Raw genomic sequence first — 72,089 nt, forward strand, 5'->3', positions numbered from 1 at the left:
GTTAAAAGTATTTTGGGATAGAATCTGCAACTCTGTAGGTGAAGTGTCGGAGTATACTAAAGTGGAGTCATCCGCATATTGAATGCATGTTGCATTTGGGATGACCTTATACAAATCATTGATGAAAATGGAAAATAATAGTAGGCCTAGTATGGAGTCTTGGGTACTCCAATGATGATGGGTAAAAGGGTGGATAGCTTTCTCTGCCATAGGACAGCCTGTTGTCTGCCACTCAGATATGATTGAAACCATCAGATGTCCTAGTCCTCTAGGGAGATGGATTTCAAAGTGTTTATGAGTATTTGGTGGTTTACCATATCAAAGTATTTTGAAACATCAAAAAATATAGCAGACGAAAGTTTATTGTTTCAGTGTTGGTTAATGATGTTAGAAAATGAGAGGAGTGCTGAGGTTGTACTATGGAATGGTCTAAAGCCATGTTGGGCATTGGCTAGATGATTATTATGGATAAGATAGTGCAGAAATTGATTGTGGATGCATTTTTCCATAATTTTAGCCAAGGGTGACAGAATAGCTATGGGTCTATAGTTTGAAAGTTCAGTAGAGCTGCCCCCTTTATGGATTGGTATGACATGGGATATCTTCCAGACAGAGGGAATGGTCACTTCAGTTATAGTTCTATTGATCAGGATAGTAATGGGATATGCTATGGCATCTGCAGCTTTTTGTAGATATTCTGCAGGGAGGAGATCAGCTGACAGGGTGGTAGGCTTTATCTTTTTAAGTGATTTTCAGACCAAAGATGTGCAAACTGGCTTGAAGTTAAAGGGAAGTTGGGAGCAGGGTGTAGTGGCCTTAGAATATGGGCATCCGAGGGATAATTGGTTAGCTAGGTTCTGGATGGTTGTTGTAAAGAAGCTGTTAAAGGTATTGACAATTTCAGCTGAGGGGTTTTGGTTAGAATCCAAGGGGGTAGGAGTGGAGGACTGTCCTGGACTAAGGAGTTTGTTTATACCTACCAAATCTTTTGTGGCTTGTTTTTGTGTTTTTCTTGTAGATAGTAATAGTTTTTCTTGTCTAATGTAGTGGATTTTTTTTGTTAAATTTCTTAGCTGTCTGTATCTAAGTTGATCTATGGGTTTTTTTGTGGTCCTCGAAGTGGCCCAAGCCCTATTTCTAAGTAGCATTTTATGTTTTAAGTTAACACCTGAAGCTTACAGATAAAAGTTTTGTGAGCATAGACACAAGACATATGAAAGTGAGTGAGATTATATTGCTGAGTTAAACACTTATTTTCATAGGTGGGTGAATATGTGTCAGGCCACAACTTCTAAAGGGCTGGCAGACCTTTTGGTGAGGAAACAAGCTATACATAGCAAGCAGGGAATCACTGCACCGGAAAGGGATACCCAATGCTGCACATGGATATAAGGGAACCCATGATGAGAAGCCTAAACTGCCCCAACAGAATCCACAGTAACAGGGGAAGCTACTAGTTCAGGTACATGGCCAGGATCAACGGTAACATGTTTTAAATGTAACCAGTGCAGCCATGCAACATATAGATGTGCTCCACAGAGGCAAGGTGGGAAACAAAAGGTGGGAGAGCCAGCAAGTGGGAATAACAAAATGCCAACGGTAAGTTGTCTGGAGAAAATAGGGGTACCAAACTATCACCAGAGTTTGTATCCTATCTTGGTGGATGGAAAACAGGCCACTGCCAAGAAAGGCACAGCCTCTGATATAACCATTGTGAAGCATGCAGTGGTTAAAGAGGATCAGTACTTGCTTGGGCAGTCTACACCAGTCAGTGCTTTAGGAGGGATTTCATTCCAAATGTTTTTGGCCAGGGTTCACCCTGACTGGGTCGGTGGAAAAGGAAGCAAGCAAGTAGGTGTGTTTGAGGATATCTCTGCAGCTGTCTTGGTAGGAAATTATTTTGATAATGCAGTACCTTGTGTGCATGCAGTGACATGCAGTCAGGCTTGGAGACAAGCATGTGGGTCTGTTAGCCTAGGGGAGACCCAGACAGACAGACAACACCCCTGAAGCCAGGACTTGTGATCTGGCTAATTCAGGGAAGGAGCTACCCTATAGCAGTGAGCCTGAAGATGAGCCACAGCTACTGGTAGGTACTGATGTTCCCTTGGACAGAGTGACTGCAAGGGCAGAGATGAGTGGTAGTACCAAACCTGACAGTGAGGCACCACTGTCAGAAGGTGCCAGACTTATTGTGGAAGGGGAGCTAGGAAAAGTCACAAAGAAACAGTTGAGACAGGCTTAGCTCTCAGACCCTACATTACAAGGCTTGAGAAAGGTAGCTTGCGAGGCACCTGATTCTCAAGGAAAAGAGGAGTCTGTATACTGGAACAAAGAGTTACTGTATAGAGAGTGGACCCCATAGGGAGTGCTAGATAGTGAGGTAATACAGCAGTTGGTAATGCCCAGACCCTAACATCTGGCACTTCTAGCCATAGCACATGACATTCTCTTTATAGGTCATATGGGCATAAAGTGTACCAAGAGACATATTATGCAGAACTGTTATTGGCCTGTGATTGCCAGGAATGTAACAGCGTACTGCAGGAACTGTAAGCAGTGCTAAAAGTAGGCAAGACAGGAAACAAGATCAAAGCTGCTTTTATGCCTTTGCCTATGATTGAGGAACCATTTCAGAGGGCAGCAATGGGTATTGTGGGGACTCTGAGTACTCCATGTTCCACAGGGAAGACGTATATCTTAGTGGCAGTAGATTATGCTACTAAATAACCGAAGGCAGTGGCTCTGTACTGCATCAGGGCAGTGAAGGTGGCAAATGCTTTGCTAGATATTTTCAGCAGGGTAGATTTCCCAAAAGAAATACTGACTGACAGAGGTACCAATTTCATTCAGACATGCTGGCTTGTCTGTGGGAGTGCTTGGGGTGGAGCACATAAAATCAACCCCATACCATCCCCAGACTAATGGTCTTGTGGAGAGGTTAAACTCTACACTAAAGACCATGCTACAGGCATTTGCAGACCAGTTTAAGAGAGAGTGGGATGAATATTTGCCCCAACTGCTGTTTGCTAACAGAGAGGTACCCCAGGAATTCACAGGTTTTACACCCTTTAAGTTGCTGTATGGGCATAGGGTGAGGGGCCCTTAGATTTGATTTGTGATGACTGGGAAGGTAAGTGTCAATCCCACAAGGAGTCTGTTGTGGCATATGTCCTAAACAAGGCGTAGGGATCTCATGGGCTTGGCCCAAGAGAACCTGGCAAGAGCCCAACAGCAGAAAAAGCTCTGATATGACAGGAATGCTAGAGATCAAGATTATGCTGTGGGACAACAGGTGATGGTGCTCACTCCTGTCAGACATAATAAGGTGCAGGTAGCTTGGGAGGCACCCTTCAAAAAGGTAAAGAATGTCAGTGATGTTAACTACATGGTAGAACTGCTATCCAGGAGACAGGGGCACAAATTATACCATGTTAACATGATGAAGCATTACCATGATAGGGTGGCTCTTGCACTGACTATTTGCAGTGGATGGCAGGGAGTCTGAGGAGGATCTGTTGCCTGATCTCCTCAGTGAGGCTTGGACTCACACCTCAGTGGAAGGGGTAGCAATGTCCCAATGGCTATTCCCTACCCAGGTTCAAGAAATCTGAGCAGTGTTACAGGAATTTGGGGACATGTTCACTGGGAAACCAGGGTTGCACCCTCCTGTTGCAGCACCATATGGATACAGGGCCCCAAAGACCTATCAAGCAGGCCCCTTACAGGGTACCTGAGTGAGTCAGACATACTCTGAGAGAGGAGATAGAGAAAGTGTTGGAACTGGGAGCAAGCCAGTAGTCCAGCAGTGCCTGGGCCTCCCCAGTGGTGCTGGTACCAAAGAAGGATGGCAGCACCAGGTTCTGTGTGGACTACAAAAGGCTAAATAGTAACATAGAGTCAGAAGCCTACCCTATGGCTAGCACAGATAAAGCATTAAAGAAGCTGGGTGGGGGTAAGTGTCTGACCAGTATTGAGCTGACCAAGGTGCCATTGACTCCCATAGCTAGATAAAGGTCAGCCTTTGTGACTCCTTTCAGCTTGTACAAGTTCACAATGATGCTCTTTGTGATGAAAAATGTTCCCACAACTTTCCAGAAGCTGGTTGCTCATAACCCAGCAGAAGCAGGAGATTATGCCCTTGCTTAAATGGATGATATTGCCATCTACAGTCACTCCTAGGAAAAATGCCTTCAGCATGTCAGGAGGGTGCTAGGCTGACTGCAATAGGCAGGGTTGACCAGTAAGTGTCAGGTGGGTATGGCAGAGGTCTCCTAGGGAGTGGTAAGATCAGGCCAGAACCTGACAAAGTGGAAACCATTTAGGCATGGCCTGCCCCTGTTACCAAAAAACAGCTGAGGGCCTTCTTAGGGACATCAAGGTACAATAGAGGTTTTGTCCCCAGTTATTGTACAATACCTGTTTCCCTCACAGACCTGATAAGGAAAACAGGCCAGATAAGGTAGTATGGACCCCAGCACATGAGCAGGCATTATATAAGCTTAAAGGAGATTTGGGAGGATCCCTGTGTTAGCCAGTCCAGATTACAGCAAATAATTTGTTGTGCAGGTGGATGCTTCAAATCATGGGGTTGGGTCTATACTTAGCCAGGTTTCCTCACAGGGAGAAGAGCACCCAGTGGTATATCTCAGCCTAGACTCCAACCCAAGGAGGGATGTTATGCAGTTGTAGAAAAGGAATGTCTAGCCACAGTATGGGCACTGCAGAAACTTCAGCCTTATTTGTATGGAAGGATATTCACTATAGTTACATACCACAATCCCTTCACATGGCTACATAGAGCCAGCCAGCAAAATGCTAAATTATTAAGGTGTAACTTAGGATTGCAGGCATATAATATGACAGTACAACACCATAGTGGGGTCAGCAATGCCAATGCAGATGGGCTCTCAAGACAGGGAATGAATAACATATTCCAAGATAGGCTTATTTCTCTCAAGCCCTGTTTCTCAAGGGTCACTTGAAAAACTAGCTTGAGTCATTGAAGCAGGGAGAGATGTGATGATACAGGATAGTGCCAGCATAGCTAGCTGGAGTTTTATAAAGAATGATTCCTTTGAATGTCAAACTGATATGTACAAGATGCTTGTGTTACAAATATATTGGAATGATATGGCATTTGCATACCAAACTGACTTGTACAGATGCTTATGTTACAAATGTAATAGAACTGTATGGCATTTGAATATCAAAATGTATCTGTAAAGTTGCTAGTGTTGAAAATTGTATTAACAGTGGGTCCTGCTGGACAGAAAGGAAATATACATGTAGGTAGTAACTGATTAAATATATGTATTGTAACCAAGAACACTGTAAGAGAAGAGATTAACCAGCTAGCTTACTTTAAGAAAAATAAGGGAAATGTAAATGAGCTGTTAAACCATCAAAATTACATCCCAAAGTGATGAATGGAACTGGAGTCAGTAGGTCTGGGAGAGGCCATATTTTAATAGCCTCTGTAAAGAAGTGGGGAAGCACTGTAATTGTTTCATGGCTTCGGGGCACTGCCATAAACATTTAGATGTGTATTGTAGCTATCTATACTAAATTACTGACTCAGCTTCAAAGTGGGATACTGTGAGAACCTATAATCAGGTGAGGAGATGAGGTAATTTTACCAGTCATCTTGGAAATTTCAGATATTACACTACAGTGTTCTCTGAGTATTGAGTATTCTGTCTTAGGTCTGACAACAAGAAGGACCATTCACCACATCATCTACCTTTCTCTATTAAGTAGTAGGGAATAGTAATTATCCTAGGTTCAGCCAGGAAAATATAGTAAAGCTCAGTTTAGATATTGTTTTTTTTTTATTTGTCAGAGTCTGTCCATCAGTGTTATTTTCAATATTTCATGTGGTTTGAACTCTGTGGTTTACTGTAGATATATATTCAGTATTTTCATGTTCTTTTATTATTTATTATTAAATATATTTAAAACTTTTATTGCGGCGGGTCCTTTTAGAGAGTATTTAACCTTTGAGAGTGCTTACATTTATTTGGTGACACTGTGTGGGCCACTCTAGAAGGCCTAGCTGTCTTGGTCAATTACTACCATTTGTATTAGTATTAACATTACATGGTATAATTGGTCATTCTTTGTTAATGGCCTTAGAGTAACTGATTATGGAGTGTCTGGTGGCAGTGATAATTACCTTATACTCTGGACAAAAGGGAGCACAGCAGGTAAATCTGTGCCAGTCTTTCTCAGGTGTGTGTGTATGAAAAATCAGATCTCACAGTGTGCACATCAGTTACTTGGAGCAGGCACACAAAGCACTGGGTTCACTGAGAGGGTGCTGGAGGACTTGGCTTGGACACTCTGGCTGAGGACCTAACCCTACAGCTGTACCAGTGGAGAGATTTATTGAGGATCTGTGCGGAGACAGATAGAGAGATCCAGATCCCGGACTGAGTGTGTTCCCTGTGTGCTCTTAAGGGAAATTGTACTTGGTGCAGAGAGTTGCGTCTGGAAATACTGAGTGCATCCATTTGTTTTTCAAGTGAACATCCCTCTTCATTGTCAGTGTTAAGGATTCACACTCCTTGATCACTGGCCCAGAGTGGGGTCATCACACTCATGTTATGCATGATTTGCTAGAAAACCACAATTTTATTTGCAACAAACTAATATACTAGGCAAAAACTTGAACATTCTGCAAAAAAAATCTGGATAGTTGAGCCTCATGCAGCAAACAGCTAATGGGGTACAAATGCCACTGTACTACATGTTAGCGTAAGTCACATGTTAGTGTAAGTGAATTTCTAGTTTGAGTATTTGGAACCCCTTTCAGTTTTGCAGCAACTGAATACCACAAAATTATAAATTGTAGTGAGTACAGTAGTCAGTTAAACTCATTTGGAGGAAAACGAAAATAAAAACTAAAATTGTTGAGTGCAACATGAATGCCTTATTCTGTTTGGTTACCAGTTCCCCTACAAAAGAAAACATTCCAGAATAAAGAGAGTTTGCAGTCATACCTAATTAAAAATGGTGTCAGATTTTAAGTTGTATTTTCAACCACTTTAATTCTTTAGTATTTCTATATTTATATAAGGAACCTCCCTAGTATTTCTATATTTATATAAGGAACTTTGATCACTATGTTATGGTTTCTTTATTTTCTTTTAAACAACACTGTGTGTTCATCTTTACCAAATGCATTCAGACAGATTTACATATGGACTCCTCAAATTATGCTGTCTCCTACAAGTTTAAATTATATAATGAACTATAAAAGAAAAGGGCTGTGGATGTCTCCACTGGGAAACATATCTCTAAATACCTGTCTGCTCAAATTTATGGCAATATATCAGGGTGCCAGATAAATACTTTCATGAAATAAACTTTCAGAATAGAGGAGAACTCATCCATCTTGTATTCCAGTGAAACTAGTCATAAGCAGAATTTGCAACTAAATATGCCACTGCCTTCAGTTTTACCTCATGCTCTTAATTATATTAGTTTGTTAGATTTCGCCTCCATCATTCAGCTATAATAGAGTTGACAGTTTATAAAAATTATATATATTCTTATGCATGTACAGTATAACACAGTAATGAGAGCCCTGCAGTACAAATGTTAACAGCAGCCATGTCTTCTCTAAGAATGAGTCATACAAAGCTGAATGCATACAGCCACAGCAGATCATTTGTTTCTTCTGCACCATGCCAGGCTTAACAACATAAGAGTATAGTACAGTCAAAAAATGGACATTCTTATGTGATGCAGAAGGCCATAGCTGGAACAAGTCTGATTTCAGTATGTCCCCACCACCTGTAAATGACGTGTGTCTATCCCCTGTACAGTCTACATAGACCCTCCTTGACTCCATCTATGCATAATATACCCATTCACTTACATACCTACTCCACATTACTGACAGCAAATGACTGTTGGTTAAAGTCTGCATGAGACATGTCATTTACTTCTTTCTTGTTTAATTGTTGAAGCAATCAACCAGGTCCTTTTGACTTTACTTTCTGATTTTCTTTTCATGAATGTAATGTCTGACGAGCATAAACATGCAAGTGTGATGGGAGTTAAAACCTGTCCAGCTATATAAACAATCATCTTAGTGGATTCATGAGGAAAAAGTTGATACCATGTGTAGAATAAAAATATGTTTATATATTCACATTAGTGTGCTCGAGTGTATGTGCATCTACACTGCTTGATCTTAGTAACCCTCATCCAACCTGTGTGCTTGTGTCCTTGTGCTCACGCATATATACACAGATGGCTAATTTGTTACTATGGATGGGAGTTCTTGTACTGCTGCTGCAAGGGCTGACAACAGTTATATCATGATTTACTATAGACAGTTTATCTTGATAACTAAAGAAATTAGGATGTAGCCATTCATTTATTTTGTTTCTTCAGTTTGTGGATTTTCAGTCAGGCATTAGTGAAGTGAGTGTATGATATAGGCTAACCATATAAAATGATTAACAGTTCAAATGTGTTTAGACACACTTCCATGTTAACGACTTAACTGAAAAAAGTGGTCCAACATTTGCTTTTTTCTGTTCTTTTAAAGATGTTAACACAGAAGTGCAGCTAAATACCATTAAACTTAAACTGTGAGGATAAAGTAATTTTACAGGGTTTGTCCAATAAAATAGATGAGCTTTAGTGCATATTGCCCCCCCTGTACCCCGGTAAATCTGCCACTGTGCAAAGTACAATTGATCAAGGAAAAGGGATATAAGGTATATAAGAGATAACATTTTTAAATATAAATTCTAAGTATTGTAATATACTGTATTTTAGCTGAAAAAAAAACAGTAGCATAAGGTGGAGGCATCCAAAATAATCAGACTAAATCAGCCACTGATGCCTATATATAGAATGTTTCATTCAGAATAATTTATTCATATATGTAGAAATTAGAAAACATGTGGTCTTCCATTTTAAATCCTCCTTATCTGATGGGACAAATAACACTTTTTAATGAACTTTGAGAAAATCTCTAATCTAAAACAGTTTCTTCCATGCCCTTATTCCTTTTTGATACCATGTGCAAGTGAAAGGGAATAAAGTATTTTCGATAAAGAAAATCCAGTTATATTTTCAGTTTCAAATAGTTTTACCAGTGAAAGAAAATTTTGCTGTGAGCCATTTGTCTACTAATTTATTCATTGTTTGACATGTATTTACTACTGGCATTTGAACGGACTTCTGATTCACAAGCCCAGGAATTTCAGTGTTCAGATTATCAGGACTTGAGGTGGAGTGATCTAGCTATCAACAGAGAGTAATACCTTAAATTTATTTTTGCTAATATTAAATCCAGTTAACCTGCTGTTATGTTTAGCCAATTGGAAAAAGGCATTTGAAGATGAAGAAGGTGAATGTGCAATCAGAATTAAGCCATCTGCAGAAACTACACATTTAATTCTGAAGTATTTAACATTTGGTAGACCACTTACTTTGTATCATGACTTGCATGTGAAACTGGATTCAGAGTGAAAAGAAATAATATAGGGGAAAGGGGAAGTCCTGATGTTCTCCCCACACTTGTCTTTGGGTGTGAAAATATAATCAATTTATGATTAAAAATACCGTATATGCCAGGGATTCCAATATGGCTGCACACTGATCAACAGCTTAATTTCAGCTCTCCCAATGTGAGCAAAGAAACTGAGAGAACATGGCCAGGAACTCTCCAAGTTTTAGTAAATTCAGTTACTGTCTAGCAAGTACACTTCCTGGATGCCAGCAAAGAATAAAGTTATGGAGCCTGTACGAAAATCAACTATAAAAAGTGAATAGAAAACACTGTCAGGGAAGAATCCTGCAGCTGTTCAGCAAAAAGCAGCTAAAGTGCCAGCTTTGATGTAAGACATGGCTTCCAGTAATATAGAGGAAAAATAAATCAAATGTGTCCAGAACTGATTAAAGTAAACGAAACACTGAAGTAATGTAGCAGTTCAAGCAACAAAAGGTAGGAAAAAAATGGAAGAATCTTTAAACAGCTATTCAGATGAACTAATAAAACTACAAAAATCAGAGGTCAAAATGAAAATGCTCACTGAGTATGGGACTGTTCAAGAAAAGCTATTTTAAAAATGGTAGATTTAGAAGATAGAACACAACACTGTGCCAGAGAAATTGGAAGGAACAGACTGTATTAATTTTATGAAAGCAAAAAAAAAGCAACTGGACTGGTATTCCACAGCAGGATTTGTTAATTGAAAATGTACATCATGTGTATGCTCAAAATCCAGCTATGAGAAAACAGCCAATACCAATATTAGTAAAGATGCAATCATACCAGCATGAAAGAGTTGATTCAGACAAAATTGTGATAGAATGGCAACGTATTAAAAACTGAAGACAACAGAGTATTCACGGAAAATGGTTATTGAGTGTACAACAAGCAAATGAGAAGCAAATTTATCCCAGCAATCAGTGAATGTTGATGCAGGTGTGTGATTCAATTTGTATTCAGAATATTTTTCCTGGAGAAATAAAGTCATTTTTTGATGCAGAGCAGGCTAAGGAAGAAATACAAAAGTATGTCCATCAAAAAGTAAGCCAAAAAACAGAAAGGGACTCTACTTCTCATTCTTCTGATAGTAAAGCTAATAGAGATACTTTGCCAGTGAAACCTTTTCTAACATTCCAAAGGAAAATGGTTGGGAGACAGAAACAGTGCAGGAGTTGACTAAAAGAAATGGGACTTCCTTGGACCTGAACCTAAGCTTGGAGTTGGGAGATAGATATGAAAAGGAAGAAGAACAGCAGCACTGAAATTAGTGAATAAATTTGAGTTTCCAAAGCATCAATCACTATTGTGAAATATGACTTTTCAAGGAAAAGAGTAAAGATTGGACCTTTGTTGACTTTGTTAAACTTGTGGAGCACTGCAAAGAGACTACCCTACTACATGTCAATAATATTTGGAAGGACACTAAATGAAAATAAAAAAGGTAACAAAGTAAAATAATTTTTTTCTTACCAGTGTTTGTATAAAACATTTTGTGGTATAAACTTCATGTTATACAGTAAAACATTTTCAATTATTGCTGTACATGATAAAGACACTAAAGTAAGCGAGTGCCATTTTTTCTTCTTTTTTAGTCTTAAGAAATGTAACCACTGTAATGTAAAATGAGAAGAAAGGCTGGACATAAGCATGTTTACATTAACATGCTATAATTTTAAGTTGCTGAGGTGGAGTATTGGGTGTAAAAGTGTACAGATTATAATATATGTAGAGCTGATATGCTTTCTCTTACTTTTGCAAAAGTGAATGCTAGGATTAGGTCCCTGGCTTAATCACATAAGTTTTTTTTGTGTTTAAGTGAGGAAATGCGAGAATACTGTATGCAATTAAAAGTTTTCCTTTAGCAAATAAATGTTCAGTCTGAGAAATCTGCAGCTGAGGGCAAATGCACATTTTATTCTTAGGTTTCCATTGAAAAAGCTGACTAGTATGCAATAAAAGTCAGAGCCAGAGTTTAAGGTAAAAAAATAAATGTTTTCTGAAAATATACACAATGTTTTTCATATCTGGGAGAAGAATAATGATAAGACAAAAACAGACAACAATTAATGTGAGTAACAACACAAGCTGTAGCATGTGCCTTAGCATAGATAACCTTAATTTTAGGTTAGTTAATGCCTGTGGGTGCAGCTGTCAATTTGTGAAAATTATTCCTACCAGGAGGGTTAAACTTCATTATTTGAAGATGAATATAGATTTTTTGTGTTTGTTTTAAGTTAATATGTTATGGGGTAGTCTGGTGTATGTTCTATGAGGGTTTTCATTAAAAGAAAAAGTATTGTAAAATGTGCCATAGGTTCAACTGAAGATGTCAAGACACAACTGTGTAAAAATCAAACTGCCAAAGATTAATTGGTGTATGTAACACAAAAGCTGTAAAATGACATTTAGAAAAGCTGCCATATATAACATGTGTGAATAATAACTTCTTCTAATAATGACAACACTATCTATATTATTATGGGATGTTGATGACCTCACAGGTATAGTCAAAAGGAAAGAGTATTGAATTATATTAAGAAATGCAGAGTACAAATAGCAATGCTACAGGACACATACTTGAAAAGAAATGTGAATTTAATAAAGAAAGGATTTTAGGAGAGATATTCAGCATAGTATCAGGGCCAAAGGAAAAGGAGGGTACTTATACTAATTGCTAGAGGAGCTCCAATAGTGACAGAAAAGGAAAAATAAGACAATAATTTAGATTTATGGTAGTAAAAGGATGCTGGCAATGGAGAAGGATTATGCTTGAATGTACTTATATTCCACTTTAAAAATGTTATTATGGAGCTTGTAATGCCCCTGCACTGAGCCAATAATCAATGAGCCTCAATCCTCAACACCAGCAACAGTGAAGGATGTACACAATGGGAGGATGACAAGTACACACACAGTAAAGTACAATTTCCCTTAAGAGCACACAGAGATCACAGTCAGTCTGGGGCTCGTTTCTCCTTCTTTTTCCAGATCCCCACTAAGACTGCCCACTGGCACAGCTATAGGGTTGAGATCTCAGCTGAGGAGTCAGGCCAAGATCTCCAGCACCCTCTCTGCCCAACCAGTGCTTTGTGTCCCTGCCAGAGTAGCTTACACACACACACGCACACACACACACACACACACACACACACACACACACACACACACACACACACACACACACTTTGAGATTTGATTTATATACAAACACACAGGCACTCCTGGGAAAGGCTGCACTGGTTTATTAGCTATGCCCACTTCAGCCCAGACTATAAGATAGTTATCACTGTCACCAACCCCTACTTATCAGCTATTATAAAGGCCCTTACAAAGGGTGACCAATCCTATTGTGTAATGTTACTATTATCCAAATGGTAAGTGTGACCAAGACCAAGGCTATTTAGGAGTGGCCTGCATAGTGTCATCAAATGCATATACAAGTACTCTAAGAGCTTAAATATGTCTCACAAATATCAGCCACAAAGTTAGGTTTAAATATATTAAATAATAAATAATAAAGGAACACGGCAATACTCAAACAACACAATAACTGCAGAGTTCAGAATCACAGGAAATATTTTAAAACAACATTGGAGTACAGTCTCAAATAAATACAGAATACATCTAAACTAATCTTTGCTATATTCCTATCTATCTCCAAAAAAATTACTATGCCTAAATCTTACTTACATATCAACATGCAGGCAGAAGTGCTGAATGGATGTTTCTAGGCCCAAGACAAAGAACAAGAGACTACTCAAACAACACAGTAACTGCAGAGTTCAGAATCACAGGAAATATTTTAAAACAACATTGCAGGACAGTCTCAAATAAATACAGAAAACATCTAAACTAATCTTTGCTATATTCCTGTATATCTCTAATAGAAATACTATGCATAAATCTTACTTACAGAGCAAAATGCAGGCAGAAGTGCTGAATGGATGTTTCTAGGTCCAAGACAAGATACAAAATGCCCAGTCTTTCTATGAGAGATTTCTTAAATTACTAACAAACATTACTGCTGGGTCAACTTGGATGGCATCACTCTTTGTTACCTGCCTTCAGTTCCCTGGCTAACAGATACCAACAGCATTTTATCATCTCTGTATGAGAAGTACATATTTCTCAGATGTGCAGCTGCTAGGAAGAATAAAATAGTTTACGTTTTAAATGTAGTAATTAAAATTACTTTCAAGACAATAGAAAAACTTTTAGCTCTAGACATTGTGTCTGCTTGCTGCATTGAAACTGAGGTATAACACAATCATAAAACATTTTGATTCCAACTTATTTTTCTTGAAGTTTTGCAAGTTAACTCTGTATGTTCCAGCTTCTACTATTAAAATATACATTTGCACAGGTATATAGTTTATATATATTTCTAGTCTTTTCTAGTAGGGTACACTATGGTTACATTCTTGAAGCTCAATACATAACCTACAGCTCTGTATACATTATAGCAATATTCACAAATGACATAGAATTATTTACAAATTTCCCACTAGCTGGGCTGGCAGCATCACAGAGCTTAAGAAAAGTTGGGGGGGGGGATTAAGTTTCACAGAGAATATTAAGTCTGACTGGACTGGAATTTAACTTGCAAGAGTGAGTATGTATCTGGGGGACCTAGAAGTGAAAATATAACAAATGATGCTAGATGTCTGATAAAATTTATGAAAATATCAGGTATAGAAGACATGAATTCAGTAGTAGGACCTCAGAGACGATCTACATATTTTTCTCCGAGGCACAATAACTGGTTTCGACAAAACAGAAATTAAGTTTCAAGGGAACATATGCGTTTAATTAAACACTTCAACACACATCTAATAACTATTTCAGATCATCATTCACCGGTTACAACTATGATAAAAATTGCAGGGTAATGAATAAAAATGAGACACTGGTACTTCCTCACCTATGTGTTAAAAAGAGAGGTGTATATAAGGAATGGGTAGTTGAAATTATTTGAGAGTTATTAGGGAAGATAGAAATTTCTTCAGAAGCTGTAGCTTGTGAATGGGCTAAAATGAAACTGTGTGTTAAGAATATGGTAGAAAAAACTGAAAAGAAATATGGTTAACAAGTGACAGGAATTATTTAGAGGGACTGACAAATGTTAACGTATTTGAGAATAAGGGGAAATATCACAAAACAAGAAGAAACACAATTGCAGAGTGCTAAACAGAAAATAAGGGAGTATATGGATAACATGCATTAGTTTAGAAAGATTGCTGTTAAGCAATTGCTTTTTGATAACAATTCCAGCACAAAAGCTCTTGGCACAATGACTTAGGCAACAGCAAGTAGAGACAGTTGTTGCCAAACATAGGGAGTCTATTACAAGAAAAATAATCAGAGATCATGTAGAGGTATTACAGATATTTAGGAAATTTTATGAAAATTTGTGAAAAACAGACACATGTAAAAATCAAGAAAGAGCACAAATGTAAATATTCATGGAAGACTTAAGTGTGCCAAAGTTAGAGGTAGATGAGGCTCAACAATTAACAGTTAAGATAGGAAGAGATGAAATAAAAATAATGATGTACAATTAATTTTCAGCAAAATGTCCAGGAATAGATGGTATTCCTGTGGAAGTTTGGAAGCAGGGAAGAAAGAAAGTGATAAAGAGCAGTATTTTAAAAGAAGAAGAAGCACTAGCATCCTGAAAGAAAGCAGTGGTGGCTGCAATACCTAAATATGGCAAAGACCCATCAGGCCCAGCTTCATATAAGCTCATTTTAATTTTAACCCATGATTATAGTATTTATGTCTATAATAGCTAAAATAATGGCAAAGGTGTTGCCAAAGTTGATAGATAAGGATCAATGTGGTTTTGCTGTGGGGTGGCAAACATTTGACAACATTAATAGAACAATAATGATCCTGGGGAAGCAGATGATAAGAAAATACTGCTGTTGTTGGTGGGTCTTGATGGACTGAAAGCATTTGGCAGAGTAAGCTGGGATTTTATGAGTAGGGCAATGAAAGCATTTGCATTCACTGATACAATAATAAGGCTAATTAAGAGGATATATGATTGATCAGAGGTAAAAATTAAATTGGCAGTGTTCCTTTCTGACAAGTTATGTCTGAACAGAGGAAACAGGCAGGGGTTCTTTCCTCTTTGTTATTTGCCTTATATTTAGTGTCATTGGTAAAGAGAATAAGAGACTCAAAATTTCAAGGATAGAATTGGTATGGTAATCAAGAAAAGTTGACTTTATTTGCAGTGAATATTAGTTTGTACCTGATAAAACAAAAAAATGACATGTCAGTGTTGTGGAACATCTGTAGATAGTTTCAAGTTTTTTCAGGATATAAAATTAAGGAAGATAAAGCAAAGACTATAGTTGCAAACTATGTACCCACACATGAATTGGTCCAACACTAAGGATATAATAAAATTAAGTATTTGGGAGAATGTATTAAAACATTCTGTTGTGGCAGTTAAGCATATGTAGGAAGAGGCAAAACAAAATATAATGCTAAAATTGAGAATCTGTAAGCTCTCGGTCATGGATATGTATAGCAAGACAATTCTATATACAACTCAATTATTTTTTTTTTTATCATCCAGAGGAAAAGTTGTGGGCATTAATTAATAGAGCTGAAGCATTTTATCTGGAAAGAGAATGGGTCAAGTGAGATAAGTTGATTCTTTCAACAGAACAAGGTGAATTAGGATTATCTGGTTTGAATAGATGTTTTAGAGCTACACATTTATGGCTCATATACATAACACAACCAGAAAGCTACAATTCAAACTGGAAAGGGATGATGAAGCTGGGGAGAAATTCAGGAAATAAAGAAAGAAAGGGACTTTGTATGTAGATCCTTAAGGAGAATAATAACAGCCACAGAGAATACTATAGTCAAAACATAGCAGAAAGTATTCTAAGTACTAAGCCAACACAAAAATGGAGAAAGGAGAGTTTGCCAATAAGGATGACTGCAATTATAGGTACAGAGAATAGGCACAAGGAGGGTAAAACTTACTGGAGAAAACTGGCAAAGTAAACAAAGTGTTGGGAGCAAATAACTAGACAGGGAAAGGTAATAGAACAGGAAGAAGCCAAGAAGATATTTGGACTGCAGGATAGATGCTGCCTTTGGTATCTGGGATTGATATCTGAGTTTTGGAAAAGAGAAAGGGACAGGGAAATCTTAAGTGAAAGATCTGTTCTGGTAGAGTTTTTAACTGAATCTAAAAGAGAAGCTGCTGTTAAGAAATGGATAATTAGTAGGACATAAAATACTGCATGGTAGCTATAGGAATCAATCAGAGGAACTCAGAAAAATTTGGGAAAAGAGATTGGATAAGCAATTCACAAGGAAACAATGGGAGGACATATGTATGACTCACAAATATACAGCAGAGCTTAGAAGATTTAAGATTTCTGCCTGGAAGTATTTGCATAGGTATTGTTTTACCCCAAGAAGGCTCCAAATATTTTTTCCTCAGGTAGATGTTAAATGTTTGAGGTGTAATGGGGAAGAAAGATGTAACTGGGAGCATGGGAGTGTAATGAGTTGGAAGAATTTACAAATTCCCAACAGAGTACTCTTTCAAAAGTATTGGGTGAGCAACTGTGTGTAATGGAGGAAATTAGTTTTTTTGAGCTGGGATACATGGTCTGAATTGTTTGAACATAGTAAGGTTTTGTAAAGTTTATTGACAGTGTCTGCCAAAAAAACAATTACTAGAAAATGGAACTCAAAGTCTAAACCATCTGTATTTGAAGAAAAAAAAATATGATAAATTAAAAATTATAGAAAAAAATGGAAATTGTGTGGACAATACATGCAGAATAATCTTTTGGAGGAGAAGTGAAGTTTAAGGGATGTCTTAAGTGACGAAGATAGCAGCTAAATACTACAACTGAACCACAAGGCGTATGAAACTGCTGCCAAAGTGATAATTCAATAAAGGTGTTAAAAATAAAAAAAATATTCCCAGGAATTCAATAAACTCCATATAGACTTCACGCGAAGCTTACATGGAGTTTATGTGTTAGCATGATGAGCAGTGGCGTTAATCATGTATTCATGTTGCTCACAGCACTTACATGAATACAAGCAAGGTTGCATGGCCGGCAACAATGCTGCTGCTATAAAACCATGCAGAACAGTACAACCACAGAAACATGGTGCATTTGAGTGTGCCTATGAGAAAACTTGCTCGGCGAGATTGCGCTAATAGCCATCATGACTAGCAGGGGTGAAAATACTGCAATGACAGCAGTAATACTACAGTAATAAAGTGTATTGAGTACAATGTACACAACAACAAATATTTACAGAATGAAATAATGGAGGAGTGGGAGTAAGCAGGAAGGGTAAATACAAGGAAATGTATGCTAGGTAGGGAAAGTATGCTGTTGAAAATGGACACAGACATGAATCATAGGAAAGAATAAAGAGGAAGAGGACATGGCAAATATGGCAATGTCTCCAAGATAGGATGTATCAAAGTATGTACACTTTAAAGACAAGACAGTAGGATAATATTAAGCACTTTGTAGATAGCATAGTACATACTGCTGTTTACACTTCCTGTGAGAGTATATTATATCATCACACATGATGGTATATATGTGACGGCCATACAAGGTTACAAGTCAGAGGAGGTGAATGGTTGTGATATAAACATTACTGACATGCTCACTGGACTGGAAATTTAGCAAGAGTGGTATGTAAATTAGAGGTATGTGCATACTCTGAAGATCTGAAAAATGACTAGCTTGAATATGAGTGACATGCCGCTATAGCTCTCAACCAATCAGGGGCACATAGCGACTGACTACTGGACAAACTTAGCCAGAAACGGGCAAAATCATAGACACTTTTAAAGTATTATGGCCATTAATCTGTGGCATTGACAGAATATGTGAGTGTAACTTATTATACATGTTCTGCAGGAACAGACGTGTACAACTGTAATATTTGTCAGTATTCTGTAAGGGGAATTCACCACCCCTTCCCAAGTATGACCACTTTTTTGGAGGGGTTAAGAGGGACAGTGTTAAATCTGGAGTAGAAATCAGGAACAATCCTGGCCAGTTGAGAGGTTTTCGTGATACATAAGCCATAATCCCCACCTGCAAGAATGACACCCATGCCATTCGTGTTGTCACCACTGAGCTGTGTATTTATTGGATACAACTCAGAAAGAAGTATCACACATATCTAGTAGAACACCTTGAAGGCAATTTTGCACTGCCAAATCCTAATGGATATGCATCCCAAAGAATAGCTCTGTATGGCTGACCAGATTTGTGGGATCTCTCTGTGCTATATGTGATACACTTAACTAAAGCATTCCTGGCTGATGTAGGTATCAGCCGTACAAATAACAACAGATAAAAACTGCACACTATCATCAGTGGATTCTCTACACACAGCTGGATATTGCATGCATCTGCCACATGTAATAGCAATGGATATTGTCTGAAGCATCTGCAATTGATGTGTGAATTAAGAAGTTATCCATTATAATGAGTGGTACAGCACTATGTGAGACTGATGTCAATGTATTAAGTATGCCTATGTGTACAGAAAGTACAGTAGTGCAAAGTCAAGTGTCAATGATCAAGGAAGGTGTCACTGTGATATTGTACACATAGAAAACAATACATGGAGCACCCTCGATAAGTACATGTCCAAACTTAACATGTGCCACATGATCACAGTCCCCTTGACATTGCCAGTGAAAATGTTATACTGCCATGAAATCCTGACATACATCCATATGTGTTATGCAAACTATCAGTTGGTTATACTGATGTGATGTAGTAGTAAGTCCGTGATGCAGTACAGTTACACTATAGCTGTAGCTATGCTACATTGGACTTCAGGCTGTACATCACTTCCAATACAATGCTGGGTCTGAATCACATGCAACGTAATGGGATTGTTAACACAGTCATACAACTTTATCTATTCCACATAATTACATCAGTTGTACATCATATGTTTTGCAATGGAAATATATGGGTGGGGGCCCTGATACCATATATGGACACATTACAACTGAGGTGGATGCGGTTCATGCAGAACAGTTAATGACAAAAATGATGACAGTCACACGCTGCTGCTGGGGAATACCTGTATAATCTTTATGAATAGCAACACAATAGTGCATACAATGTATTTGCTGTTGTTGTAAGTGAATCTCAACATGTCATATGTTTGTTTACATAACAACATTACAACATGTGGAGAAAACCAGTCATATGTGACCATGTAGTCAGTATGACGTAATATTTTTGTATGTCAGAGAACATTTCTACATGATAGGTATACACATACACACCTGTGCCATACTGCATCTGTCACTGTGATGGCTGAATTCAAACTATGTAATAACATTGACAAACTCCACTACAAGAAAACCTATCTTAGTAAGGCAACAATATACATAGCAACATCCCATGTCAACAGTCCTCAGGAGGCATATTATTACAGCTGGTATGGAAGGAACATGCAACCAAATGGCAACAGTGGACATCAAAACAGTTTCTCAAATTATAGATTGTAATACACTGTTGTAGGGCTACAATACATCCACACCTCAACATAGCACACGTGGATGACAACAACATTGACATGTGCACTGTTCAGAGGGTCATAAGGCATTACTAGGCTAACAGTCAAGAGCACATAAAATCCTAGCTATTATTATGCCATGTAAATCCAAATTGCTATATCTATGTGATGGAAGATAGTAAGGGTATGTGCGTTTGTGTGTATGTGTTTGGTTTTATTACACACTATCTCTGTTCATATGTGACGTGTATACCACCCCATGACAGAATTAGAAATCACACATCCACTAGTCTGGAGATGGCTTGCAGAGGGTCATGGATGGGCTGTGCTTCATGATATGTGTATGAATCTTTGAGATAATGACAACCTTAGTGTTCCACAGAAAGGATATTAGGTGGACAGAGTGAAAATGGGGTGTTGGAGTCAGGGGGCTATGTAAAAGATTCTCCTGATTGGGAGTCAAATGAAAAGAGTTTCAAAACATCATACAATAACCAACTACAAGTTGACTGAGGTCAGATTCAAACATCATACCTGTATAGGTATAGAAGCTCTATGTCATGCAATTTAAGAAAAGTGCCAGCACAGATATCTGATTTTAATGGTGTTAGAGTGCACTTTAGAGGAGAATGACATCATCAGTGTATGCTGAGTAGATGTTGTTTGGGTAAGAGTGCTTGACATAGCTGTGGACTCACATCCCAGTGTTTAATTGTCTCCATACTGACAGCTGAATGAACAAACACACACTCAAGTTGACTGCTGTGAGATTAAAACACTTACCTATCTAGTTATACAATCTGCAGAAAACTGTACTTAATGCTAGCACCACCAATCTATTTTTAATAACACCAGAGTGCACTTTATAGAGGATGAAATCATCAGGGTATGTAGAAAAGAACATGTTGGGAAGAGTCTGTGGCATAGATGTAGACTCACATCCTGGTGTAAAATTGTCTCCAGACTGATAATTGAGGAAAGAGACGCACACACTTACACGCTCATGCCAATTGCTGTGAGATTAGAACCCCTCTCTATCTAGTTACATAAGCTGCAGAACACAGTACTTAATACTATTGCCACCATGGAAGCCTGTGTTTAATAGTGCCAGAGTGCACTTTATAGAGGATAATATCATCATAGTGTTGCAGACTGAGCTACAATGTTTGACCCACTTCCCTGTGTTGAAATGTATTTGTTTTGTTGGCAGAAAGGTATGACATCAGAATGGTATGATTCCAGGTAACCTACAAAACAAAAAAGTGAGATAAGGGATCAGAGATGAGACAAAAAAGAAACTAAATTATTAGAACTATGAAATATCACATTCATGCTTTATTACAACAGATATCATTTTCTTATTATGCTAGCTATAGAGCTTTCAGAATCCCAAAAATGATTATGACTTGTTACAATTAATCCTTGGAATATGAACATATTCCACATATGCTTTTAAATATACTACATATTAACATAACATCATGGCATTAAAGCAAATATTGCTGCATTTCAAATGTAAAAATTATACTTGTTGAATGTGAGTTTATAGGTTAATTGGGAAAATTGTACCCGAATAATCTGAATACACTATTAAACTTGCCTAACACAGAAGAAAGCATGTTGGTTTACTATAAGTGTTAAGATATGCATGATGAACTTGATACTGCTCTATGAAATCACAGTATATTTAGTACAATCAGAGTCCATTGTGCTTCAGATATATTGCTTGCCTCTCTGAGTTGCTTCAACCTCTCAGCATGTGCTTCCTTGTTCACCAAGATTTTCTCTGCAGCTGTAAAATAGAGAATGAGAGAAGAAGAGACATGAAAGCATTATGCATACCAGTCTTGGCTATCTACAGCACTCCATATCATTTCAAGTTGCCTAATCTGTCTGCTTACTCAACTTTGGGGTGTCAGCAGTTGGAAACTCATCCAGCGACTGATGCAGTTGTGCTGCTTGTGCCTCATAAGGTCACTGCGGCAATGCCTACACTGCTCCCCAATGCATGGTATGTTAGTCACACTAGAGACAGTCTTGATGAGGCTATTCCAAACCTCTGCCTTGTACTGAGATCCAATATAGTCGACCTGCAACAACCTATGACTGTAATGCTTCATGAACCACACTTTTGTGCCTTGAATTTAGCACCATCCTTCCCATCTCATGCAACTTCTTCAAATCTCCTCCAACAACAGTTGGCATGGTTTCCTGCTAATTTGCGAAATTGTGTTTTACAACCAGTGCTCAAACAAGCACAACCATAACAACTGCATTTGCACTATGGTAAGCAAGGAGAAACACTGCCAAACAAAGATGAAAGGAGTTTATGAAACAGCAATGACAATGTCACATTTGGAATTGATTTATAGCACATATGCTGCTATAAATGGTCACATTTTGTCCAATGGTCAACAATGAAATGCTAAATAATTTTGTTTCTACGCCATGACTCTGAAGGGATCAGTAAGATGATTTGACACATATTTTGAGGGGATTTGCACACTGTTAAATGTAATCTGTACAATGCAGGATTCAAACCTATGTAAACAAGAATGCATGTTTTTTCACATAGGTGATTATTCTTCATTGCCACAGAAGAAGTGTTTGCCATCCATCATAATTACAGATTTACAGTTTAAAGATTGACTGGTGCTCCACTTCAATTAAGCCTATATGTGTGTGCCATTAAACCATCCTGGCTTATGCATTCTCAAGTATGATGCAGGACTAATTTCTGACAATATATGGGAAATGGATACACTTTGTCTAGTGGTCAATACTGAAATGCTAAATGACTTGGCTTTTAAGACATGACTTTGTAGGGATCAATGGGATGATTTGACACATATTTTGTGGATACTTACACTGTTAAAAGTAATTTGTATAATGTGGGATTCAAACCTATGTAGAGTGACTGGTGCAATACTTCAATTAAGCCTGTATGTGTGTGACATTAATAGGTCTTGGCTTATACATTCTCAAGTGTGATGCAGGACTAATTTCTGACAATAAATGGAAAATGGATAGACTTGCATGACTTCAGTAACAGAGTTTGGAGATATGATACATATCTTTCAATACATTCTGTTTTACAGTTATACTTGGGTTATGGGAGAGGTGCAGATGATTGTCAGTAATCTACTGTGTCCATCACAGATATGCAACTGCAATTAATTATTACATAATCATCTTTGTCATGCTAAACCAGTTACACACAATCAACTTGGGTTCATATGCCAGTCATTAATAAGCCATGATACCTACAAAATATGTGCATGCAGGCAGTAATTATACCTTTCTGTCAATGTTATACATATCACTTAGCATGCATTATTACCTTTATAATCAATCTTTTGTGAAAAATTACAGTGAGACACCCTTACTAAAAAGATGAGTGCACTGGATTTGAACAGTGGCTCATGTATTTTGACCATGAACTCACTGCACTTACACCTCCTGCCATAGGGGAAAGTGATGCAGCCCTCTATTTTCCACACTCAGTACCGTCCAGAGTGCTGAAGGACATGCATCGCCACTGAGCCTGTTTGTGCAAAGGAAGGTAAACCAAATTAAATTTTACACTTTTTTCCTTAATAGTGAACCCTGTTTGCACAAAAGTAGGTAATACACAAATGTAAAAGGCAATAGTGAGCATATATTACTTGTGAAAATACTCAAAATGACCCTTCCTCAGTAAAAATAACTATTGTGAGACTCCAATCTCATTTTATCTATGCTCTCTCATTTTTCACTCATTGTATCTGCACCTTGTGGCACAAAGACAGTCATATAACTGGTGGAATTTCTGCATGCATTACTAGCCAAGTTACTGATCACTGCACAATGCTGCTAAGACTGTTTGGACCTTGTAAAGTGACTGGAAAACATTTTTTTCATTTTTTCCTTAAGCAGCTAACAATTTTTGTGCTATGCCTTGCACTGCACACATGGTAGAGGCAAAATAAATTAAATAAATAAATTAAATTAAAAAAGGAAGCAAAGTTTTAACAATTAGATAGGTCTGGATTTGAACCATCAGACTTTTGCACTTGCACAACACAGATGTGGTGGGATATCTCTCTTTGATACAGACACAGCTTTATAACAGCAATCAAATCATGTGCATACAAGCAACTCACATTTCATATCCAGTATTAAATAGTTTATACAGTGGGACATTTCAGTTGGTTGTACATGTATGGCTAACATATTTAGTGCAATGAGTAATCACACAATTATTTATGAATATGTTTGCAAAAATGCAGCTTTGTCTTCTCTCTACATTCAGGTAATTCTTCCTTTATCTCTGCTTTATTATCAGACATACAATCTGTAGGGCATTTCCTATCATTTGTCTTTCAAGGTGTGATGCAAATACATATCAGTGAACAACAGCTTTCAGTGAAGGCATGCGACTTGTGCTATTATGGGCAACAATTATACCTGTGTGGTGTTTGGTTTCACTGCTGCTAGTTTCACATTTTGTAAGTATATCTCACTGACACAACCAGTGCAGAGTAGGGTGTCTGAATTGCTGTTGTGTTTTCCTTCACTCAGACTAATCATTCACACTTGCAAGCCATTAGCTCCTAATAATGATTTATATCTGCTACACAAAGTCAAATGTTTAGGATTCAACAATTCTAAGTTCACACCTCATTTGTGTCTTCAGAATGCTCAGGGGGGTGAATCTACAATATAAAAAGGTAACCATGTAGCTAGGGAAGTTAAAGGCCAGGAGACTTGTTTCAGACAAAGCAGAAGATTGGTGTGAAGATAGGTAAAGGCTGCCAGCCTAGCCAAATAGAATTTTGTAGATAATTCTGTCATTTGTAAATATTAATGTAACCCACGGGCTTGTTCTCTTAAATGTGAAAAGACTGCATTTGATATTGAACTACAAAAATGTAACAACAGTGTACTCTGCTATAACAAAGCTGATAAGTCAATTCTTTGATGTCAAAATTCCAAGCCGAGATGTCTAGAGGGAGGCATCCAGCCTATTGTTTTGAGGCCAGAGTTAATGGCTAGAATTTGCATGTATAATTTTTTTTATTGCCCTGGCTTTTGGACCAGCTGCAAGATCAATACAGCCATTAACCTCCGAGTTCTGTTAGCCTGGGAACCAGAAATAAATTATCTAATCTGAAATGAATCAGTGGTACTGTGTTATAAATTTAAAGACAGAAAGAATGAGAGCATTTGAACATTTGTCTTGAGAATACCCAACATCACCAACAATGTCTTGCTCTTTATGTAAGTTTATTTTAGAACTGTTTTCTTTTAGATATAGCTAGGAAATAGAAAGATTAGACTAAGTGTTTTTCTGTGATGTCAGAACTTTTCTACTGTATTATTTTAAACATTTCTCTGTGGTCTTTGAACTCTTGACTAGCACTGTGTAGTAAGAAATATTGTCTTGTGTTTTATTATTTATTATTAAATATTTTTAAACTTTCCAACTGTGGCTGTTTTGTGTAGAGATAATTTATTTAATCTCTAAGAGTACATTGCATGTATATAGTGATACTGTACCAAGTCACTCTAAATAAGCTTTAACTGTTCAGTCACACTTACCATTTGGATAATAATATTGCAATGTAATAATTAGGCACCCTTTAATAAGGGCCTTTGAGTAGCTGATACATATTAGCTGGGTGGTGGCAGTGATTTCTACCATATAGTCTGGGTAAAAGGGGCACGGCTGGAGAACCTGTGCCAGCCTTTCCCAGGAGCCACTGTGTGGTTGTATATAACTCTTATCCCAAAGTGTGTGTGTGTGTGTGTGTGTGTGTGTGTGTGTGTGTGTGTCAGCTACTTGGGCAGGGACCTGAAGCACTGGTTGGACAGAGAGGGTGCTGAAGGTTTTAGCTTGCCCACTAGGCTGAGATATGGACCCTATAGCTGTGCCAGTGGGAGTCTTATTGGGGACCTGGAGAGAAAGGGAGAAACCAGACCCAGACTGACTGTAATCTCCATGTGCTTCTGGAATGCCTGCTTACATGCTGTGGTCCACACTACCTTATCTGCCCTATTCTTCCTTGTCAGGTCTGTGAGGGGAGCAGCTATGGTACTATAACTGGGGACAAACTTTCTGTAGTATGCTGCTGTCCCTAGGAATGCCCTTACCAGCTTTTTGGTAATAGGTGCAGGCCATGCCTGAATGGCTTCGACTTTGGCAGGTTCTAGCCTGATCTTACCACTCCCCACTCTATGTGTCAGGTAGGAGACCTCTGCCATACCCACCTGACATTTTCTCAGCTTAATGGTCAACCCTGCCTTCTGTAGTCTGCTCAGCACCCCCCTGACATTTTGAAAGTGCTCTTGCCAGGAATGGCTGTAAGATGGCAATATCATCTATGTAACCAAGGGCAAACCCTCCTGCTAGGATATGATCTACCAGCCTCTGGAAAGTTGCTGCAGCATTTTTCATCCCAAAGAGCATCTTTGTGAACTCATACAAGCCAAAAGGAGTCACAAAGGCTGACCTCTCTCTAGCACTGGGAGTCAAGGGCACCTGCCAGTAACCCTTGGTAAGATCAATGGTTGTAAGATACTTAGCCCAGCCCAGCTGCTCTAGGGCCTCATCTGTCCTGGGCATGGGGTAAGCACCTGACTCTGTGTGACCATTTAATTTCCTGTATTCTACACAGAACCTGATGCTGCCATCTTTCTTTGGCACCAGCACCACTGGGGAGGCCCAGGGACTGTTGGCCTCTTGAATTACCCCTAGTTCCAACATTTCCTGTATCTCCTCTCTCAGATTCTATTTGACTCGCTCAGGCAACCTATAAAGGGCCTTCCTAATAGATATTTGGGGTCCTGTATCCACCTGGTGCTGCACCAGGTGGGTGCACCCGGGTTTCCCAGTGAATGTCCCCAAACTCCTGTAACACTGCTCAGATTTCTCGAACATGGGTAGGAGATAACTTCAGGGACATTGCTACCCCTTCCACTGAGGTGTCAGTCCAAGCCTCACTGAGGAGATCAGTCACCAGATCTCCCTCAGACTCCTCCTGCAATCCACTGCAAATGCTCAGCACAAGGGCCACCCTATCATGGTAAGTTTTCATCATGTTAACATGGTACAATTTCTGCCCCTGTCTCCTGCTTAGCAGTTCCACCATGTAGTTAATATCACTTACCTTTCTTACCACCTTGTAGGGTCCTTCCCAAGCTGCTTGCAGCTTGTTGTGTCTGACAGGAATGAGAACCATTACCTGCTGCCTGACAGCATACTATCTAGCTTGAGCATTCCTGTCATACCACACTTTTTTCTGTTGTTGAGCTTCTGCCAGGTTCTCCTGGGCCAAGCTCATCAGTTCCGTGAGCCTTGCCCTGAGGTTTAGGACATATGCCACAACAGACTCCTTGTATGGTTCACACTTACCTTCCCACTCATCATGAATTAAATCTAAAGGGCCCCTCACCCTAAGCCTATACAGCAACTCAAAGGGAGAAAAACCTGTGGATTCCCAAGGAACCTCTCTCTCTAAGACAACAGATGGGACAAATATTTGTCTCACTTCCTCTTAAACTGGTCTGCAAATGCCCATAGTATGGACTTGATTGTAGAGTTTAACCTTTCAACAAGACCATTAGTCTGGGGATGGTAAGCGGTGGTCTTCAGGTGCTTCACCCCACAGGACTTCCACAGACAAGCCAGCAGGTCTGACATGAAATTAGCACCTCAGTCAGTATTTCTTTTGGGAAACCTACCCTGCTGAAAATTTCTAACAAAGCATTTGCCACCTTTTCTTCCTCAACGGAGGACAGACCCACTGCCTCAGGGTATCGTGTAACATAATCCACTACCACTAGGATATGCTTTTTCCCTGTGGAACTTGGGGTACTTAGAGGCCCCACAAAGGCATCAAAGGAGCTTTCACCTTGTCTCCTGCCATGCCTGCCTTTTGGCACTGATCACAAGTCCTGCACGACCCTGTTACATCTCTGGAAATTCCAGGCCAGTAGAAGTTCTGCATAATATGTCTCTTGGTATAGTTTATGTCTATATGACCTGCAAAGGGAATATCATGGGCTATGGCTAGAAGTGCCAGATGGTAGGTTCTAGGCACTACCAACTGCTGTACCATCTCACCTTCTAGCCCTCCCTCAGGGTTCCACTTTCTATACAGTAACCCTTTGTCCCAGTATACAGAATCCCCCTTCCCTTGAGAATCAGGTGCCTCACTAGCTACCTGCCTCAGGCCTTGCAATGCAGGGTCTGAGAGCTGAGCCTGTCTCAGTTCTCTCTTTGTAATCCTTCCCAGCTCCTCTTCCACAGGAAGTCTGGCATCCTCTGACAGTGGTGCCTCACTGTCAGCCTGGGTACTACTACTCACCTATACCTTTGCAGTCACTCTGTCCTAGTGAACATCAGTACCCACAAGCAGCTGTGGCTCACCTTCAGTTTCACTGCTACAGAGTAGCTCTCTCCCTGAAGTAACCACCTCACCAGTCCTGGCTGCAAGTATGCAGTCTGTCTAAGTCTCCACTAGGCTACCAGTCCCATGTGCATGTCTCCTAGCCTGACTGCGTGTAACTGCATAAGCACATGGTACTGCCTCAGCCAAATCCTTCCCTATCAGGACATCTGCAGGATGGCAGTTTGGTACCCTTGCTGTCTCAAGACAATCTACTGTTGGCATTTTGTCTTTCGCACTTACTGGCTTTCTAATCTTTTGTTTCCCACCTTGCCTCTGTGGACATCTGTATGCCACATGGCCCCACTGGTTGCATTCAAAACATTTAACCCTAGCTCCTGGACGTGTACCTGGACTAGTGGCTTCCCCTGCTACTGGCAGATTCTGTTGAGGCAGTCCGTGCTGCCCACCATGGGTTCCTTTAGACCCATGAGAAGTACTGGGAGTCCCTTTCCTGTCCAGGGATGCCCTGCTTGCTAGGTATAGGTCTTCCTTCTTCCCCAACTCATCTGAAGTAGCACATTGTCTATCAGCTAACCAGATCCTCATGTCTTCAGGCAAAGTGGTAAGGGCATGTTCCCTCACCAAAACATCTGCCAACCCTTCAAAAGTGGTGACCTGACATCCACTCACCCACCTATGAAAATAAGTGCTCAGTTTAGCAACATATTCACACACACTTTCATCTGCCTTGCATCTATGCTCATGAAAGGTTTTCCTATACGTTTCAGGTGTTAGCTTAAAACATTCTAATAAGTGATTTTTAACAGCAGTATAATCAAAATATTTACAATCAGCAAGTTTAGACAACACAGTTACAGCTTTACCATAGAGTAAGGGGGTCAGGAACCGTACCCAGAGCCTTTGGTCTACATCATACTGTTTACATACCCTCTCAAACATATGAATAAAACTATCAAAATTATCCCCCTTTTTAAACTGCTGAAAATATTTACTGACCTTTTGTGCTTCTGAGGTCCAGTTACTCCCTTCCCCATTACCTCCATGACTCTGGCAAAGAGTCATCATCTCCTTCTCATGCTGCCTCTGCCTCTCCTTTTCCTCAGATTCCAGGCATAGCAGTTTCTCATTCTCCTCAGCCTGCACCCATCACAGTTTCTCATTGTCCTTACTTACTACATGCATCAGTCTCTCAGCTGCTTCTATTTCCAAACGTCTGGCCTCCAACTCAAGTCTTTTTATCTCCGGATGGATTTTTAAGTACTCTGCAGAAAGATTGGGCTGTCCGTTCTCTGAGGGTGGTACATCTCCACTACCAGTCTAATCATCCTCCTGGTTGCTGTTTTCTGATGCAGCTGTAACCAAGGCTGCAGTCAGGTTTGCCATAGTCAGGTTTCCATGCATCAGCCCCATAGCCTGGCACATCTCAGCCAGCCAGCTCCTTGTCAGCTTTCTATACTCCTCTGATGACATGCTGCCTGCTCTCCCTGACTAACTAAGATAACAAAAGAAATAAAACAATTGTGATCTGAACTCTGAGTATTCAGTGCATGGCTGATTTAGAGTACAAAAACACCTTCAGTGATCACTGCACACAAGCTACAGGAATTCATAGTTTCATAGGTTGTTACTAGGCTATCAGCCCTAGGGCCTATACAAGCCTAGCCATAAAAATTCCCTGGCTATTTCTTCCCGTACTATTTACTTCCCTCGACCCCTGTCTAGCAGGGTGACTGATGTGATCCCTGGGGTGAATTTCCTTTCTCCCATCCAGTCATCAAGGTTCCCTTTGAAGAGGGCCAAAGAGGTGCTCTGCTTGACATTTATTCACTCTACCCACACCACTACAAGCCAATTAGTATTTTCCAAACAATTTAAATATGGTTTGGATATCCCACCACTGCCAAACAATTAATATGTGATGCCCGTGCACTGGCCCAGCAATCAAGGAGCCTCATCCTCACCACTAACAACAGTGAGGGGTGTCCATATAGGGGAAAAGGATAATAAATACACACACAGCAAAATACAATTTTCCTTAAGAGCACAAAGAGATCACAGTCAGTCTGGGGCTGGTTTCTCCCTTTCTCTCCAGGTCCCCAATAAGACTCCCCATTGGCACAGCTATAGTGTACAGATCTCAGCCTAGTGGGTAAGCTATTACCTTCAGCACCCTTTATGTCTAACCAGTGCTTCGTGTCCCTGCCCAAGTAGCTGACACACACACACTTTGGGATAAGAGTTATATAGAACCACACAGACACTCCTGGGAAAGGCTGGCACAGTTTCTCTAGCCTTGCTCCTTTTACCCAGACTATACGGTAGAAATCACTGCCACCACCCAGCTAATATTAATCAGCTACTCAAAAGCCCTTATTAAAGGGTGTCCAATTATTATTGTGCAATATTATTATCCAAATGGTAAGTATGACTGTACAGCAAACTTATCTGTTGTGACTTGGTACAGTATCACTATATACATGCAATGTACTCTTAGAGCTTAAATTATCTCTACACAAAACAGCCACAGTTGGAAGGTTTAAAAATATTTAATAATAAATAAAAATGCAAGACAATATTTATTACTACACAGTGCTAGGCAAGAGTTTAGAGATCACAGAGAAATGTTTAAAATAATAAATTCTGACATCACAGAAAAACACTCAGTCTAATATTCATATTTCCTAGCTATGTCTAAGAGAAAGCACAGTTCTAAAATAAACTTACATAAACAGCAGGACAGTGCTGGTGATGTTGGATCTTCTCAAGACAAATGCTCAAATGCTCTCATTATTTCTCTCCTGAAAATTGATAACACAATACCACTGAGTCATTTCAGATTAGATGATTTCTTTCTGGTTCTCAGGATAACAGAACTCAGAGGTTAATGGCCCTATTGATTTTACAGCTGGTCAGGAAGCCAGGGCAATAAAATAATTAACTCTGGCCTCAAAACAATAGGCAGGATGCCTCCATCTAGACATCTCGGCTTGGAATTTTGACATCAAAGAATTGACTTATCAGCTTTGTTACAGCAGAGTGCACTGTTGTTACATTTTTGCAGTTCAATATCCAATGCAGTCTTTTCACATTTAAGACAGCAAGCCTGTGGCTTACATTAATATTTACAGATGACAAAATTATCTACAAAATTCTATCTGGCTAGGCTGGCAGCCTTTACCTATCTTCACAATTGGTATTTCTTTGAAGGAGATTTCTCTGCAAATAAGCACTTATTTTGCTAAAGCACGTTTCTATTATTCAAGTACATTTAGATTGTATCCTTTTAGAAATACATTTATATAGCCACGAGAAAAATCAAGGTTTATATGTATGCACTTCTTGTACTTTACTGTAGGTATAGGCAGTTGTTGCAGGGCTTTACATTTGTCAAATAGACATGTTATGATTACAGAACAAGTATAATCTTACCATTTGCTTTTGTAATTTCATATGGGATTAGTGAAAAGTGTAATTATGTTTTTCATCCAATGCAAGGAGTTGTACATGTGGCTGACAGTGTTCAGCTTCTCAGATGGTCCTTGATAACCTCCACTGTGGTGGTGGGTACAGTGAAAATTGACTGGTATTCCTAATTTGCATTCCTGAATATTTAGCAGTGATAACAATCATCCACTAATCAATGTCATAACTGTAGTCTTGAGAATAGAAATGTTGATGGGATGGGTGTTTGTCCAGACATTTACATTTCTGTTGGAGGGTGGGATGCAACCTATCATTCTGTTGTAGTAAATGAGAAGTGTTTTTCAAGTTGTTTATAATGACAAGAACACCAAGGGCTAGCAGCAAATATTCCATCACTACTGGCAGGGTCATGACATCCACATGCAGGTCAGGAGTCAGACAGGGTACCCCAAGCTGCTGTGGGTGTAGGTAGATATAGGCATGTGCAATATGCCCTTGCATATTGTGCATGCCTGGGAGTGGTAAGCAGTAGGTAGCCTATCTACCACAAGAGGAGTGGTTTATTGCCCAGAAATTGTAGTTTACTGGCCATTTAGGCAGTTTTTTCATCCCTTTCAACTTTCTAGTTTAAACGCCCGCGTTTGAGTGGGTTTGCACTTGTTTAAGCTCCGCACTGTGGTTCCGAGCTGAGGCAAACTATTACTAGTCCCAGAAAGTCTACTCTTCAGTTTTTCACTTAGATCTTGCTAGTTCTTTCTCTCTTGCACTTCAAATAGCCTAATCACTTTGCACTTCAACAGGTTTTTGTAGCAATTATTATAGCACACCTAAGTGCCATCAGCACTAGTTGTTCTTCACGGAAATAGCTCTAATACTTAGTAGTTATGACCACCCCTCCTGGCATGATTAAAGGGCAGTTCCCTGTACTTTCTCCTATTAACCTGGTGCACTTGGGCATTCTGATGCAGTGCAGCAACTGCCTCATGTACACAGACAGCCCTCTCCTCTTACCTCCCAGCACTCAGACTTGTGAGAGTTGCAGTTATATCACCAAATTGGAATGCAATGCACTCTCCATCCAAGACCGGACTAGCTGGTCAAGAGGAGAAGGTCAACATCTGCACCACACCACATGGAACACATAGCCCTCCAGTACACCCACCATCACAGCTCTCACATAAAAACACAAACCACACACCCACCTTCATGGAGGCTCTCAATAAAAATTTACCCAAACAGCACAGACCTCCAAGACAGAAATGCAGTTGACCACCACAACACAGCACACACCACAGGACACATAGCTCACCTCCACAGTGTGCCCTTCAACCTAAGCCCCTAAGGCTAAACACCTTGCCCAATACACTAATCATAGGTGACTCAGTAGTGAAGCACACAGATGTCCCACTCACTAGGTTGAATAAGGAGAAGGTGACAGTCAGCTGTCTATCAGGTGCCAGAATCCGACACATAACACATGCACACAGGTCACCCCACAACAAGTACAAGTATGACTCTGTCATTGTCCATGTGGGTGTGAATGACCTGAGATGCACCTCCCTGGACTACATGAAAAGAGACATGGTGGAGCTCTCAGATTATGTGGCCCAGACAGGTATGACACTTGCCCTGAGCAGCATCCTACCATCACCCAGAATGATACCACAGTACAAACAAAAAATGATTGACTTCAACAATTGACTAAGTTTCTGGTGTCATTATAAGGGGATCCAGCATCTGTCTGCTTGGGATGACATGACTGACAGACCTCTATGCTTTGCCAGAGATGGCCTGCATCTGTCACCCCTGGGTTTCTGGGTACTGGCTAAGGCTCTTGCCACCCCTATAGTGCCTTTTTAGGCAGTGTACTAAAGAACAAATTACCACCATTACAGCTATAAATAAATGCAATTTGAGGGTCATGCTGCTCAATGCTAGAAGTCTAAATCTCAAGATGCACTTGCTCGAAGCACTCCTCAAAATGTAGAACATCGGCATTTGTGCTGTAATGGAGACCTGGTTTAAAGCAGCAGAAAGTATCCCTGCACTACCAGGCTATAACTCATTCCAGACCTTTTGGTCCTGAAACATGGACCGAAGCTCCAAAGGTGGTGGTGTCTGCATATTCATAAAAGATATGCACACCTCCAGACTAGTAGCCCAGCATAATGCATCTGAGATACTTCAGGTACAACTAAGATTGGGTTAGATGGCAATCCAGGTCATAGCCTGCTATAGGTCCCCAAGCATGTCCCTAGACTCTCACTCTACATTCCTAAGCACTCTGGAATCTATCAAGGTCCAACACAACACTCTCTTACTAAGAGTCTTCAACTACCCCTCCATCAACTGAGAAAACTACTCAAGCATCAATACACTGGCCAAATGCTTCCTGGTATTCATCAATTCCAATGCCTTGGACCGGCTCATTCTGATCCCCACTAGAAGAAGCAATGTCCTTGACCTTGTTATTACCAACATGGGTGACTGTTGCTCTATACCAATAGTCAATCCCTCCCTGGTCATATCTGATCTGAACTCCTAAAAACAGAGGTGGCTAACTTCACGGCACTCATGCCAATGGAAAATAGCTGCATGACTGCTGGATCATACACCAATGCACTGTACAAACATGTACACAAATGCATGGAACTAGCCATACCCAACAGAACCACGACACTCTCCTCCAAAAAGAGGAAGCCAATCTGGTGGTCCACTGCCATTAATAAACTTTACAACAGAAGGAAGAAACTGTTGCAGAAAAAGGTGAAGTCCCAAGACTGGAAAAACTCCCTTATTAACCTCAAAAAAAGTTGAGATCCCTCATCAAATCCTCTAAAGCCAGTTATGAAGGCAGAATTGTGGCAGACACTAAAAACAATCACAAAGTCTTCTATAGCTATATCAAGAACCTCCATGGCAATACTGCACAATGGTACCTCCTATTCTGAGCCAACAGATATTGCCAACATACTGGCTGACAGATTCAGTGTCAATTTTACCCCTCCCCCCAAAGGACCAATCACAATACCAGAAAAATGTCAGGTACCCAGCATTACTGCAGCACAGGTTAAAGCTGCATTGTCTAAGGCCAGGAATACAGCTTCCATGGGACCCGATAATATCCCTAGCTGTGTTCTTCATGAAATACAAAGCAAACTGGCATGACATCTGTGTGCCCTGTTCAGTCACAGCCTCAACTCAGACTTTATCCAAAGGGGGAGCGGCTACAGACCCTGGGAATTATTGCCTCATTAGCCTGATGAGTCTGATATGTAAAACTATGGAGTGCATCATCATGGACCTGATTAACAAAAATATAGGAAGTCTCCAAACTCTAGACCCCATGCAATTTAGCTTTGTAAAATGGAGATCATGCCTGCTCAACCTGGCTGACTTCTTTGAGTCAGTCACCAGGGCTGTGGATGAAGGTAAGGCAGTGCATACAGCCTACCTCGATCTGGCCAAGGCCTTTGATACCATTCCTCACTCTGTAATTATTGATAAACTCACCAAGCTAGGCATCAACCCCTATATCACTAGGTGGATTGCAAATTGGCTCACAGATTGAACACACAGTGTGAAAGTAGAGGACTCCAAGTTAGACTGCCAACCAGTCATGAGTGGACTCCCACAGGGATCAGTTCTGGGTCCTTTCCTGTTCGGCATCTACTTCTCAGACATCCAGGACAACAGAAAGGGACTCTGGCTGACCAAGTTCACAGACAACTGCAAGCTGGGAGCCATTATTAACTCCCCTGGTGATGCAGACATCCTACAGAAAGGCCTCACTGAGACCAATGACTGGTGTCAAAACCATGGTCTTAAGCTTAACACCAAAAAATGTGCCGTCATCCCCTTTGGTAAAAACTTTGTTCCCACTAATTACCACATCAACGGGAGCCTACTGAACACTGAAGGCATTATAAGAGATTTGGGGATGCAGGTTGACAGCAACCTCTCCTTCGATCACCACATTGCCACTGTGGTCAGAAAGTCCTTCTATGTGGCACATCTCATTACCAAGGTTTTTGCATCCAGGAAAAAAGAGGTTATCGTCTCTCACTACTCTTCCCTCATTAGACCAATCATTGAGTATAATGCCCCATTTGGCATGTACCTCACTAGACACTTGCAACAGCTGGACAAGCCACAGAAGTACCTCATGAAAAGGATCATAGGCATTAAACACATGTCCTACATGGATAGACTCAAAAGAGTCCAGCTATTCTCTGCCTCATATCGTCTACTTAGAGATGATCGCTGCTTGACTTAAAGCCATGTCTGACCCAGCTCTGTTAGAAATGCTACATCTAAAGAAATCCCAATCCCTCCACACCACATGCTCCAGAGACCTCAACCTCATTACCACAATCAACAGAACCTGCTGGAGAGACAGATTTCTCACCCAGAGACTGCTCATGCTCTGAAACAGACTTCCCATACATATCAAGCAGAGCACCTCACTGACCCTCTTCAAGAAAAATCTTGATGAGTGGATGGGTAATAGAAAGTTCACCTTGGGGATCACTCCAGTGGCTCTACTTGATAGAGGCAGTGGGAACTAACGTCATGCAGCATGATGCCAGGGCACTTCTTATGGTCAAGGCTTGTAAAGGCTCCAGGGCCATTAGCCTAGTACACACATTTGAACCTATGAACCTATAAACAATGGGTACACATCCTCTGATTATTTTTTTTTGGAAAACATACATTGCTTATGTGTTACTCATAGGTTTGTTCAAACCTTTTCATTCATGTTGGGGATGGAGGGCACATAACATTCTGTTGTCCTAAATGAGAAGTGTGTTTCAAGAGCTTTATTATGACAGTGGGTACACACTTACCTTTATAGTCCTGTAGTTACAACTGTTGTCATCGGGGCTGACGCTGTCTGATGCTAGCAGTACACAGCCATTACATGGGTAAGTAAAAGTTGTGAGCATTGTCTGGCATCAATTTTACTCTATGTATGTAGGAAGAATAAAAGGTGTACCTCTCAGGTGATGATCATGTGTGCTATCTATTGACTCTTAGCCAGAGCAGGGGCATATTGTGCATGCCAGTTTCTACCTAAACCCACAGCAGCTGGGGGTCTCCCTTCTAACTCCTGACTTGCATGTGGATGTCATGACCCTGCCAGTAGTGGTGGAATGTTTGCTGCTAGCCCTTGGTGTTCCTGCTGCAGATGTTTTCACAGGATGATATTGTGTAGGATAGTACAGACTAATAATTTCAGTACAAGTACTGGGATAATACTACAGGGCTTCCCCCAAATATATAGGCACCTAAGCCATGACTTCAACAGCCCAAATGCATTTTCTATGATATTTCTTGCCTGAGTGTGTGCCTCATTACAGAGCTCCTCCATGGGTGTGTGTGCATTTCTGATGGGTGTCATCAGCCATGGTTCAAGTGCATACCCTGCATCTATCAGTAAATGGTCTTGTGGGACATCACCCCTGGAAAAACCACTGGTACAGTTGTGAGGTGTGTCAGATATGGCAGTTGTGGTAACTGCTGGGGTTACCATCACACACATTAAGGTTGATTCCCCTAGCATTACACACAACCCAGCAATTAATGGAATAAAACCCCATTCTGTTGAAGTAGATCCTTTCCTGTTCCTTGGGCGGTGCTTGGATCTCACTGTGCTCTGTAGCACCCAAGACTTAATGGAAATGTGCTATGGGGTAGAATTCCTGCATAGTTCTAGCTCTGTCCTTGGGGTTGGGGGATATATATAGCCATTGGCATGTTGTAGCCCTTCCTCTCAGGTGAGAACGACAGAGGTTGCAGAGCTCCTGAAGTCCTGAAGTGTGTCTCTATCTGCCCTGTAGCACTGTACTATTTCCACCTCATGCAGACCACGAAAAGTTAAATGGAGTCTGAATACCCTTCTCCTCCTTACCCAAGGTCTATCAGCAGCAGCATAGACTTCAGCCTGTTGCACATACACATGCAGAAGAGCAGCAGCCCCTAACATTATTTCCCTCCAGTATAGTTTCTGTGGTTGTATTTCAGTATGTTTTGGAGTACAAGGCAAAAGGCTACACTAAGTGTACACAATTGGTTTATAGCTTGTTGAATAGCTCCACCATCTTGGACTGGTTGATTAGCATACAATTCACCTGCTTATGCAGTAATTAGCATCTCTTTAGGTTTACACATCATGTAGAGCTGCTTACTGAATACAAATCATGAGACAAACATGGTTTAAGCAAGCCGTGTAGTGTTTATTGAATCCTGCCCAGTGTGTTTTCCAAAATAATGCTCTAATCATATAGTAGATTGTACAAAATAACATAATTAACTTGTGTATAAAACAATAACACCTTTTTATCATATCAAATATATTATGGACATTTATAGAGTAAAAGGTTGCCGTTGTACATATATATTGGTCTAAACAAAAGAGACCATAGGATGTGATGGCAGATGGCCTAATGGTTAAGGTGTTTTCCTTACAAACACAAGGTGCAGGGTTTGAGGCTCACAAGGGTTGATTGCCTAGGCTTGCAAGGGCACTGAGCCTAGTACTAACCTATTCTATTCCTATTAGTAGCATATCTATTTCTGTTTGGAATAACTCTACATTGTTTAAGATGCATAGTCTCAGATAAAGCTTATAGGAAGCAATGATTAATATACTTGGAATGATTTGCAATCTGTGCTTAACTGGACATAATTATCCATATTTGTATTATTATCTTGAGTTTAACTGTGGTGGTGGTGCTGCGGTAGCCTTGTCGCCTCACAGTAAGACGTTGTCCTGTTCGACTCTCAGCTAGAGCATCTCCTGTGTGGAGACATGCGTGAATGGGCGTACCTTCGTTGAAGGTTGTGTATCAGAGCTGGCAACTTGGTACGTAAAAATCTGCCAATCATTAGCGGACTGGAGTTCCGCTGTGGCGACCCCTAACTGGGAAAAGACGAAAGACATATTATTATCTTGCGTTTAAATGAAAATAGGTATTGCCAGAGAGAAGTAATAGCTATACTAGCAGAGTCAAAAGTAACAGACTCAATAAATTCAAGCAAATATTATAAAACATTGTGGGAAGTGCATCAAGGTCGGAAACTTTCCTGCTTCAAAATGTAAAAAAATGTCACATAAGGAATCCATATCTAACCTTGTAAAATTACATTGAACTTTCCCACAGAAATTCTATGCAGAAGTTCTTGCTGCTCCTGACTTAATTTTTTTACAAAGTTGATCACAATTGGATTATAATCATCTGCAAAAGTATGAATTATTTATTATTTGGCAATGCTCTTCCATTAGATTCCTATACTGTGAGTAAATGCTTTAAATGCCTATTGTTAAGAGTTCATTAAAGGAGTGCCCAACCTATTTTGCATTCAAGTATCAGAATTTTTTCAATGATAGCTGGCATTGTTTAATAATAAATCTCATATATTATTTTGATTTCTTTAAATTTCTGAAATATATTTCACAATTAACTAATCGATAATTTTTCAGTCACCATCAAATGACTTAACGGTATAACAGTTTGGATTCATCTCTGTTTTCCATCTGCAGGTTAACTGCATGTGACAACCTAAAATATAGGTTTTAAAAACTACAAATTTAACAAGAAAAATCATATACTGAGTTATTTTTATTTTCTATTTTTGTTCATTTTTGAATTATTTCAGTTTTATACACATGCACACACACACACACACACACACACACACATATATATAAATATACATATATATATATATATATATATATATATATATATATATATATATATATATATATATATATATATATATATATATATATATATATATATATATATATATATATATATATATACAGTGGATATAAAAAGTTTACACACCCCTGTTAAAATGCCAGGTTTTTGTGATATAAAAAATGAGACAACAGTAAATCATTTATAAACTTTTCCCACCTTTAATGTGACATATAACCTGTACAATTTAATTGAAAAACAAACAAATCTGTTAGGGGAAAAATATAAAAAAATAAAAAAAACATACTATATGCTGGTTGCATAAGTGTGCACACCCTTAAACTAATACTTTGTTTTATATGCACACCCTTAAATTAATACTTTGTTGAAGCACATTTTGATTTAATTACAGGATTCAGTCTTCTTAGGTAGGAGTCTATCAGCATGGCACATCTTGTCTTGGCAATATTTGCACAATCTTCCTTGCAAAAGCACTCCAAATCTGTCAGATTGCGAGGGCATCTTTTGTGCACAGCCCTCTTCAGGTCATCCCACAGACTTTCTATTGGATTTACATCTGGGTTCTGCTGGTCTATTCCAAAATTTTTATTTTCTTCTGGTAAAGCTATTCTTTTGCTGATTTGGATGTATGCTTGGGGTCATTGTCATGGTGAAAGGTGAAATTCCTCTTCATCTTCAGCTTTCTAGCAGATACCCAAAGGTTTGGGCCAAAGGTGACTGGTATTTGGAACTGTTCATCATTCCCTCCACCTTGACTAAAGCCCCAGTTCCAGCTGAAGAAAAGCACCCCCAAAGCATGAAACTGCCACCACCATGTTTCACCATGGGGATTGTGTTATTTTGGTGATGTGAAGTGTTGTTTTTGTGCCAAACTTATCTTTTGGAATTCTGGCCAGAAAGTTCAACCTTGGTCTCATCAGACCATAACACATTTTCCCACATCTTTTGGGAGACTTGATGTATGGTTTTGTAAATTTTAGCCGGGCCTGGATATTTTTCTGTGTAAGAAAAGGCATCCATCTTGCAACCCTACCCCATAGTCCAGATATATGGAGAATACTGGAGATTGTTGTCACATGCAGTACACAACCAGTACTTGCCAGAAATTCCTGCAACTCCTTCAGTGTTACTATAGGTCTCTTGGCAGCCTCCTTGACCAGTTTTCTTCTTGTCTTTTCATCAATTTTGGAGGGACGTCCAGTTCTTTGCAACATCACTGTTGCCCCATATTTTCTCTGCTTTTTGATGACTGTCTTCAATGTGTTCAATGGTATATCCAACGGTGTGGAAAATTTTGGGTCTATATCAGAATAGCGAATGTTCACAATGTCGAATCTGGCATTGTAGACACGTAAACAGTAAAATGGCAGAACATCAAAAAGGTAAATGGAAATCTCCATAAGGGGAGATTTCCATTTACTTCAATGTAGTGTGGTCTCGGAGTTGGAATATTTAAGTAACGGGGATTGTGGGGGGTGCAGGGGGCTTGCCCCCCTGCTTAAAGCAAGTAGTTCTATTTTTTTACTTTTTCTTATGTTTTTATTAGGTGGTCGATGTTATCGGACTTTGATGATATGGTGTAGATCATTTCATATTCAAAGTTCAGTAACTTCGAGCATCTAATATAGACCTGAAATAATTTTGTACCCTTCACCTGACTGATACCTTTCAACAATGAGATTCCTTTGATGCTTTGTAATCTCTCTGCAAAGCATGGCTTTTGCTGTAGCAGGCAACTGAGTAAATATCAGGAAAATCCTACTAGGACAGCTGAACTTTATTTGGGATTAATCAGAGTCTCTTTAATTGATGGCAGGTGTGTACCCAAGAAAACTGAATGCTGTAATTAAATCAAAAGGTGTTTCAACAAAGTATTAAAGGGTGTGCACAGTTATGCAACCAGTGTATTGTACATTTTTTATTTTTTATATTTTTCCCCTAACAGATTTGTTTGTATTTCAATTGAATTCTACAAGATATAGGTCACATTAAAGGTTAGAAAGTTTTGAAATGATTTATTGGTTTCATTTTTTTATATCACAAAAACCTGGCATTTTAACAGGGGTGTGTAAACTTTTTATATGCACTGTATATATATATATATATATATATATATATATATATATATATATATATATATATATATATATATATATATATATATGGTTTCACTTCATAATCTCGAAATGCTGAAATACTGTATTTCAGCATTCTGAGACCATAAAGCTGAACCATTCACAATACCGAACCCACAATCACGAAACACACAATTACAAACATACATACATCATACAACACATAACACACACACTATTCCACCCATAGCACACAAACCAAAGAACACTACACTACATATAAGTAGGGGGGGCTGTGCCCCCCTGCACCACACCCCCAGCTTATATATACCAACACCAAGATGTCACATAACATAAAAAAAAAAAAATATATATATATATATACATTCTACGTAGGGATAAATATTTTGTTCCCTTGGACAATAAATGAATTATCTCCTAGCCCCTTCCATTTTTGACAAGTTTGTATGAAAATATTTAGGCAATGCTTTGTAAAAAAATTAAAAAGCACACATAATACCACAAACAGAAGCAAAATCTGCTTTATAAGCCACTCAAGTAAAGGATCGCATGCTATTCTGATAAGACATGGAACACAGAAGAAAGCAGTGGCTGATGGTTTGCATTTTGTGCAGTACATTGACTCCTGCTATGAAAAAAACTAATGTTTCATTAAATCTGTGTTACAAGTTTAAGCAAAAGTATTCTACAAAGACACAAAGTCAAGGCAATACAGATCAGAGTTTCAAGAACCATCTGATGCTGACATACAGCAATCAAACAAGTCATAATCCCCAAGTAAGATGAGCATTAAGTTCATAAGCAGAACCCTTTTTTTCTCTGTAAGATACTTAAATGTGCTTTAGCCATGACAGTTGAAAGAACAGTCAGCATGTCAGATGGATACTCAAGAAAATCTCAAGTCACCATTAGAAGGCCTGAATCAGCAGCATTGCTCTCTGTATTTGTCTTTTAATCCAGCAGATGTGCAGTTTGTTTTCTGCTGAAGAGATGCCTTAAGGGAAGATTGTGGTAGAATCTCAAGAAAAAAGAATGTCCTCAGTAATTCTACAAATGGGTTACACAGTAACTCGTAAGCTTTAACATAAAAAACCCTCTGTAAATGAAGGTGCTATGGTTAACGACACAACACTGGCTGATAATACAGAAAGAAAGAAAAAAAGAAGCAGATGATACAGGAATATGGTGATGTAAGTTCCTAGAAGGGAACATTTTATAATTGAAAGCTATTTGTGCTAATTTTACCTGTGAAGAGGCTACAACAATAGTAAATGAAGTGGAGAATATAAGTGATTGTTTAACCATAATAATAAGCTTGTGCAACAGCTTAGCATTTAACATAAACAGCTTGAATCACAGGTTTCTGAGCAAAGAACTGTAAATTCAGATTCAAACAGAAAATACTGCTCTAAAACTAGTTGTGGACAGTTCTGAGGAAAACATGAACTTTAAAGCAAAGTGACTTAACTTGAAATGTTTTGGAGCTTCCTGAATATTTTGATATAATATCACCCCCACCCCCACCCCAGACTCTATTATGGCAAAAGTATTGTCTTTGAAATTTTTAGACTCTCCAACATGGCTTTGGAGGTTACAGCAAAACTGCATATAATATGCAGACTAAGTCCAGCTTGTACTGGCCAGAACTGTCCATTAATGGTCAGACTTTTTTTCTCTGTGTGATGCCCCACCACTGGACCAGTAATCACGGAACCTTAATCCTCACCACTTCCAACAGTGGGGGACATTCACTGAGAGAATGACAAGTACACACACACTATTTCCAGATGCAGTTCTCTGCACCAAGTGCAATTTCCCTTAAGAGCACACAGTGACCACAGTCAGTCCATGGCTGGTTTCTCCCTCTTTCTCCAGATCCCCAATAAGACTCTCCACTGCCACAGCTATAGGGTTGAGATCTCAGCTGAGTGGCTAAGCCAAGACCTCCAGCACACTCTCTGTCTAACCAGTGCTTTGTGTCCCTGCACAAGTAGCTGACACACACACTCTTTGAGGCTTGATTTACACACATGCATGCACGCACGCACTCACGCATGCACACACACACACACACACACACACACACACACACACACACACGCACGCACGCACGCACGCACGCACACACACACACACACACACACACACACACACACACACATACACCTCTCAACTGTACATATTTTTGCAGAATTTCCAGGTTTTTGCCTCATATTTTTGGTCTGTTCTTCATATAAATTAAGTTTTTTGGCAAATCACTAAGATCATTTAGGGATTAAAGTCACTAAATAATGATATGCTTTTGACTTTCAGGCTTCATATCCTTCAGAAAATGCATGTTAACACAAATCAAATTATTCTAGCAACTTTCTAAGTTTATAAGAGCAATATTTAAAATGTGTCCCTATTTTTGGTCCTTTGTCCCTCCATTATGTCAGGCTTTGCCCAGATTTCTTGAAGTAAGAGGTTGAGCGGTACAGCATACACACATACACAACTGGGAAAGGTTTGCACAGGTTTACTAGCTATGCTCCCTTTTGCCCAGCCTATAAGGTAGTTATCACTGCCACCAGCCAGCTCCTTATCAGCTACTTTAAGGCCCTTAACAAAGGGTGTCCAATCTTACTGTATAATGTTAATATTAATACAAATGGTAGTTTGACCAAGAGCAATGTTATTAGGAGTGGGCCACACAGTGTCACCAAATAAATATGCCAGCACTCTCAAAACTTAAATATCTCTACATAAATCAGCCACAATGAAAGGTTTAAATATATTTAACAATAAATAATAAAAGAATAAGAAAATACTCAGTATATATTCATAGTGACATCAGAGTTCAAAACCACAGGAAATATTTAAAACAGCATTGCAGGACAGTCTCAAATAAATAAAGAAAAATATCTAAACTAAGCTTCACTATATTCCTGCTATATCTAAGAGAATTACTATAACCTAAGAACTTAATAATAGCGCCAGGCAGATGTGGTGAATTGTTCTTGTCAGGTCCAAGACAGAATACAGAATGCCTTGTCTCTCTCAGAGACTTCTCAAATTAATCCAAAAAACACCTAAATAAGAAAAATAAAAAACACAATTTCACCAGCACTTAACCAGCACTTCTTTATTCAAGCGCTCTTGTACCTCGGCAATTCGCCTTCATGGATCACAGTGCATTCTATTTTCAAACAAGTATATATACACACATCAATCACATCATACAGCTGTCAATAATCCAATTAGCTAGTTAATTATCTATTAAACATTTAAAGTAACAACAAAAATATAATAATAAATAAATATAATAAATATTCTAATAAATACTAAATATAAATAAATATGAAATGTTGAGTAACAAAAATTAAATATTAAACATCCAATTCCTGATTCAAACCAAAGGGCTTTAAAGTCTTAAACTTTAAATCATCCTAGTTTCTAATTCTAGCAGTTTTGCCACAGGATCACCTCCTCTAGACAAAAAAGGCCTCCCAAGCACACAAAATTTTAAGCTACTAGGGGAATCACCATGTTTATTATGGAAATGTTTAGCAATAGGGCTCACTTCATTATTATTCCTAATGTCTTTAAGATGTTCTAGGACCCGAATCCTAACCATATGTTTGGTTTGTCCTATGTACCAAACATCAGCACAAGAACAGCCCAGGATATATACCACCCCTGTTGATCTGCAGTTGAAAAAGAACCTAGGAACAAATGTCTTGCCATTAATAATATTTAAATTCATAGTTCTATCACAAATGCTGCAATGACCACATGGAAAAGTGCCAGAAGGCAAAAGGTTATTGTTCCCCTTAACAAAATTGTGATTTAATAACTCCATGAAGGTAAATTGCCGAGGTACCAGACCGCTTGAATAAAGAAGTGCTGGTTAAGTGCTGGTGAAATTGTGTTTTTTAATTCTCAAATTAATATCTCAAATATTACTGCTGGGATATCTTGTAGAATGTCATAGGTTCATAGGTTGGTGTTAGGCTGTCGGCCCTAGGGCCTATACAAGCCTAGCCATAACAATTCCCTGGCTATCTCTTCTCATAATATTTACTTCCCTGGACCCCTGTCTAGCAGGGCGACTGACGTGATCCCTGGGGTGAATTTTCTATCTCCTATCCAAACATCAAGGTTCCTTTTGAAGAGGGTCAAAGAGACACTCTGCTTGACATATATGGGCAGTCTATTCCAGAGTTTGGGGAGTCTCTGGGTCAAGAACCTATCCCTCTAGCATATTTTGTTCATGAGTGTGTGGCTCTGAGGGATTGGGATTTCTTTAAGTGTAGCATGTCCAACAGTTCTGGGTTTGACATGGCCTTGTATGTTAAGCAGAGATCACCTCTGAGTAAACGATATGTGATAGAGTATAGCTGGAGTTTTTTTAGACGGTCAGCATAGGGCATCTGCTTTAGGCCTGTGATTCTTTTAGTGAGGTATTTATGCAGCCTTTCCAGTTGTTGCAGATATTTTGAGAGGTACATACCAAACATGGAATTGTATTCTATAATGGGTCTAATGAGGGATGAGTACAGTTGGACAATGACCTCTTTTTTTCTGGTGTGCCACATAGAAGGATTTCCTGACTGTTGTGGTGATGTGGTTATCAAAGGTGAGACCACTGTTCACCTGTGTCCCTAAGTCTCTTATCACACTTTCAGTGTTTAGTGTACTGCCACCTATGTGGTAATTCATGGGTACATGTTTTTTTCCCAAAGGGGATAACTATACATTTCTTGACATTGAGCTTGAGCCCATGGCTCTGGTACTAAGCATCTGTTTCTGTAAGGCCCTTTTGTAGAATATCCACATGATTTGTGAATTCAGTAATGGCTCCCAGTTTGCAGTCATCTACGAACTTTGTTAGCCAGAGTCCCTTAGTGTTGGCCTGTATGTACTTCAGAGAAGTAGATGCCAAACAAGAGCAGTCCCAGGACTGAACCCTGAGGTACTCCACTTGTCAGTTCTCTGGAGCTGGATTTGGAGTAGGCTACTTTTACAGTGTGGGTTCTGTCAGTAAGCCAGTTGGCAACCCATCAAGTGACGTAGGGATTAATGCCCTGCTTAGTAAGTTTATCTATGATTCCAGAGTGGGGGATAGTGTCAAAGGCCTTAGTGAGGTCCAGATAGGCTGTGTGTACTGCCTTACCCTCGTCCACAGCTCTGGAGACTGATTCATCATTTCTTGTCATCTGACTCTATCCCAAGTGAAACCCCCACTGCTGGAATCTGGCAGTAGTTAGCATCTACCTGTGAAAAAACATAGACTTCAGATCTTTGGCAGATGCTGAAAGTCATAAAACAATTACATTCCTCCTCATTTCAAGACTAGTAATTATTTCACCCTAAAGATAATACAGAAAGTTCCCTAGTACAGACATTATGTCACTAGCTCACTGAAAACTGAAAGATGCATCTTTTATTGCATAACCATAAAGTGATTTAATTTCAACTATTTTTCTGAAGTTAACCTCCTGTATTCCAGTTTCCACTGTTAAAATACACACATTTAAACAGTTACAATATTGCAGGTACAATTCTGTTCTATTCCGATACGGCACACTGTGGTTATAGTTCAAACAGCACAAGCACTTTATAAAATACCTTTTTAACACACGTCTTTATAGACCAGTTTGATATACACATGGCATATAGTTCTAATACAGTTGATATACAAGCACCTTATATAAATCATGTTGATATTCACAAATGACTTATAATTGTTTACAAAATTCCAGATAGCTGGGATGGCAGTATCTCCCTTTGTCACACTGTGCATGACAAGAGTCAAGTTTTTAAAACAGCTATGAGCCAATAGGGCTTTGTTTCCTGCAATTCATTATTTTTTTTCATGATTTACCAACTTATATTGCACAGAAAGGAAAAGACATTGTGCAAATTCACAAAATACGCTTGCAAAAAGTATAACCACATTATATTTTAGACAACCTTGCTTGTTTTCTAGCAAAACCTTAGCATTAGCTATTAAGACTTCCTTTATGTGAAAAGTATTGTTTGACTTACTGCTACATTTTAAAATTGGAGAAAAAGCCAGAAAGTACTTGTGTTGTGCACGTGTGTGTGTGTGTGTGTGTGTGTGTGTGTGTGTGTGTGTGTGTGTGTGTGTGTGTGTGTGTGTGTGTGTGTGTGTGTGTGCCCTTAATTACCTAACTGATCTAGCCATTGAGATCCTTTTTTCTGTATTGCATGATACCATTTATGTATTTTATTTACTGATTTGAGTAAATCTACATTTTATTTTTTGCTTTGACTAATCTGTCTGGCATGGTGTACTGACTGTCTTGGATTTAAGTAATAATTTGATCTAAGTGAGAATTAGACTAATTACTGCATACCCTGAATAGCTTAGAGCACTTGTGCTTCATTCTTCATTTGTTTTTCATTGGTCATTTTGTTCTTGTGGTGAATTCTTACTGCACAGAGCTGTGCTTAGCGCAACACCCTAGTAATTGCATTTACATAGTGCATATTGCATGCAAGTTAATTCTCTCCTCTTATACTATTTAAAAGGTACCATCTCTTAATTCCTGTGAGTAATCCATATGCTCTCTCTATAAACATCTTTTGTTGTACTGCTCTGAGCTGTACAAAGCTGTGTTGAGTTTTGCGTTGACTTGACCAGATTTCCGTGATCCTTCTGTTAGCTGCATGGTTCTGCATTTCTCCAGTCCATTACTCTAATGTTATGTATTTTCCCCCTGTCCCTTTTTAGCTCCTCGTTAATCTTCATCACACAGGAGCACTGATCATTATGGGGAAACAGTAAATTGATTCTACTTTTACTGCCAGCTTTTCCGCACTGAGTAGAAGTGGCTCCACTTTGTGATTTTTGATTGGCTCATATGCTGGCATATGAGCCAACCAAATGCCAGTTGCTTAAGAGTGCTTGTTATTTGAGTCCTGGATAATGGGGATTTTACTGTATTCATAGTTTGGTCTTCTCCTCAGTCAAATAAAAAGTCAGAGGACAAGTATCACGACATTTCAGAGAACAACTGTATGAGGTTCTCATGCTGACAACAGATGACATAATCATACTTGTCCTCACACATTAGATACCACCCAATATCACCCCATTATTACATTAGCTTTAGCTCTTTTTTAAGGTATTTTATGTTGCTGAATTCTAGTGTTATGTTAAAGTGTGCAAATTTCTGTTTCTTGTCAGAAAGACAGCTTCTCAAATTGTCACTATGAGTCGGGCAGATCAACAGAGACTATCACTTTTCAGTTTGCCTGTGAGACAAGGGTGAGTATCCATATGATATTGTTCACTCATAGTAAAACAAAATGTACTCAGGCAGTTAATTTCTCATAGAGAAGCTAACAAACATTTTGCATTCTGTAGCTGTGTGTGTGTGTGTGTGTGTGGGGGCTATATATGGGGGAATGTCATTTGATTGACAGCAAAGGCACAGTTCTAACCAGTCTCACTACCTTTGTTACTTTTGTGTAAACGTTGCAAGCTAAGTACTGCCCTACGGAAAGGGCAACAATCAAATCAAGTCAAGGCTTCCTGAACAAGGATAATTCAGTCTTCTGCAGTTATAGCAGCATTCTTTACTAAACTGAATATCTTTATTCTGCAGTTTGTGTTGCAAAAAGCATCCTAGCAGTACTCGTCTTACTTGCTGTTGTTACAAGAAAGGAGACAGGTTTTCTGACTGTTATGCATACAAGCTAGATGGTATTGTTTACAAAATAGATAAAACAGAAAACCTTACATTGTTGATGAGATATCCCTTTGCTGAGTTGTCAAGCTAATTAATGCTCAAGAATTAATAATTTCAGTAAAGAATAGTAAAGTATGTATGAAGTATATATATGATCCAGTTACTCCATCCTGCACACTACCCCATAGGTCCACTGGTTTGGTGCTTGTCTTTATTCAAAACATATCTTCATCTTTTCCTTATTACTTATTTTGGTCTATCCCCATAAATGACAGTTTGCAGAGAGGTTGAAGACAATAAGCTATCAACAAGCTGGTTTCTGTACACCAGGGTTTGATTCCTTCAACCTCTATCTTTCTATTATGAGCAAGTCAGTTTACCAAACAATGTTGTGGGGCTGCCCTGAAATGGACATTTGTCTCCAGTCGACTTGCACAGTTAAGAAATAAAAGCACATAAATGTGTCTTTCAAAAAAGTCATCCCTCATTGTGAGCTGGAGGGTAATAATAAGTACTTCTTTGGCTATTTAGGTTTACAATATACTACCTTTGTTCCTGCTGTATAAATGGTGCAAGCCAGTAAGGAAGCCAGCTGCTAAATATTTGTATCCTGAAGTCCTGATTCTGGTAATCTCAACCCCCCACTTACATGATTTGCAAATTTGAGCAAATCATATTAATAGAGTAATTTTGGGTTCTTTCCAATAACAGGTGTATTGGCATGCTCAGTTATCAGATGAATAATTAAAATACTATGGCTGTACTTCTTTGCTGAGAGTTTTAAATAACAAAGTGAATACAATGTGCAATAAGTAAATGAGACCTTCAGAAGTTAGCAGTTCTAGTCTGCTATTGGTATTTATAATCCAAAGACTTCTTTTTCGTACCACTACAGCTGTCTGCTACCCTCTGCAAACATTTTGTCCCCCCTGTCCTCCAACATCTGTCTGACGTCTGACATGTCCCTTTTACCATGACCCATGGATAGTGAAATCCATAGGGAATGCAGACAGGAGATCAGGCTGTCCAGTTAAGGTGAGTGCCTGACAGCTTCAGAAGATGTCTGTGAATGTCTTACTCAATTCCCAAAGTGCATTATAAATGTAACCACCTGTGGACTACTTTCATTGTTTTCTACCAATTGCTGCTAATCATTGGCTCCCTCCGGGAAGCTGCAGCCCTCCACCCAAACTTCTCAGGGATTGAGTTTGTTAGCTGAACCTGTTCCCAGAGTCTTAGTCAGAGTTCCACCCTGCTATGCCATGGAGCTGGCAGTAATAAAAAGAGCTTATCAAAGGCTCTTTTCATAAGGAAAATAAATAAATAAATAAATAAGCAGTCTTAGGTGTCTGAATAACAAGTGTGCAACAGAACAAATTTAATTTCCACTGGATTCTTTATATTAACTTGTGAGAAATCTCAGGATCACAGATAAGTTGCAATAACAAAAATGGTGTTACTATTTTATGCCCATTCTGGTCAAATAGTTCATGACATTTTTATTTATTTTATTTTTATTTATTTATTTTATTTTGCTTTTGTTTACAGGATTTGTCCAACTGGGTTTAATCAAAAAACCTTTTCAAGGGAGGCTCGGGGAGAAAAGTTCCAACATATCACAGATATTTTTAACAGTCATTCAGTAAAGTACATGACAGACATTAAGTAATATACATTAACTGTTGCATATGCATTTCCTAATTAGATTACATTCATATGAAAATAGAGGTAACTATTACAGTATAAAAGATACATATGCATTAGTAGATGTTGAACTTTGAGCATTTGAAGAGGTGTATAAGTGGGTTTGTCAGATAATAGATCGTGATTGGTGCTTAGAAATTCAAAGAAATGTAGGTGAGACAAGGAACTATGTAGGACAGAAAATGTTAATACTGGAGTTAAGAGGCGGTGTATAAACAGGGTACAGAGACAATTATATATATGCGGCTATCATAAGGTTTATATTAGAAGTATGCAGGGGTGATACCTCTCATCCATCCATCCATCCACAGCCCCTTTTTCACCATCCTCTTACGGCTATAATCAAGGACAAAACCAAAATAATTAATAAAAGATGCAAAATCAGGGACACTTTTTAACTATTACCATTCTTGCTTAGAAGTCTCACAGAATAAGGATACTTATATTAAGATGTACAAAACTGGCAACTGTTATATCTCTAGCATTTCTTTAGCGACTGAAACCTTACTATTCTGTCAAAAAATCAGAAATTTCGTGTAGGGTATTGGAAAATTCTGAGGTAAAATCAGAGACAACTCTGGAAATTAGGGATAACTAAGAGGTATGCTTGAACTGATGGCATAATGACATAAATTAAATGAAATGTAACAGCAGTAGCAGTTCAGTAGTAACACAGTGTTCTAAAATGTGTTGCTGGATCAGTTTTAATGAAAAAGAAAATATATATATAAACGCTAGATGGCAGTATAACTCCATCATATCACCAAAAGTGCAATTTCCATTTTACATCAAGAGCGTATGGACTACAAGGAACGCCTTGTGTTCACTGATGATCATGCTTATTATTATATAGTAATGAAATATAGTGTTAGTGAAATCTGGTCATGTTACTGGACCTGCATTATCTTGACACGGTGAATGAAATGATGTGTGAAATTTTGCTTTATAGTCTGCCTTCATACAGGCATTTCCATTGAGAAGGCATTTAACCCGCACTCTCTTTAGACAAACATTGTAACTGAAACAGCATTTGTGAACTGCTGCTGTCTTCAGCCGCTGAATGTTTAATGACTGAAGGCTTACTACCAGTGAGTGCACCATATTTATTCTGTGACTGACTGAATATTTATTACATTACCATTTACCTGTATCAGAACGAATGAGAATGCAGAAAGCTCATGAATTTCTGATTCTGATTGACAAAATAAAAATTACAGTGTGTCACAAAAAATGAACAATGTTCGGTATTCCACTGTTTCAGTAACACGCAGTTTAAAACAATATGACGATTGTGTGTAAGAACATTGTATGATGTATACTGACCTAAATGGAAACCAGGGGAAAGTTGTTTGAATAGGTAAATCACAAATGAATATATTCTGCCACCATAATTAGTGCTGATCTAAAGGCTTTTAACAGAGTTATCTGTAACATTACAAATAACCCCAGGAAAGCTGGAAATATGAGCAGTAACTAAGGGAATATGGAGGTCTGGACTGAGCAAATGAAACTAGAGAGGTGATTGTGTATTAGCAGGTTAGAGACAACAAACATGCATGGCGATGGGTGTGCAGGGGAAAACAGCACTGAAACAAATGCAAAATGTATGTTTTGGTGGCTAATAACTACTCATCAGGTTTGTTCATTTCCTATATTACAGGATATACCTGAAATATATTCATTAGTTTCTTTTCTCCTTTACCTACAAACTACTGCCTTAAATCCTTCTCAGTCACGTTTGAATTTTGTTAAGGTATTTCACTTTGCTACCAGTTCAGGAAAGCCATTCAAATTAACCAACGCTATTTCTTTAAAAGACAGCTTCATCATGTTTTCTCTGAATCATCCAGCTTGTTTTTCCAGATGGTACCACATTTTTCTCATACATCTCTGTTTCTGAAAGATGGCACAACCTTGGAGGAGATACTTAACATTTCTTTCATTTCCCATCCCCTGCCTTCTTTCTTTGAAGACTATTGATGATAAGACCTTCTGGCCTCACATTATGTGGCTTCAGATGCACACTTTGTTAATAGATTGGATACTGTTCTCTGACATTTGTTCAACTGCCTCTGTGCTGTCTTTGTTCATGTGGAGATATGGTCTCCAGAAATGTACACAGTGCATCAGATATTAGTTAGTTTCCTGTATGTATTTGTTAACTAGGTAACTGAACTGGTCCTTTGCAGAGTTTTGCAGTCGTGACCCTGGTCAAAATAGCAAAGTTAAATGTAACACACACACACACACACACACACACACACACACACACACACACACACACACACACACACACACACACACACACACACACACACACACACACTCACACACACACACATATATATATATATATATATATATATATATATATATATATATATATATATATAGATATATGTATATATATATATATATATATATATAGATATATAGATATATAGATATATACACACGCATTTGGTTGGCCGGTAGATGGCCGATCGGAAAATGTTCGAACGCATGTCTGCGAGTTCGCATAAATGTGAACACACAGTGAGCAAAACGCAAAATCCCCCCCCCCCTTTGTGACCCATGGTAGTGCTTGTTTACGTGGTAGAGTGGTTGGAATTGTCGAATTCTGTGTTTTGCTCGACATTCCGACCGTTCGCCACAGGGAGATTTGACATTGCAAGTCGGTGTTGTACCTGATTGACAGAAGGTTGTTCGGTCAAATGTATGTATACCATAGATATATATATATATATATATATATATATATATATATATATATATATATATATATATATATATATATATATATATATATATATATATGTATATCCCACTCACACACCAAAATCATGTGCTCTTTAAATATTTAACTGTCTATAGCAAAGAATATTTTGTAGGGTCCTCAAACAATCACTGGTGTGAGAGATTGTATAATTTCCAAATAGCTACAGTGTGTTCATATAAAAAAAGTAAGTTTAATAATAAAATACATCCTTCAAACATTATGCCTTGTAAGAAAACATACCACCGCAACTTCAAATAGGGCTGTTTATATTGTACATGATGCATACAGCAACAGTATGCAATATCACAGAACAACTGTCAGACAGCATTATACAAAGGAATGCAAGAAATACAAGGATACAACCTTGCAGCAATGCAGCAATAGCTCTGATGAAGAAAGGACTCTGAATATATATCTATATCTATATATCTATATCTATATATATATATATATATATATATATATATATATATATATATATATATTTAATTCAACTAAACAAGGTGAAGGACTCTGAATATATATAATTCAACTAAACAAGGCGAAGCACTAATATAAAAATAATGTTTTGTATAAATCACTCCTAAGAGTTTACCTGGTTGTTCAGGATTTTGGAACTTATGTGGACAGTGACCTATGTTTTGGCCAAAATGTCTCCATTGTTGCATGAAAGTCCTATATTTTAGAGCTTATAAACAAAGGGATTGTTTCTAGATCTAGGGATGTCATTCTTCCCCTTTGCTCAGCCCTCATTAGGTCAATCATTGAATATAATGCCCCTTATGGCATGTATCTGTCAAGAAAAATGCAACAACTGGAATGCCCACCTAGATACCATACTAAAAGAATACAAGGACTAAGCAACATGTCCTACATGGACCAAATCAAAGCCATATAAGTATAGTCAGTATCCTACATGCTGCTAAGAGGTGACTTGTGTCTGCCATACAAGGCATCCTCCAATCTAATACTGATGGATTTACTGTACTTCAGAAAGTCAAATGGCATCAGAAATACTTGGTCTAGGAATCCAAGCCTCTTCTACAACACCAACAGCATGGTTTGGAGGGATAGATGTATCTTGCAGAAGATATCACCACTTTGGAACAGACTCCCCATTCATAGTTTCATAGTTCATAGTTTAGTACAAGGCTATCTGCCCTGGGGCATTTGCAAGCCTAGCCCTAGAGATGTGGCTTCCGCCACCCCATGTAGTGATACTAAGGTGTATAGAATAAATTTAGAATACTGTGCCTTTGTCTAGTAGTGACACATTGAAGACCACCTTACTTATTAAAATTAGTTTACTGTGCCTCTGTCAAGTAGCGACACAGGGGTGACCCCCGGGGTAAACCTACGATCTCCCATCCACTCGTCAAGATTTCTCTTGAAGAGAGTCATTAAGGGGCTCTGCCTAACATGGACTGGGATTCTGTTCCAGAGTATGGGAAGCCTCTGAGTTATGAATCTGTCCCTCCAGCATGTTCTATTCATGTTTGTACTGAGGTTTAAATCTTAGGCTCTCGTGGTTCTTATGGATTTGGATTTTTTGAGGTGGAGCATGTCCATCAATTCCTGGTTGGACATGGCCTTGTACATCAGGCACAGATCACCTCTGAGCAGGCGGCATGCTACTGAATAGAGCTGGAGTTTCTTTAGCCTGGCAGCATATGACATATGTTGGAGACCCTTGATCCTCTTGGTGAGGTACTTCTGGGGTCTCTCCAGCTGTTGTAAGTGCCGGGTGAGGTACATACCAAATGGGGCATTGTACTCAATCATGGGCCTGATAAGGGAGGAGTACAGGGGCACGATGACCTCCTTTGATCTGGATGTGAACCCCTTCATGATAAGGTGGGCAAGGTAGAAAGTCTTTCTAACCACTTTGGCAACGTGGGTGTCAAATGAGAGGTCACTATCAACTTGGGTCCCCAGGTCTCTGATTACTTTTTCGGTACTCAGTGGGTTACTGTCTATGTGATAATTTGTGGGTACTTTGTTTTTCCCAAAGGGGATGACTATACATTTCTTGGCATTCAGTTTAAGGCCATGATTCCGGCACCAGTTGTCCATTTCGGTGAGGCCTTTCTGTAGGATGTATGTGTCAGTTGGTGTATCGACTACGGCGCCTAGTTTGCAGTCATCTGCGAACTTTGTCAGCCACAACCCTCCCATGTTTGCTTTCACATCTGAGAAGTAAATGCCGAACAAGAGGGGTCCGAGGACAGAGCCCTGTGGGACACTGCTTGTGACTGGCTTTGAGTCTGACATGGCTCCCGCAATCTTGACTTTATGGGTTCTGTTCTTTAGCCAGTTTGCAACCCATCTTGTGACATATGGATTTACATTTAAGCTGTTTAGCTTATCTATGACCCCCGAGTGGGGTATTGTGTCAAAGGCTTTAGCCAAGTCCAGGTAGGACTATCTAAATATTTATTTCTCATATTTGCATTGGGGTACCTTGCCAATGGCCACATATTTGGCCATTGGCATGCTGCCTGACACATATGCACCCTTTATTTGGAGCTGACATGGCTCCATTGTGTTTTTTGCAGAAACATACTCAGTTGTCAACTGAGTACATTTCTGCAGCTAAAACGGCTCTTACACGGGGTGCTTTGGGCTTCCTGGATCGCTAATCTACTTCATTTGCATGCTATTCGGCTGCAAGTGAGGTGATTAGCTTATCCACGCCCACTCCATGTAAGAGACGTTTTAGCTGGTCTCTTACACAGACTTTGGGCTGTTCCTGGATCGCGAAGGCTGCATGGAGTCTTACACTACTCTTAGACTCTGTGCAAGCCTTCGTGAATCCTGCCCATTGTCTTTTGACACAGGGACATCTGGCCAACAGGCGCAAAGTCTGGTACTTGAATATCTGCAGCCCCTGTTACTGTGTTGTATATGTCATGCTGTCAGCGTTCTGTTGTCTGCATACATGACTGTGTTGTCTTTCTCAGTACTTTCTCACTGTAGGTTCTGCAGTACAACATACAAACTTACAACTGTGGGTGTCTGTCACTTGTGTACTAGTACCTATCTTTCATACACATCCTTGCTGTTACTCCTGTTGTTGTCCTTCATTAACACTGTCTCCTTCTACCCATTCATAGTGCAGACTGCATCATTATCCAGTGCACAAACAAGTGGTATGTTTATGTAAGACCTACTGTATGTTTTAACACTGTTTTGAAAGGTTTATGCTGGCAATGATATGATTAATAATGCTGACATTTTTCCCTACTATAGTTGACGTGCATCCCTCTTCTAGTGCACCATCTTCCCAGGAGGACTTGTCAGGTGTGTGCTATTATTGTATTCATCACATATGTTGGCTATGTAATCTAATTGTCAACTCCCTGATATGTAGATTCCATGACCTGTACACAGACAAGACTTAATGGTACGTCAGTATTGTCTGTAACATATGTTGGCTATGTAACCTAATTGTCAACTCCCTGATATATAGATTCCATGCAGGGCTGGTGTAAGCATTTTGGGGGCCCCCAGCAAATGTCAAGTTGGGGACCCCCTGGGCACTTTCAGTCTAAGTATCACTCTGTCACTGCCACCACTTCTATCCATCTTTTTAGTTCATGCTGCAGACTTTTAAGAGTAGTACACACAGACTGACCTGTAGCTACAATGATCTTATTACAACAGGCATACATACCACACTGTGTTGGCCCATCTCACAAAGGGACATTTTACAGTTACTGGCATGTAGGTGTAACAAGGATACATTACAACAACTTTATGTACAGGGGAGAACTAATGTGCAATGGAACCCTAGGCACTGCTTACTGTTTCAGCCCCCGTCAAAAAAAAAAAAAAAAAAAAAAAAAAAAACACACTCACCAGAGTTTCCCCCATGTTGGGCTTCCCACTTATGCACAATACTTTTTTTTCTGCCATTTCTCACATTTTACCTTTTTTCTTCAGCTTTTTCATGAAGCCATAACTTTATATATGCTCTAAAGTGCTTTTTAAGTTTACTTTTTTTTCACCCAATGATGGCTTGAACAGAAATGATGATTAAGGAAAGAAATTCAATGTTGCTGTTCAGCTTTAGTTTTCCTTCCGTATTTTCAATATACTTTCTTGACCAAGACAGCACAGTAATAACCATTTAGGAAATAACTCAATTAAGCCGGTGCCCCCAGAAGCTAGAGCATTTCCCAACCTTTTAATCCAAAAGTGGCCTAAACAAAAATCGTGAGTAAGAAAAAAGAATTTCAGTCTTATTTTTTTTCTTTCAATGAAGACAAGTTGTATCCAAGGCTTAAAATTCAAAGCTGACAAAAATAGTAGCTCAAAATAAATTAACAAGTCAGTTGTTGTGAGGGTACACAGATCATGTATGGGAATACTGCCTGCCTCCCTAATCCTCCCAAAAAGACAGTCACTGCCTATGCAACCCTGTGGTGTTAGGTTGGGATAAAAGCAGAGATTCAAATGGCCACAGTCATATATTTCAAGTGACTTCTGAAATACATATACATAGCATGCCTACTTACTCCTCGATCCTAACCCCCAAAGGCAACCAGCCGTATATGTGCCTGATGTTTGATTGTGAGGAAAGTGAAAATAAATAATGACTGCAATAATGTATTCTATTTTGCTGCTACCAGGCAGTACACTGCCCCTACAGGAGCTAAAGTAACTTTCTTTGTATACCTCTGAGGTCTGTTAGAAAAGTTAAGGAAATGATGACTACACAATCCCTAGGACCCTCATAACCTATGGTAAATTTCTGTACACAAGCATCTGAGCAGGGATGTTTTAGAATGTCTGTGGTTGAGGACAAAGGCGATTATCAGTTTTATCCTAACAGGGTCATATCATAACTCCATTCAGGCTAAAGAGTTGTTGTTGTATCTTTCGGCTTTTCCCGGTTAGGGGTCACCACAACAGAACTCCGGTCTGCTAATGATTGGCAGCAGATTTTTACATACAGAGTTGCCAGCACTGACACACAACCTTCAAACTACACAAGATCAGTGACTGTGTTTAGCAGTCATCAAACAGCAACAGAGATAAGTCACTTTTATTTTCCTCAGTGAGGAGTAAATTAATACCTATCACTATCCATGATTTCACAGATATTCCTGATTTTGTCTCATAATTTTGCTCTGTCACAATAAATCCAGCCATCAGATTTTTATACTTATTGTCTAAAAATGCATGTTGATGCAAAATATGTTATTATAGTAACTTTTTAAATGAATTAGAGTAATATATAAAATGTGTTCCTCATTTTGAGACTTTATTATGCTATTATTTTTATCACTGAACAGACTTCTTCAGCAAAGATTTTGAGAGTTACAGTATCAGTTGTTCTGCCAGTATGTATAAAAGCCTTGAAAGAGAAACCATTTCTGAAGACTAGAAACATCAGCTCTTCTTAAACTCTGCAGTTTGCAATGAGATCAGTCACCCTGGGCTGCTGATCTCTGTAGTGCTTAGTTTGCTTATGTTCATTACAGCTTTGTCCTAACAGGGTTATATCACAGTCCTGTTCAGGTTAAAGAGTGTAATCAAAACTTAATACATTTTTTCTCCTCATTTTTCCCACACCAACAGCAGTTTTGTGGGGCCCCCACACAGTTATTGATGATTAAGGGCCCCCCTCAAGCCACAGTTATTACAGGTACCTAAAACTGGCTATGTTGTTAATTTTAGTGAAGAGGATGTCCACCATCAGGGCTTAACCTAGGCTGGGGCATTATGTCATTGGTAAAATATTTAATGAAATTGTAAAGCTTGTTACTTGACAAAATACTGTTACTGTAACTAAAGATGTTTGAATAAAAGGTAATAAAACAAATGAATACAGTAATGTACTTTTTCCTGTTGATGCTACTAGTAGTTTTAGACTTTTATGAAAATGTTGTGTACTACAGTCTGTCTGTTAAATACACACCCTCTGTACAACTATGTTTGTAAAATTATGTCTTACTGTGGAGCTTTTCTCCCCGGGCCTCTACTGAAAATGGACATTAATCCAGCTAGACTAGCCCGGTCAACAAATGTAAAATAAAATAAAAATAAAAAATAAAAAAAATTGAAGGAGCTTAATATGAGTTATTATTACTTACCTGCTTTATTAAGTGTACAAGATTGCTGTAATAGCTTTTGTTGGTTTGACAGACATGTAACAAAATATCAAGTTAAGATAACTTGCTGTGGTTGGGGGCCTCCCCAGGACCAGGGGGCCCCCAGTGACCGCAGGGTGCGCTGGTGCCTAAAACCGGCTATGATTCCATGACTTGTACACAGACAAGACTTAATGGTAAGTCAGTATTGTCTGTAACATCGCAGTGAGATATATGTGTCATATGTCTTAATGATATCCAGCATGTGATGTAAGCACATATCTGTATCATCTGTCTCTTCTTTTAGCACATCAGCTATCCTCCATAAGCCCATCCAGTGATCACGATATGGGATCTGATGTGTCTGAGTATGGTGGCATGGCACCTGGTATACAGGACAGTGATAGGCCAGTGAGTTCCCATATGAAAGAGCAACGGATGACACAGTGTGAAACTGAAGAGAATGTGTCACAGGAAGATTCTCTGGAACTTTCTGTTGAATGCCTGCAGAAAATGGGGAACAGTTTAGAAGAATATGATCTAAGAGAAGAGTTGCTTGATTTAATAGAGATGGACAGACATATTAAGATCAATGAAGAAAATAGACTACAAAAAGTCAATAAAACCCCAAAAATGAGAAGTCTAATAAAACAAATGAATACAGTAATTAGGACTGTTTATAGAATTTCAAGCAATATAACAGAAGTAAACAGGACGTATTTCTGTGCAGCTAAATTAATAACAAATAATATTAAATAGTGAAAACCATAAAGTAATTAAGACAAAAAGTGTCACAGTACAGAAGAGAGAACAGATCAACAAAAATACTCATAAAAAAAATGTCATAAAAGCAACATGCAGTATCAGAACAGATCAGGATCTATCTTGCACTATCACAAATAATAAACTAAAAATATCAGGCACAGGCAAAAAATCTTAGAAGATATGCAGATAAATATAAAGGAAAAGTACAAAATAAGCAAGTTACTGATGGCCCAAAAAAGTTTTATAGAGAAATGGGAAACAAGGCAAAATAATTGGAACACTACCAAAAAAAAAAAAGAAAAAATAAATACATTTTTGAGAAATATCTATAAAGATCCTGTGGAACATAATAAAGATGTTGAATATATAGAAGTAAAAGAAAGAAAGAATGATAAGTTCAAATGAGTTGGATATGAAATGGGATGAAGCAATGGCAAGACAAATTGAAAGAAAGTTAAGAAAAGCTCTTAACGGGAAAACTGCAGGCCCAGATGTAGTACCTAACTTCTGGATTAAAATAAAAATAAATAAATAAATAAATAAATTCCACAGATTTGTCATTTTGGAATTAGTCATCAAAAATTCATGAGAATGTGTTTTTTTCCGATAAAGATAAAAGTTTAATTGTTAAGCCTGTGGGAATATCTACATCTTCTCTTTACTGGAATGTTTATACTTGGAAATATCTTCGTAGAGTTTTTTTTCTGACCTATCTAGCTAATGTACTATGTAGCTAATGTACTGTAATCCACTTGACTATTACTATATATTTTATTGTTTACTCACTGCAGATGCTTGGAGCTTTTCTCCCCGGGCCTCTTCTGAAAATGGACATGTACCCAGTTAGACTAGCCCGGTCAACAAATGTAAAATAAATAAAAATAAATAAAAGTATTAACATTGTTACACGAAAATTTAGCCATGAGTAAGAACTAGTTATGCCTGCACCCCAAAGAGTTCCCAATCTGGTTAACAAGAAGAAAACCAATACTTCTGCTTAAGAGCGAACCTGCAAGCTATCCTAAAGATAACTTGCCTTCCAACAAGGTATAAAATATGCACTGGAATTGATGCTGACAGAGTTTATAGTCATTTAGAAGAAAACTCAATCATGGCAATAGAACAAAGGGGTTACAAAAGAAAGTCACATGGAACAAAGGATAATTTGTTGTTAAATAAAGTCATAATGGAGAACTGTTAAAGGGAAGAATCTAAGTACAGCATGGAGAGACTACAAAAAACATTTGACATTATCCCACATTTATGGATAAAAGAGTGCTTAAAATGTATGATACATGCTACACTGATCAATTGCATTACAGTGACCATAAAACAGTGGCAAACCACTTTGCAGTTAAGCCATGATAAAGGACAAATTATTATTACAAGGATAAAAATTCAAATGGGATTATTCCAGGGTGATTCTGTCACAGCTGGTCTTTTGTCTTGCCCATAACCCATTAAGCTGTCTACTTAACAAATTAGGTCAGGGCTACAATTTGGCTCCCAGAAAACAACAAAGTATAAAGACTTCTCATCTTCTTTTAGTGGATGGCTTAAAACTGTGTAGTTCTTCAGATGAAGAACTGAAAGTACAACTGCAGGTGGTCAAAACTTTTTCAAATGATATAAGAATATCATTTTGTTTTGATAAATGTGCAAAAGTAACCTTTAAAGCTGGGAAGCTGCAGCACCAAGAAAACATCAGCCAGACTGGAATGTCATATAAAAGAACTTGAGCAAGAGGGAGTGTACAAATATTTGGGAATTGATGAAGGATCAACAACAGAACATGAACAAATGTAACTAAAACTTAGTAAGTAATATTTTAGTAGACTAAAATTAATACTGAAAACAGCACTGACATCTAGGAACAAAGTCCAAGCTATAAACTAATTTGCTCTTCCTCTCCTAACTTACAGTTTTGGCATGACTTACTGGCCCTAAAAGTTGTTGGATCGGTTGGACAGGAAAACACGAAGAATGCTTCATGAATATCAAATGATTTATAAAAATCAGTGTATACCAAGATTATAAATTCCCCATTCTGAAGGAAGTATGGGCCTCCTTGAAATTGATTACATGTATAGATCTGCAATCATAGTACTGCATATATATCTGCTGGCCTCATAAGACCCTGACATAGTGAAAGTTTTAAAACATGAAGAGAAAAAAATCTAAGAGGACTTCCCTGCTTAGTTTAGCAGAAGCATATCGGCATCAAGTGGGAATGGAAATCAAACCAGAAGTAGATAAAAATCAGGCAGCAAATAACTGTGGCAAAAAAACAAAAACAAAACAAAGGATATAAGGTGAAAGATGAGATGAGAAAGTAATGCGGAAAATGCATAAATCTAGGTGTAAGTATATAAAACTCTTGGAACAATCTCATGTTAATCAGGATCAATCACAGGAATGGTTAAATAGAGGTGAATTTAAAACAAAAGACAAGAGGTTAATATTGGCAGCCCAAGACAGTGAGTCATGCATAAGCTGATTTACAAAGTCCATTGAACATGTGGAAGAAACAGACAAATGTAAGATTTGTAAAAAGAAATCAGAAACAGTTGCACAACTCATTGCTGGTTGTGATATACTAATAGCAGAAGGACTGTATTACTGAAAGTCATAATAATGTGGCAAGACTGAGCCACAAAGCATTGTAGAAAATGATGAAGTTTATATTACATGTGATCACCCATTATCAACAGTTAAAAAAATAGACGTGAGAAAACCTGATATACTAGTCCATGAAAAGAAGACAAAATTATCATTGATCATTAAATTGCTACACCTGGTGACTATAGTTTCTTATGTACAGAGACACAAGTTCATAATATACCAGGATTTGCAGGCAGAAATGAGGGTGATGTGGAAGAAGGCTACCCAGACAGTTCCAATAGTAGTAGGAGCAATGGGTCTTATAAAAAAGAACTTGGATATTTTATCCATTTATGTAACTCCATATAAGCTGCAGAAGAAGTTAATACTGGGCACATTGTGGGTGTTGCAAAAAGCACCTCTGGCCAACATCAAAGATTGAAACAATACTAATTTCATGAACTGTAATCATACTTTGACTTAGGAATGAGATCCAGTCCCATCATGGTATTAGAAACCCCAAAGACTTGGAGAGATAAAAAAGAGACGGTGACATTGTGATACAGTCTGGACAAGATAGGGATACAAATGTGGATGCAGCCATAGCCTTAAATGTGGAGGGAAACTTGTCTGGCCATTCTGGCAATGAGGAGACACTGGATGGTGGACAGGGTGATGCCAGTGAGAAACAGACACAAGGTGAGACTGCTGCTGCTGATGTTGACAGTTCCTCACAATATGATTTTTACTGGCCATCACAGTAGACGTAACACATGCAGCTGGTGTGCATGGCCAGGTGTCTGAGGGTGTTTTCCTACTCCTACAGGCAAAGGAATGTTCCCAGCAACATCATGGATCTGACATCTGTGCACTTGACCATGCACCCTGAGTGTGCTGTGTGAAGATGTGAGGTACTGCCAGCTATGCCAGGACAAGTAGGGCAATAGATGTGTAACATATGCCAGCATAGCTAGCTGGAATTTTGCAAAGAATTATATGTCATTTGCATATTAAATAATTTGTACATATGCTTGTGCTGAAAATGTATTTGTAAAGTTGCTTGTGTTAAAAATGTATCAGCAGTGTGTTCTACTGAACAGAAAAGAAATACACATTGATATCACTGTACTGTTCTAAATAGGATACTGGAAGGGAAGAGTTTAATGTCAGTCCAGCTAACTTTGAAAAATAGTATGAAATTAAGTTACTTAATCTAGGCCATAAAGATTGTATCTTACACTTCTGATTGCAGCCAGAGACGAAATGTCTGTGCCAGAGAATGGTTTATTAGCTCCTGTAGGAAGAGCGGAACACTGACAGCTTCTATCCAAGGGGGTAGTATGGGAACCAGAAGTCATATGACCAGATGCTTGTAGTGTCATTCTGTAAGCCAGCTCTGTAATGATATTTTAATACTAGATGAGACTGGAGTCTCAGAGCACTCTGTTTTTGGAAACTGACAAGGAAGGATCCTTCACCTATTTCATCTTGCCTTGTTCTAGATAAGTGACCAGGGAATAGCAATTCTTTAGATCAGGCAGAAAAATATAGTGAGATTAGTTAAGTACTGTTTTTTTATGTATCTGTGTGAATCTATTCATCTGTATGTTTTAATATTTCCTGTGATTAAAACTCTGGTGTTTATTGTATATAGAATCTTCAAACATTGGAAATGTCGAACGTCATATGGTTGAGACCATATGATCGACATTTCAAGTGTTCGAAGACTGACTTTTAATGGCGCCGTACGGTGCAGAATGGGAGAATTTCCCTTTTCTGCACTGAAGTGCAGTCTCGGAGTTGGTATATTTAAGTAGGGGGGTTGCTTGGGGGCTTGCCCCCCTGCTCGCACTGTTAAGGTGTGTTTTTCTTTTCTTTTTGTTTTTTTATTATATAGTTGAACTTCCAAATGTTGACCATATGGTTTCGACCATATGGTATTCGACATTTTGGACTTTCGAATATATAACATAGACCCGATATTTAGTATTGTCATGTTCTTTTATTATTTATTATTAAATATATTTAAACTTTTCATTGTGGCTGGTCCTTTAGATAATAGTTTAACCTTTGAGAGAACTCATATCTATTTGGTAACTCTGCGGCCACTCCTGAAAGTCTTACTGCATTGGACAAAACACTACAATTTGTACACATATTAATTTCACTCAGTATAATTGGGCACCATGGTAAGAGCCTCACAGTAGCTGGCTTTGGAATGTCTGGTGGCAGTAATAACTACCTTACAGTCTGGGCAGCAGGGGGCATAACTAGTAAATCTGTGCCAGCCTTTGCCAGGTGCATGTGTGTGTGTGTCTGTGAAAATCAAATCTCAAAGAGTAATTGTGCATGTGTCAGCTGTTTTGAGCAGAGACATGAACTGGTTTCATGGAGAGGGTGCTGGAGGACTTGGCTTGGACACTCAGCTTAAGACTTAACTGTAGTGCTGTGTCAGTGGGGAGTCTCATTGGGGCCTGTAAGAGAGAGAGAGAGAAAAGGAAATCCAGACTCTGGACTGAGTTTGTTTCCTGTGTGGTCTTAAATTGTGCTTGATGCAGACAGCTGCATCTGGAAATACTCTATGTATCTATTTTTGTTCCAAGTGAATATATTTTGATAAAGTTATACATTGTTTGCTAGAATGCTTTAAGTTAACACCTGAAGTTTACAGAAATAGTTTTGTGAGCATAGAAGCAAGGCAGATGAAAGTGTGTGATTATAATGCTCAGTTAAGCACTTATTTTCATTGGTGGGTGATTAGGTATCAGGTCACCACTTCTGAATGGCTGGCAGTCCTTTTGGTGAAGGAACAAGCCCTTAGCCCTTTGCCCGAGGACATAAGAATCTGGTTGGCAGACCAAGAGTGCAACTCTGAAAATGTGCTTGGGGAAAAAGTGGATGTCTACTTAGCAAGCAGGCCATCACTGCACAAGAAAGGGATACCCAGTGCTGCACATAGATATAAGGGAACCCATGGTGGGCAGCCTAAACCACGCCAAAGAATCTACCAGTAACAGGGAATACACTAGTTCAGGAATATAGCCAGGATCAAGGGTTAAATGTAACAAGTGGGGCCATGTATCATACAGATGTCCATGGAAGCAAGGTGGGGAACAAAAGGTGAGGATGCCAGCAAGTAGGAATAACAGTATGCTATTGGTAAGTTGTCTGGAGACAACAGGGGTGCAAAATTATTACCAGAGTTTATACCTGCTCTTAGTGGATGGAAAACAGGCCACTACTAAGCGAAAGACAGCCACTGACATAACCATTGTGAGGTCTGCAGTGGTTAAAGAGGAACAATACTTGTTTGGGCAGTCCACTCCATTCAGAACTTTAGGAGGGACCCCTTTCCAAATGTCTTTGGTCAGGGTTCACCTTGACAAGGAGGGTGGAAAATGAAGCAAGTGTGTAGGTGTGTTTGAGGATATTCCTGAAGATGTCTTGATAGGGAATGATTTTGATAATGCAGTACCTTGTGTGCATGCAGTTACATACAGTCAGGCTTAGAGACAGGCATGTACATTTGGTAGCCTGGGGGAGACCCAGACAACTGAAGCCCCCACAACTGAAGCCAGGGCTGGTGAGGTAGCTATTTCAGGGAGAAAGCTACCCTGTAGCAGTGATCCTGAAGTTGAGACACAGCTGCTGGTAGGTACTGATGTTCCCTTGGACAGAGTGACTGTAAGGGCAGAAATGAATGGTAGTACCCAGGCTGACAGTGAAGCACCATTGTCAGAATATACCAGACTTCCTGTGGAAACGGAGCTGGGAAGGGTCACAAAGATAAAGCTGAGATAGGCTCAGCTCTGAGACCCTACATTAAGAGGCTTAAGGAAGGTAGCTAGGGAGGCAGTTGATTCTCAAGGAAAAGGAGAGTCTGTACACTGGAACAATGGATTATTGTGTAGAGAGTGGACCCCTGAGGGAGCGTTAGAGTATAAGGTAATACAGCAGTTGGTAGTGCCTGGTGCCTACCACCTGGCACTTCTAGCCATAGCTCATGACATTCCTTTTGCACGTCATAAGGGTATAAAATGTACCAGGTGACATATTATGCAGAACATTTATTGGCCTGGGATTGCAAGGGATACAACAGGGGACTGCAGGACCTGTGAGCAGAGACAAAAAGTAGGCAGGGCAGAAGACAAGGATAAAGTTCCTTTGATGCCTTTGCCTGTGACTGAGGAGCCCTTTCAGAGGGTAGCTATGGATATTCTGGGGCCTTTGAGTACCCCAAGTTCCACAGGGAAGAAGCATATCCTGTTGGTAGTACATTATGCTACTAGACAACCTGAGGAGGTGGCTCTGTCCTCCATTGAGGCAAAGAATGTGGCAAATGCTTTGTTAGAGATTTACAGCAGGGTAGGTTTCCCGAGAGAAATACTGACTGACAGACATGCCAATTTCATGGCAGACCTGTTGACTTCTCTTTGGGAGCTTTGTGCGGTGAAACACCTAAAAACCACTCCTTACCACCCATATACTAATGGTCTAATGGTCTTGTGGAGAGGATAAACTCTACACTAAAGACCAAACTATGGGAATTTGCAGACCAGTTTAACAGATAGTGTGACAAATATTTGCCCCACCTGCTATTTGCATACAAAGCGGTACCCCAGAAATCCACAGATTTCTCACCCTTTGAGTTGCTGTATGGGCATAGGGTGAGGGGGCCTTTAAATCTGATTTGTAATGAGTGGGAGGGTGAGTGTGAATACTACAAGGAGTCTGTTGCAGTATATGTGCTAAACCTCAGGACAAAGCTTACGAAGCTCATGGGCTTGGCACAGGAGAACCTGCAGGAGTCCAATAGCAGAAAACAGTCTGGTATAATAGGAATGCTGGAGCCCAAGAGTATGCTGTTGGACAGCAGGTTATGGTTCTCATTTCTGTCAGATACAATAAGCTGCAGGCAGCTTGGGAGGGACCTTTCAAAGTGATAAGGATTGTCAGTGATGTTAACTACATGGCAAAACTGCTAGGCAGGGGCACAAATTGTACCATGTTAACATGATGAAGCCTTACCATGATAGGAAGGCCCTGGTGCTGAGCATTTGCAGTGGATGGCAGGAGGAGTCTGAGTGGGATCTGGTGACTGATTTCCTCAGTGAAGCTCAGACTGATACCTCAATGGAAGGGGTAGCAATGTCCCAGCAACTATCCCCTACCCAGGTTCTAAAAATTCAAACAGTGTTACAGGAATTTGGGGGCATGTTCAATGGGAAACCTGGTTGCACCCACCTGGTACAGCGCCATGTGGATACAGGATCCCAAAGGCCTATCAAGCAGACCCCTTACAGTGCATCTGAGTAAGTCAGACATACTCTAATGGAGGAGATACAGGAAACACTGGAATGGGGAGTAATCCAGTCCAGCAGTCTCTAGGGCTCCCCAGTGGTGCTGGTACCAAAGAAAGATGGCAGCACCAGGTTCTGTGTGGACTACGGAAAACTAAATAGTCATACAGAGTCAGATGCTTACCCCAAGCCTAGGGCAGATGAAGCCTTAGAGCAGCTGGGTGGGGCTAAGTACCTGACCTAGTGCTACTGGCAGGTTCCCATGACTCCCATCTCTAGAGAGAGGTCAGCCTTTGTCACTCCTTTCAGATTATATGAGTTCAGAAAGATGCCCTTTGGGATGAAAAATGCCCCAGCAACCTTCCAGAGTCTGGTTGATATATTCTAGCAGGAGTAGGAGATTATGTCTTTGCTTACCTGGATGATATTGCCATTTACAGCCATTCCTGGCATGAGCACCTTCAGCATGTCAGGGAGGTCCTGGGCAGACTATAAAGGGCATGGTTGACCATTAAGCCCAGTAAGTGTCAGGTGGGTATGGCAGATGTCTCCTGTCTTGGACATAAATTCAGGAGTGGTAAGATCAGGCCAGAACCAGCCAAAGTGGAAGCTATCCAGGTGTGTCCTACTCCTGTTACCAAAAAGCAGGTGAGGGCATTCTTGGGGACAGAGGGGTACTAGAGAAAATTAATTCCCAATTACAGTACAGTAGCTTCTCCCCTCACAGGCCTGATAAAGACAAACAGGCCAGACAAGGTAGTGTTGACTCCAGCCTGTGAGCAGGCATTCCAAAAGCTTAAAGGGTTTTCAAAGGACCTCCTGAGTTAGCCAGTCCAGATTACAGCAAAGAATTTATTCTGCAGGTGGATGCTTTGAAACACAGGGTGGGGGTTGTACTCAGCCAAGTTTCCTCAGAGGAAGAAGAGCACCCAGTGGTATATCTCAGTCATAGACTGCAACCTAGGGGGAATGTTATGCACCAGTAGAAAAAGCACGTCTAGCCATAGCATGGACACTGCAAAAACTTCAACCTTATCTCCATGGAAGAAAATTCACTGTAGATAACAGACCACAATCTCTTTACATGGCTACATCAAGCCAGCCAGAAAATTGCCAACTTATTAAGGTGCAGCCTACACTTGTAGACATATGATAGGACAGTGCAGCACCATAGTGGGGTCAGCACTGCCAATGCAGATGGGCTCTCAAGACAGGGTATGGGTGAATGTATTCCCAGACAGGCCCATTGCTCTCAAGCAACATTTTTCAAGGGGCACATGAAAAACTAGCTTGAGTCTTCAAAGGGAAAGAGATGTGAAGATGTGAGGTATTGCCAGCTATGCCAGGAGAAATAGAGCAGTGGATGTGTAACATACGTCAGCATAGATAAGTGGAATTTTTTAAAGAATTATATGTCATTTGTATATCAAACTGATTTGTACAGATGTTTGTGCTGAAAATGCATTTGCAAACTTGTTTGTGTTATAAATGTATCAACAGTGTGTCTTGCTGGACAGAAAATAAATATACATTTATATCAGACAGTACTGTTGTAAATAGGGAACTGGAAGAGAGGAGATGAATCTCAGTCCAGTTAATTTTGAACAATAGCAAGAAAATGAATTACTTAATCTAGGCCATAAAGATTGTGTCTTACAGTTCTGACTGCAGCCAGAGATGAAAAATCTGTACCAGAGAATGGTTTATTAGCTCCTGTAGGAAGAGTGGAAGCATTTATTGTTTTTTGACTTCCAGAAGGTGCAATAGATCTTAGCAAAGCTCTATGTGTGCGTATTATTGACACATATGTTCTAAATCCTGGCAGCTTCTAGCCAAGGGAACAGTATGTTAACCAGAAGTCATACGATCAGATGTGTGTGATGTCATTCTGTAAGTCAGCACTGTAATGTTATTTTAATACTAGATGAGACTGAAGTATCAGAACACTCTTTTTGGAACCTGACATGGAAGGACCCCCTTATCTACTTCATCTTGCCTTGTTCTAGTAAGTGACCATGGAACAGTAATTCTTTAGATCAGTCATGAAAATATAGTGATATTAAGTAGTGTTTTTTTCTACATCTGTATGAATCTATTCATCTGTGTTGTTTTAACATTTCCTGAGATTGAACTCTGGTGTTTATTGTAAATAGATATTTAGTATTTTCATGTTCTTTTATTATTTATTAAATATGTTTAAACTTTTCATTGCGGCTGGTCCTTTTGAGAATATTTTAACCTTTGAGAGTACTCATATGTATTTGTTGAATCTGCGGCCACTCCTGAAAGCCTTACTGCATTGGTCTAAACACTACCATTTGTACTAATATTAATTTCACTCAGTATAGTTGAGTACTCTTGTAAGCGTCTTAGAGTAGCTGGCTTTGGAGTGTCTGTTGGCAGTAGCTATCTTATAGTCTGGGCAGAAGGGGGCATAGCTAGTAAATCTATGCCAGCCTTTCCCTGGTGTGTGTGTGTGTGTGTGTGTGTGTGTGTGTGTGTGTGTGTGTGTGTGTGTGTGTGTGTGTGTGTGTGTGTAAATGCATGAAAATCAAATCTCAAAGACTGTATATGACAGCTGCTTGGAGCAGGGGCACAAAGCACTGGTTTCACAGAGAGGGTGCTGAAGGACTTGGCTTGGACAGTCAACTGAGGACTCAACTCTACAGCTGTGCCAGTGGGGAGTCTCGTTGGTCCCCTGGAGAGAGAGAGAAGTCCAGACTCTGGTCTGAGTGTGTTCCTTGTGTGCTCTTAAGGGACATTGTGCTTGATGCAGAGAGCTGCATCTGGAAATACTGTGTGCATCTATTTTTGTTCCAAGTGAATTTCCCTCTCCTGTGTCAGGATTCAGGCTCCTTGATTACTGTCCCAGAGAGGGGACATCACATGCTACTTAGTGCATACATGGTGAGGTAATGGTGTCACTGGTTGCTCAGAAAGAATGCATACTATCTGTGGCATGGTCTGTAGAATTCCTGTCATCTGCAGTTCTATAACAGTGCTACAATACAAGCAGGGTTCTGCATGTGCTGACTTTACTTAGCCAATTGCCACATGGGATAGGGAGGCCTCGTCTCAGCATCTCAGCAAAATGGACCTGGCCCTTCATGAATCAGTCTCTATGCTCCAACACAAACACACATCCACTGCTGGTCCATCTTCTGTGGTCCAGGCAGTCATGACCAGATAGTCAAGTTGCAGTCCTGCTCTTTCATCTCCACATGGTGGACTCACCCCCTCAGTCTCCTCTGTGGCGCAATCTGAGACAAGTATTTCCATACATGGTGGAGGCACAGCAGACCATGGTCTAAGCTGTCAGTGTGGGCACCCTAGACTGCATTAGAGTAGCACATACAGTTTATCTACAGTGTCCTGGACTGCTTTTCTCATCTTGTGGCAGTCATAATTTGTGCAGGACAGCAACAATGTCATCTCTCT

This window comes from Protopterus annectens, chromosome 2.part2 (genome assembly GCF_019279795.1).
Source record: "Protopterus annectens isolate FY-2018-M chromosome 2.part2, PAN1.0, whole genome shotgun sequence".
In the NCBI taxonomy this organism is placed as follows: Eukaryota; Metazoa; Chordata; order Ceratodontiformes; family Protopteridae; genus Protopterus; species Protopterus annectens.